Raw genomic sequence first — 71153 nt, 5'->3', positions numbered from 1 at the left:
TCAGCCCCTGCTAAGTTAGTCCAAACCAAAAGCTTCACCATCATGAGACACAGACTTGTTTTAAGTCGCTGTTTTAGGGTGGTTTGTTATGATGCAAAAACTAATTAACACAGCTGAGGTGCTATGGCTTAGGTTTGGTTTAAGGGTGTGTATCCTAAGAGTTCAGGTAGGCATTGTGGTACAAGGTAGATTATACAGTTCCAGTAGTTGGTGCCAGGGGTTGTGATAGGGGCAGGGGAGTTTGTGCTAGAAGTGTGTGTTCAGGCTAGCCTGAGATACATAGTGAAACCCTGTCTCAAAAAGAAAGAAGGGAGGGGAGGAGGAGGAGGAGGAGGAGGAGGAGGAGGAGGAGGAGGAAGAAGAAGAAGAAGAAGAAGAAGAAGAAGAAGAAGAAGAAGAAGAAGAAGAAGAAGAAGAAGAAGAAGGAGGAGGATGGGGCTGGAGAGATGGCTATGCAGTTTAGAGCACATGTTGCTAATTTTCCCTCTGAAGTAGGTTTTCTCTGTTCCACCTGACCAGCTTCTCTCCATCCAACCAAGTTCCTGAAGCCACTATGAAAGAAATACTTAGACTCTCTCTCTCTCTCTCTCTCTCTCTCTCTCTCTCTCTATATATATAATATATATATATATATATATATTATGACTCCAGATGGAAACTGAGTCAAACATGGGCCACCACAGGGTTTAAAGTTGTTTAGTTTGTTTTATATTTACTTGTTTTGTGAGCATTTGTGTAAATGCATGTGTGGATATCTTCATGCCACAGTGAATGTATGGAGCTCAAAGGATGACTTATGGGAGTTGTTTCTATGTGGAAATCCTGTAGATCAAGCTCAGGTCATCAGGCTTGGCAACAAGTGTAAGTGTTACATCTCTGCAAGGAAAGGTATTCTGGCAGTCGGAAGCCAAGGATTGCCTACTACACCACGGTTCCAGTGGGGGATGGTTTCTCTAGCAAAGTGTCTCAGTCCTTGCTCCAGGAAAGGTTTCCCTGATACAAGTGTAACAACTCTGCCCCAGCAGGGGAGGATTTCCCCAGCCAGGCTGTGACAGATCTGCTCTGCTCTGTGCTGTCTGGAGAAATGTGACAGCTCTGCTTAGCTTCGGCAGTGTACCCCTTTGTTCCAGCAAGGGAAAGTTCCAGTCAAATTGTTAGAGCTCTGCTCTGCTGAGGGCGTTTCCCTGCAGAAATGTAGCAGGTCTGCTCTGCTCTGCTCTGACAAGAAAGAGCTCTGCTGTACTCCAGCCCAAGTGTTTACATTTCTGCTCAGGTGAAAGTTGTTACCACACACTTCACTGGAGATTTATTGAGAAGGAAGAATCCAGAAGAGTGGCTGCCTCTGCCAGGCTGATGAAAGGGCAGTCTCAGACTGAACTGGTTGGTAAAGGGCTTATATAGGATTTCTTAGGGGCAGAGCTTTCCAAAGTGGAGATTTTCAGGATGAGGATTGGTAGGGTTTCAAAACCTGAGCTTGGGACAAACTCAGAAATTGGTTGGATTTCATGCTCAGGGGTTGGTTGGTTTTTCAATTCCTGAATTGGTTAGGGGCAGAGTGTATTTCATTGGCTCTGGTCTCAGGGCCAGGGTTTTCTTTCACTGGCCCTTTTTACCCTACAGGAAGAGCTTTAATCAAATGCGTTAACTTGCTGGCACTGTTGATTTTTGTGTTTTTTATTTTGTTTTGAGATAGGGTCTGTTTGACCCCAAAACCAGGTAAAACGTTGAGTATAGTATCACATGCTTATAGTCCCAGCACCGGGAAGCAGAAACAGGAGTGAAAGGTTCAGGCATTATGCTGGCCTGCCCCTGTTACCTGGTGGAATCCACTCAGGCAATACCCTGGTCAGCCCAAGGTTCCATGGGAAAGAAGTCTACACGCAGGTGCAGAGGACCCCTTTAAAAGATAGGCCCTTGCCCCTTTACGCTCTCTCTCTCTCTCCCCCCCCTCTCTGTGTTCTCTCGTCTCTCTGTTTTCCCGCTCTGTCTCTCTATGGCGACCGTCCATGGCAGTCAGCCATTTACCCCTGTTCCTCTTCTTAGTCTCCCCATTCTGCCGCGCCTTATAATAAACTTATAGTCAATATGTCTGTCTCAGCAATTTCTCTTTTCTTCTTTTTAAACAAAACAATAACAAGGAGGATCCCTGATCTTACTGACTGGCCAACCTCACCTAATGGACAAGTTCCAGGACAATAGAACAAACCCTGCCTTTTCTCAAAAACCACATGGATGGCAATATTATGAATCACACTGTGAACCTTGAGTTTGCATTAATTAGATTAAACCTTGGGTCAAGAGGCAGAGCCCCAAACTAGTTGACGGGAAGCCGCCATGGAGAGTTGGAGGGAGTCTAAAGGAAGCACTAGGGCGGGACTTTGGGTTTGGTGGTCTTTTTTGGCTTGGGATGGCATAAGAGACAGTCTCTCTTGCTGGGTCACCAGCTAAGGAGGAAGGTCAGCCGGTTGCTTCTCAACCTCTCTCATCAGATTTTCACCCCAATATCTGACTTCTGATACTTAGTTAAAAACTACACTTGGCTGAATGAAGCAGCAGAGGCACTCAGAAGTGATTTCGGAGCTGTGGGCAGTAGTTGAAACAATAGCGGTTTCAGGTGCAGCCACTGATGGGTGGTAAAATGACACAGCAGTTTCAGGAACACACCAGAAGCTGCTCAGTTGTAGAGTGATACCTAGAATGTGTGAGGCCCTGGGCTCAATACCTAGTATTTCACAAAATCGTTGCTTCTGTCCCCTAAGGGGAGCAGTCCATTTGGTTCCCACTAGAAGATCCCACCTGCTCTAGGGTGTTGCCTTACCTTGGGGCTGCTCTGTCCTGCAGTGCTCTGTTGTATCTGGAATCCAGAGTGACTGCATTTTTAGAACAATGCCTATCTTTTTTCCTTCAGCCTTGCAGGGCAGTGAGATGAGGCAGGTAAACTGACACCCCTTCCTGCCTATCCTGCCAGTATAGAATCAAGCAGGAGCTGGAGCTAAAGTCAACAAGGCAGTCACAAAATGCAGCAAATGTGTAGATGATGTTTTCTTGTCCCAACCATCTGGTCCCAAATAACTGACTCAGAGGCTAAATATGATTTATAAATGCTGGGCTGATAGCTCCGGCTTGTTACTAGCTAACCCTTACATTTAAATCAACCTATTTCTATTCATCTATATATTGCCACTTGGCTTGTGGCTTTACATGTCCTCTAGCATGTCTTACTTCCTGGGCGGCTGGCAGGCATCTCTCCCATCTCCACCCTGCTTCTTCCCATTGTTCTCAGTTTGGCTTTTCCACCTAACTTCCTGCCCAGCTACTTGTAGTGCAAAGACACACTTGCAAGCAAAACACATATGCCAAGAAAGTTAAATTTTATTTAGGTTTCTTTAAAAAAAATCATTGCAGGGGGCTGGAGAGATGGCTTAGTGGTTAAGAGCATTAGCTGTTCTTCCAGAGGATCCAGGTTCAATTCCCAGCAACCACATGGCAGCTTACAAACTGCTTGTAACTCTACCTCCAGGGTACCCAATACCCTCACACACAATACATGCATGCAAAACACCAATGCACATAAACTAAAAATAAATAAATAATTAAAAAATCATTGGAAGCCGGGCGGTGGTGGCGCATGCCTTTAATCCCAGCACTCGGGAGGCAGAGGCAGGCGGATCTCTGTGAGTTCGAGGCCAGCCTGGTCTACAAGAGCTAGTTCCAGGACAGCCTCCAAAGTCACAGAAAAACCCTGTCTTGAAAAAACCAACTAACCAAACAAACAAACAACAAAAACAAAAACAACAACAAAAAAAAACTGATAATGGCTCCAGATATATTAGTAAAGCATTTCAGCAATTTTGTTCACAATGGAAAATTGAGCATAAAACCGGCATTCCTTATAATCCTCAAGGTCAAGGAATTGTGGAATGTGCCCGTGGCACTTTGAAAACACAACTTCAAAAAATAAAAAAGGGGGAGTTATACCCTCAGTCACCACATAATATATTGAATTATGTCTTCTTTATTTTAAAATTTTTGAATGTGGGTGTTTGTGAGCAACACATATAAATCTGCTGTGGATAGATTTTAGCATGATGGCAGGAGGGCAACCTTTGCTCAAGTGAAATAGGAAGGGCCCAGACCCTGTTTTGAAATGGGGGTCGAAGGTGTTTTTGTGGTTTTTCCACAGGAAGAAAATGAAGCTCAGTGGTTGTCTAAGCACTTGGTGTGGTGTGTTGGCTCTGATTTTGCTGATGCTTCCCCAGAGGTGTTGGAGTGAGAATTACTGGACCTGTCTTCCTGACCCTCTGATATTACACCCTGCAGTCTAGGAAGGGAAGGAGATTATGGTGACTGTTAATTATTCTTGACTTCTCAGTAGACCGACAGCATAAATTTCTCAAACCTCTGAGGGAGGTCATCTTTGCCAATTCAGTGTTTCTTTATTGCTGCCCAGGGGAACAGGAAATAGGAAATATGGAGAGCTACTGTTTCAGAGATTCCCTCTTTGTGGTAAAGAAACCCGGTGGAGTAACTTTAGTGGCCTCTTGCCTTGCCACTTGTAGTGGTGGCCATACCCTTTGGGTGTGGTTTCAGGTGCAGACCTGACCCATTATAATTATAAGGTAGAGGAGGGGCTGACTCACCAGAGAGCATCAGAAGGGCAGAGACTGCTTCTTCTGGAGCAGGAAGACCACGGCTGTTATTTACTCCTATGTGTGTAAGTATTTTCCTAATAAATGCCTATTTATCATTTATCTTGGGTCCGGCGGACTCATTTTAATCCCACCATGACAATTGGTCATGGTGAGGCATGAACCCATGACCCTGGGATTAAGAGTCCCATGCTCTACTGATTTAGACACATTTTCAGAATTTCAATGGACAACTGCTCTGAGCTCTGAAAGGGCTGATTCTGTTATTACACACCTATTAGAAGTAATGGCAATTATGGGTATACCTGCACACACAAAAACTGACAATGTTCCAGCCTATGTCTCCAGTAAATTGAAACAGTTTTTAAAATTTATAACATAAAGCATATTACAGGTATACCATTCAGTCCTAAAGGACAAGCAGTTGTTGAGAGATCTAATTTCACTTTAAAGGAAATGCTCAATAAACAGGCAGGGGGAGCCAAGAACTGCCCCCCCCCAAACAGATTGCATAATGCTTTACTAACCTTGAACTTTCTTAATGCTGATGAGAAAGGAAAAACAGCTGCAGAAAGACATTGAATAATAGAAAAAACCTCTGAGCTCAATCAGCTGGTTTACTTCAAGGATGTGTTGACCTCAGGGAAGGGGTTTTGCCTTTGTATCTACAGCAGAAGAAAAGCTATGGATACCATCAAAGTTGATCAAGATCCGATTTGAACAGGAGAAACCTCTTGATGAGGAGAAATGATAAGTCATCCACCAAGGTAAATCCCACAAGTTTGCAGGAAACCTCACAAAGGTTGGGGAAGTGTTCTGTTCTTGTCTTTACAGGAAAACAGAAAATACCCATCTTCAAGAAGCCATAAGACATCGGGTGTGTAGATGCCTAAAGAAAGGATAGCTATCCAGAAGTAACCATATGTTATTATGGAGAATATGTATAACTAAGGTTTCTCTACAATTTAACATCACTGGTACAGACAGGAATGTTTATGACTGGTCTGAAAATCAGGCAGGAGACCTGAGGAGAGCCTTCAAACCAATGAAGATGATTGGGCTAAAGGTTCTGCAGCTGGTATCTGACATTCTGGAACTGGAGCAGCTCAGGCATACCTGTGGAAGTTGGTTACGGCTTTGGATTTTGGGGGAAGAAACAGAAAGACCTCAGAGTTTTGGAGTTAATTCTGCCCTTTCTCCCGTATCTTGATGCCCATTAAGTGGATCTGTTTTAGCTTGTGTTAATACACCATATGCTTTGTTAGTAGGAAGTGCAAACATTTCTACTGAGGAATCACATTTCAATGTAAGTTGTGAAAATTGTAATTTGACTAATTGTGTGTCCATTGTTACTAATCATATGTAGGGAGCCGTCCCTGCATTCTCCATTACAATGATGGTGCCTGCAGGCACTGAATGTAAATTATTTCACAGGCGCTGGGTAATTTTCCATTTCCTTGATCTCTGCCTATCCCGTGGCTCATATGGCCTGAGGAGCTGAAGCCATTCATAGGGTGACACGTCCCAGGCGGGGCTGCCAGCCTTTATTAGGGGACGGGATTCTTGGCTCGGGGTCTCCGCTCTGGTAAGCTTATGCTCTCCTCTCTCAAGATGCATTAAAGCTTTCCTGCAGAAGGATCCGAATGTCCTGTGTGATTCTTGCAGGCGAGAATATAGCGCGGGACATCTGGTGCCGAAACCCGGGAACTTGTTAACATCGCCGGCACTGCGGAGACCCCTCTAACGGGGCGGATTCAGAACTGCAGGGTGGTAAATTCGGAGAGGTATGTCTTTTCTGGACTTTGGCTTGGGAATGTTGCTATTTTGGGAGGTTAGTGTAGAGGCTTCTGTGCTTTTACTAGGAGCCATTTTGACCTTTCTCACTGTTGTAGCAATCTTAAAAAAGTCCAGAATTACATGTCAGAAACCGAATGTAGTGAGAGATGGGGCGCGCCCAACAATAAAATATAAGGAAAAAGGACCTCCCGGGATGTCTAATAACAAGGGAGTGTGTATAAGAAGAGAAACAGCAACGAATAAGGAAAAAGGACCTCCCGGGATGTCTAATGACAAGGGAGTGAGTAATTTGTTAGATGATTCTGTAAATAAGTTTAAAGCTTTAAATCTTGATAGCTCTGATGACTCTAAAAGCTCAAGAGATAAAGTTTTAGAGGAAACAGCTCAGCTAGGTGAAAAAGAAACAAAAAAGGAGGGAGAGAAAATAGGGGATAACCGGTCACACCCCGGTAAATTTAAGAGACCTGTTAATCCAGCGGGTGTACTTCCATCAACACCCCCATTATTTGGTACTGACTCCTTTTTACCATTAGAGGAGCGGAGAAAATTGCAGATGGCTTTCCCAGTCTTTGATAGGGGAAAAGGCCGCGCATGTTATTCAACACTTCTTGGAGGCCTGGAATGCCTGGGGCTTTAAAGCCTCATAAACATTGACGCTCAGGGCCATACTGCGGCCAAGCGTCACACCTCAGAACCTGAAAGGCCAAAGGAAATGGTAAAATGGAAAGATATCTTAACTGGTCTTTGGAGAGGCCCGGATCCTATTCTCATAAGATCCAGGGGAGCTATATGTGTTTTTCCACAGGATGAAGAGAATCCCCTGTGGATCCCGGAAAGACTCACACAAAGAGCCCCTTCGGACCTTCAAAAGTCGGAACTCCACCCTCTCCCCGGGAGTTAAGAGCCGCTATTATCCAGATTAACTCCTGTCCTTGACGGAGAGATTGTCATCATAGATAGCTTCAGCTGTCTCCTATTTTAAGGAAATGGGTGGAGGTGGGATTGTTTGGTGCAGCCGTTTGCTGCGGATTGATGTTGCTTCTCTGGCTGGTCTGTAAGCTCAGGGCTCAAACTAAGAGAGACAAGGTGGTTATCGCCCAAGTGCTTGTAGCTTTGGAACAAGGGGCTTCCACTGATATTTGGCTAACTATGCTTAAGCAATAGGCCGCCGGCCAGACAGCTCTTGCACACCCGGAGCCTAGGCTCATTGCACAGGGTAGAGTGCCTGGTTTGAGCAGCCCATGAGGGATGTTGAGCAAGGCATCGCACAGAGAGTTGCCCAGTATACAGGCTTCTCTGGGAGGCATGTTGTCCTGCATAAGGGTTGCCTGCCCTAGTCTCCCTTTCCCAGAAAAACGGCAGAGGACAGGTCGAGAGCGCTTCGGGTCAAGCTAACAGCCTGATGGCGACTCTTGTACACAGTCTTAATGTTTGATTGGGAAGGTACAACCTCTGCCTCTATCCCTCAACATATGGGTGACCTATTTGCTTGTAAAAATATAAAGCCTTATCATTAATTAATAAAAAAAGGGGGATCTGTAGGGAGCCGTCCCTGCATTCTCCATTACAATGATGGTGCCTGCAGGCACTGAATGTAAATTATTTCACAGGCGCTGGGTAATTTTCCATTTCCTTGATCTCTGCCTATCCCGTGGCTCATATGGCCTGAGGAGCTGAAGCCATTCATAGGGTGACACGTCCCAGGCGGGGCTGCCAGCCTTTATTAGGGGACGGGATTCTTGGCTCGGGGTCTCCGCTCTGGTAAGCTTATGCTCTCCTCTCTCAAGATGCATTAAAGCTTTCCTGCAGAAGGATCCGAATGTCCTGTGTGATTCTTGCAGGCGAGAATATAGCGCGGGACAATCATACAGGGATTGTGGTGTTAAGACTACCCTCCTGGGCTGGAGAGATGGCTCAGAGGTTAACAACACTGGCTCTTCTTCCAGAGGACCCAGGTTCAACTCCCAGCACCCACATGGCAGCTCACAGTTGTCTATAATTCCAGTTCCAGAGGATCTGACACCCTCACACAGACATACATGAAGGTAAAACATCAAAGTAAATAAAATACAAAAAAAAAAAAAGAAGACTACCCTCCTTTGTTTTTGCAACCTGTGAAAGTGAGTGATCCATGGTGTGATGATAAAGGGTTACAAGTGCTTGAAGAATTTAAGAAAGCTCTGAGTAGACCTAAGCATATGGTTGGATTGTTTATAGCAGGAATTACAGCTCTTACTGCTTGGATTGATGTAGCTTCTGTTGCTTCAGTAGCCTTGTCTTAATCTATTCAGACCAAAGGGTATGTTAAATGTGTCTTTAACTTTGGATGTATAGGAAGATATAGATGTAAAAATGAGTATAAATTGAATGCCTTCTATGAAGTGGTACAATTTTTGGGAGTGAGCTTCCAGAGCCTGAAAATTAGAATGCATTTAAACTGTCATGCAGGCCAGGTGGTGGTGGCGCACGCCTTTGATCCCAGCACTCGAGAGGCAGAGGCAGGCAGATCTCTGTGAGTTCGAGGCTAGCCTGCTCTATAAAGCAAGTTCCAGGAAAGGCTCCACATGATACACAGAGAAATCCTGTCTCAAAAAACAAACAAACAAAAATGTCATGCTAGTTATGAATGAATTTGTGTTACATCTTCCATATACAATGGAAGAACTATTGGATGGGAAAGAGTTAAAGCACATCTTAGAGGGATCTGGCTTGGTGCTAACGTATCCTTCGCTTTGGCTAAGTTATACCCAGAGATTATGGAGATAAAGATGGCTAAGTGAGATTTTTGGAACAGTTTAAAAGGGCGTCATTCATTTCACTTTTAAGTACTGTTACACTTCTCGGAGCAGGAGTTCTATTAGGCATAATCTGTTTGCCTATAGTCTTCAAGCTGATCATGACCTCCTTATGGAAAGTGGGCTTGGAACTTCACGGAGTAAAATTCCTCACACTCCCTTAATTCTAGAGGTTGGTAGTCAAAGACAGGTAAATTTTTTTTTGCCTCCTATCAACCTAAGACAGCACATGAATGATGGAATTCATGCTCCCATGATGGCTAAGACTGGTATGCAAAAGGAACGACCTAAAACAGGTACAGTCATCTGAGAGATCTTTGGAATCTTAAAAAATGAAAAAGGGGAATTGTGGGAACCCACAGTGACTCCATTCTGAATACGGAGTCCACCTTGACTTAAGGGTCAAGAGAGGTCAAGCTCATTTGCTCCTTGAGCATTGGGAGCCAAGAGAGTGTTTTGATAAAGCCTGTGGAGGTGAACACAGTATTCTGCCAAGTGCAGGATTTTAAGCTGATGATGCCAGCAGGAGGTACATTGTGAGCGATGAGACTGTCTTTTTCCTGACTCAAGGATGGCACAAGGATGTGGTCTTCTTAAAGAGCACCTGCCTATGCTGTGTGAGTGTCTGCAAAGTTCTGAGTATAACTTTTGCATCACTCCCTCTGCCTTAAAGTTGTATATAAACAGGCTGGGAAATGCACTCGGAGCTTCAGTATTGACTGACAGCCCTCCAGACTCTGCTCTATCTCCTTTGTTTTGTTTTTGTTGTTGTTTTTTAAATCCTTGTGCCCCTATTCAGGTATCTCAGTCGACTCTTCAGCTGGCTCCAACACAAAACAAAACAAAAGAGCTGGAGAGATAGCTCAGTGGTTAAGACCACTGGCGGCTCTTCCAGAGGTCCTGAGTTCAATTCCCAGCAACCACAGGGTGGCTCACAACCATCTATAATGAGATCTGTTGCCCTCTTCTGGCATGCAGGCAGAGCACTGTATATATGATAAATAAATAAATCTTAAAAAAAAAAGTGAATAAAACAAAACAAAAAACCCAAAACCAAACGATCTTGTTGTATGGCTGCCTCTGCTTTCCATCTGTCTTCTTTGCTCCTCAGGTTACCTCGAGCACACAAACAATAAATTTCTTGTGACAATAAATGTCCTGTGACCAAAGTTGAATCTACTCCCAGAGAGCATTGACTTGTTTATTCTGACAAGGCCTCACCTGAATAATCCTTAATGTTCAACCAGACTTGTTTGCCTAAGACTAATGACACATACTCCTTTTGACTTATAATCCAGACATTATATCTCATGACATGTCAGTACCTCCCAAAGGCAGAACTGTTAAAACAGACACTAGTCCTCTGCCTTTCCCATGTAGCCATACACACTGTGGGGGTAAGATAGTGGATGAGGGGCTGCTTCCAAGGATGAGAAGAGTTAGGACTGGGAAAAGGAAAGAAGGTAGCCGGGTGGTGCTGCACATGCCATTAACCTCAGCTCTTGGGAGGCAGAGGCAGGCAGATCTCTGTGAGTTCAAGGCCAGCCTGATCTACACTGAGTTCCAGGACAGGCTCCAAAGCTACACAGAGAAACCCTGTCTGAAAAAACGAAGGAAGGAAGGAAGGAAGGAAGGAAGGAAGGAAGGAAGGAAGGAAGGAAGGAAGGAAAAGGAAATGCACCTTGTGCTTGCCCACAGTCCAGTCTGGTGGTGACATTTTTCTCAATTGAGATTCCCACTTCCAGAATGACTCTAGCTTGTATTAAGTTGACATAAAAACTACTCAGCACAGCTGTAGAGGGTTTGCCCAGTGTTCAGGGGAGGGAAGTGGGGATGGGGTGGGTGGATCCAGGGAAGGAAGAGGAAGGGAGATGACTAGGATTTGAAGGACACCATGTTGATTTCAGAAGACATTTGTCACCACTGCATATCACAGAATTTTTTTGTCTTTCTTTGTCCTAAATCAGCTCCTGGCATAGTGTCTTGTATATGGAGGGGCCTAATTATTGTGGGATAAATGAAATTAAATGGAAAGCTGAAATCCAAAGAATTGAACTTTCCTAAAGTCATGGGATTTGCTGGATGAAAAGTAGAGATTTTTAGGATTAAAAATTGCCAGTTCAGGCTGTTTTCTGTAGACTGGCTTGTTTTCTTAGGAGAAAGAGAAACAAGTAGCTGTGAGCCAAGTCTGGGGATACAGGGTGGGGGGCGGGCAGTGGTGCCTGTGGTGCAGATCTTACAGGTTCTCTGAAAATGCTGATAGCACAGGAAGTTAGGAATGCACACTTCGCAAAGTGAAACAGAAAGCAAGCCTGTTGTCTCAATTCTTGTCAGGATTCTGCTTTTCCTGATTGCTTGACTAGAAAATTCTTGGTTGAGAACCTGGAAGTCTTCCCCAAACCCTTTCTGAATCTTACTCTATCCCCCCACTCCCAGCCCCCAGAGCTGGGATTTGTTTGTTTGTTTGTTGTTTTTCGAGACAGGGTTTTTCTGTATTGCTTTGGAGGCTGTCCTAGAACTCTGTAGACCAGGCTGGTCTCAAACTCACAGAGATCTGCCTGCCTCTGCCTCCCAAGTGCTGGGATTAAAGGCGTGCACCATGACCCAGCTCTTTTTGGATTTGTAATGGAGGCTGTATTATAGACCTGATAATAATAGACCAGGTGAGAGAACCCACAAGGTGTCCAGATTCTTCTTGACTTTTCTGTGTAACGTTCCTTTTTCCTGGGTCTGAAATAGGACCTCTCTTTGGTGGGGTCTTATAGAGGTGGGATAAAGAGGAACCTTAGGACTTGCGACTTGGGCAGGGAAAGGAGCCACTTACCCCAGAGTCTGGTTTGGAAGTCTTGGCTGCTGAGAAGGAAGTATGATAGCAAAATCAACCAAAAAACTTTGCCATGACAATATTTGAATAAACATGGTATTGCTTTAATAAACATTTCATGAATTAAACACATTAGTGATTAACCTGGAGTCATTAACAATGTATTGGTGTCCTCCTACGGAAACAAAGAAAAGCACTGCCCCTTGGAGTCATTTAACCAAAAGCAAGCCCAGATTTGACTTCTCTGTTTCATGTTCCCTGTGTCTTCCGTCTTCTGCCTGTTCACTGCACGAGTGTGAATCTGTGCCTGCTTCTGTACCCGTGTCTGTCTGTCTGTCCCTAACAAAGGGCTTCACTTATTATTGAACAGCACCGAAGGCATCACATGGGGAAAGAATGAGGGGCACTTTACAGAAACCTTTAACAGAGTTTTACAAGAGATTAAGTCACTGGCAACAACTGATCCCCGCCTGACAGACAACAAACAGTACTACAAACATCAAGTACCAACCAAAAGCCATAAATGGATATACTCTTTAGAAGATTGCTTCCAATTTCTGTATTTGCTGCTTTCAGAAAATGACACGCACGCAGAGTCTGGATCAGGGGAATAGAATAGTGGCAGAATTTAACCAATGCATAACCTAAGCTATGTATTCGTTTAGGTTGTAAAATCTGAGAGTGTGATAAACCCAAGGTGAGATAAGATTGGCTGACATTGTTCTCTTAAAGGAAGATGAAGCAAACAGTCTGAGTACACAGTAGGATGCCACTCTTAAGTGACATCAAAGTATATTATTAACTCTGGCTGTGAGGTTCAGCAAAATTCCAGTAGCTTTAGAGTACAAGAGAGAGTTTCATAATAGGGTTTTTTTGTTTTGTTTTGTTTTGTTTTGTTTTGTTTTGTTTTTGAGACACGGTTTCTCTGTGTAGCTTTGGCTGTCCTGGAATTCATTCTGTAGACCAGGAGGGCCTCAGAAGTCAGAAATCTGCCTGCCTCTGCTTCCTAAATGCTGGGATTAAAGCTGTGTGCCACCAGAGCTGACTATTTACTTGTGTCACAGGGATTTCAAGTAAGAATATATGTGTATATATATATATATATATATATATATATATATATATGTATATGTATATGAGAGTGTATGTGTATGTGTCTGTGTATGTAGTTTCTAAGAAAGCATGAATGAAGTCCCTTACTACCACAAATTATGCAATTTCCCTCATTTGGGGAAATTGCAGGAGCTAGCACGTACAGAGTGCAATGGACAATCCTCTGCCTGGAATCTCCCCTGTCAGGTAAGTATTAAAAAAAAAAGAATATTAAAATAGGAATGACACTCAGGAGGCAGAGGCAGAGGCAGGTGGACCTCTGTGAGTTCAAGGACAGCCTGGATAGCAGATCTATGTAATGAGAACCTGCCCTTTAATTCCAGCACTTGGGAGGCAGAGGCAAGTGGATCTCTGTGATTTTGGAACCAGCTTGGTCTACATAGCAAGTTACAGGCCTACCAGAACTATACAGTAAGATCCTATCTAAAAGGAAGGGAGGGATTAGGAAGAAAGAAAGAGGAGAAAACATTACAAATAATTTCTCCCCTTGAGGCAAGGGAGATGGATAGTCCATAAAGTGCTTGCCATACAGGCCTAAAAACCTGGGTTTGAATGCTCATCTCTCGGCCATGGAGGTATGTATCTGTAGCCCCAATGCTGAAGGGATGGAAACAGGCAGCTCCCTGAAGCTCACTGGCTAGCCAGGCAAGACGAATGGTGAGCTCCAGATTCAGTGAGAGATGTCTCCAAACAAGGTGGATAATAATTAAGGAAAGTAAGAATCTTGGCTTCATCTGATTAGAGGTGTCCAAAGAAAAGAACTCCTCAGGCCGTAGCCTGGACCTGTCTCTGGTTTACATTGTTGTAGGAATTCAGAGGAATCACTGTGTGGTGAAGATACTAGAGTGAACAGCTGTTTTTAGAAGTACTTTGACCCTAAAGCATCCTCTTGGAAAACACTGATTGTTTTGAAGAAGGGGCATTGCAGCCATCTCATGACTTTTTGGTCACAAGATGACTCAGGCACACCTGAGGCTCTTGTCTTACTGTGCATTGCAAAAGACACCTAGTGAAGGGCTAGAGTCATGGGGGCATGTGATGCTGTCCTTTAGTAAGACATGCAGATTAGATTAGGGACCTTGGTGTGATGAAATACTTTGTGTAACTTTCAATCAATAAATAACGTTGCTGTTCAGAGTTCAGTCCATCGGAAGATGCTGGGTCTTTCAGCTGCCGCATAGGCCTTAAAATTTCATCTCGGAGTGACCTCTTCAACCAATCCGAGCTAAGTGGTGCACCCCAATACCCATCCCACTGCCGTTGACATAGTCATCTATTCTCAGACAAGTAGGGGAAGATCAGCATTTCTATGATCCCCTGAGAACCAGTCACAAATCCCAACACTGCAAGGAAGCAGGAGCCATAACTGAATGAACCCCTTTCCCACTCTAAGTCTCAAGAAAGGCTGTGAAGGAGCCGGGCGTTGGTGGCGCATGCCTTTAATCGCAGCACTTGGGAGGCAGAGGCAGGCAGATCACTGTGAGTTTGAGGCCAACCTACACAGAGAAACCCTGTCTCGAAAAAACCAAAAAAAAAAAAAAAAAAAAAAAAAAGAAAGGCTGTGAAGGCAAACATCTTTCCTATTTAGAGGTGGAATTTGTATGTTCGAGCAAGTCCTGGCTCATTAATACACAGTAGTCTGACCTAGCCATGCTAAGGAAGTTAAGGTCCAAGGCTGTGCCCTGGCACCCTAACAAACCAGGCATGGTGGCAAATCACCAGTAAGCCAGTTAAAAGAGCAAAACTCATAATGAAAAGCTGAAAAAGGAGATTTACTCAATGTAGTCACTTTGAGAAGAGGTACAAAGAGATCAAGTGACCCCCTTCCTGTCTATCCTCAGGGTACAGACATGAGGTTTAGATTTAAGTAAAAGATCAGAGTTGTACATAGCTAATAAGTCCCTAGTCAAGGTGTGTTTCAGCCCATCACTGACTTGTTTCCAGTCTCTGGTTTCTCTGCAAGGTGTTCTGACAAAGCACATCTCTTTCCGGAAACAAGTTCTCCCTTTGGTTGCCTTGGTTTTAGCTTCTTCTCGAAGCATAAGATTCCTGAGCAATTTCAATGTCTTAGGTTCACTGTTTCAATGCTTGTAGGGAGCCGTCCCTGCATTCTCCATTACAAGATGGCGCCTGCATCCGGCAGGCACCAAATGTAAACAAGTTAGTGCGCAGGCGCTGGGTAACTTTCCATCCCTTGGTCTCTGCCTCTTCCGTGGCATCATATGGTCCGATGAGCTACAGCGAGTCAGGGGGTAACACATCCGAGGCAGCGGTTGCCAGCCTATATAAGGGATGGGTTCTTGGGAGTTCGGGGTCTCTGCCCTGTAAGCTTATGCTCTCTCTCTCAAGATGCATTAAAGCTTTACTGCAGAAGGATCCGAGTGTCCTGTGTGGTTCTTGCTGGCGAGACGATTGCGCGGGACAAATGCTCTGATAGCCAAAGCAGGAGACACAAGTTTCTTGTAAAATATCCTCATACCTGGCAGACTGGTTACAGCCATACAACCAATTATAGGTTCAGGATAAACATAAATGTATTGATTTTATGCATATGTGTCATATACATTTAGCCTGTCTGTTTACCCATGTATCCCGTGCATACTGAGCAATTGCAAAGATAATAAAAAGCATCAGGTCTTCTGCAACTGGAGTAATGGGCTGTGAGCCACCACCATGTGGGTGCTGGGAACCGAACTCTGGCCCTCTGCAGGAGCAGCAAGTGCTCTTCACCTCTGAGCCATCTTCACCTCTTTTCCAGCCTGACTCAAGGGTGGAAAGAGACAGTGACCACTCCCAAGAAAGCCCCTGTACTTTTTTGTTTTGTTTTGTTTTAGGAGACAGGGTTTCTCTATGCAGCGTTGGAGCCTGTCCTGGAACTCACTCTGTAGATCAGGTTGGCCTCAAACTCACAGAGTTTCACCTGCCTCTCCCTCCCTTGTGCTGGGATTGGCCTTGCTGGAAGAAGTGTGTCACTGTGGGCAGGCTTTGAGGTTTCAGAAGCCCAAGCCAGGCCCATGGCTCTCTTTTCTCTCCTGCTGCCTATAGATACAGATGTAGAGCTCTCAGTTACCTCTCCAGCACTTTGTTTGTCTGCATGTTGCCACACTACCCACCATGCTAATAATGAACTAAACCTCTGAATCTGTAAGCTAGCCTCAATTAAATGTTTTTCTTTATAAGAGTTGCCATGAGGGCTGGAAAGATGGCTCAGAGGTTAAGAGCACTGACTGTTCTTCCAGAGGTCCTGAGTTCAATTCCCAGTAACCACATGGTGGCTCACAACCATCCATTATGAGATCTGGTGTCCTCTTCTGGGGTGCATATATACATGGAAGAGAATGTTGTATACATAATAAATAAATAAAATCTTAAAAAAAAGAAATCCTTTCCCTTAAAAAAAATAATAGTTGTCATGGTCATGGAGTCTCTTCACAGCGATAGAACAATGACTAAAACAGGCAGCTTTTGTTAATCTGAATAGACCTACATAACCTTAGAAATTTATAAACTTTATTTATCAAAAATACCTTTCTCATCAACCATATGTTGTTCCTTATCTATTTTTTTTTTGTCTCAGGACAAAAATCATCATACAAAATCCATCCTAATCCAAAGTATCTTGGAGACCTGCTGTTGCCTCCTTAGTCTAAAAAGAATACCGGAGGATGAGCAGAGGGCTCAGTAGGACTACGAGGTTTTTTGGGGTTTTTTTGTTTTTTAGATTTATTTATTTATTTATTATGTATACAGTGTTCTGCCTGCAGACCAGAAGAGGGCACCAGATCTCATAACAGATGGTTGTGGTGAGCCACCATGTGGTTGCTGGGAATTGAACTCAGGTCCTCTGGAAGAACAGTCAGTGCTCTTAACCTCTGAGCTATCTCTCCAGCCCTGACTACAAGGTTTTATGAGTGCTGCCTTAGTTGTTTTATACCACTTGGTCGTCTTGACCAAGATAGTGGTGAAGTTACATGGCAGATACTCTCTTTTAACTTTAGTAAAGGTGGCTGCCAGTCACATGGTTGCTTCTACTCTGATGAGGTCATCAGCCAAGATAGAGGCAAGCCACATGGTTGCTATTTTAAAAACATCTATTTTCTGAATCAAGAGTTGAGTTCAAGCTATATATACAGTTTGTTGTACTAAATTAAGATTACCTTATATGTAGAGTTTTAAAATTATCAATCTTTTGTTACATTTTTTTTTTTTTTCGAGACAAGGTTTCTCTGTGTAGTTCTGGCTGTCCTGGAACTTTCTTTGTAGACCAGATTGGCCTTGAACTCACAGGTCTGCCTGCCTCTGCCTCCCTAAAGGAATGGACCACTGCTCCTGGATGCTTGTTACAACTTTTTTGCTTGTTTTTTGAGACAGGGTTTCTCTGTGCAGCCTTGGCTGTCCTAGAACTTGCTCTGTAGGCCAACCTGGTGTCAAACTCAGAGATCTGCCTGCCTCTGCCTCCTGAGTGCTGGTATTAAAGACGTGGGCCTCCAGTTGTTTGTTATAACTTTTTTTTTTTTTTTTTTTTGGTTTTTCAAGACAGGGTTTTTCTGTGTAGCTTTGGAGCCTATACTGGCACTCACTCTGTAGACCAAGCTGGCCTCGAACTCACAGAGATCTGTCTGCCTCTGCCTCCCAAGTGCTGGGATTAAAGGGTGTACCACCAACGCCCGGTGTTTGTTATAACTTTTAAGTTAACTTCTGCTACAGATTTTTTAAAACCATACCCAGTGAATTTACAAATACTGAGATAAAGAGTTTACTCAATAGTCGTAAGAGATTTCTTTATGAGAGCAGAGAGTGAAGACAGCATAGAGATAAAAGATTTTTTAAGACTGGAATGTATGGAGGTGGTGATGACCCACTCTTTTAATCCCAGCCATTGGGAGGCAGAGGTCATCAGATCTCTTGTGAGTTAGAGTTTGAGGCCAGCCTGGTCTACAATGTGAGTTCCAGGATAGCCAACGCTATATAGAGAAATTCTGTCTTGGAACATCCCCTCTCCCAAACAGAGTGGAAAGTAGAAAAAGCTCAAAGATAAGAGACTTTTGGCATCATTTGCTTGTGTAGTGGCAGAAGCTGTTAGTCTGTGAGAATTTGAATATTGGGTGTGTCATTTTGTGACCACGGAGTTTTTGTTTTATTTTTCAAGACAGGGTTTCTCTGTGAAACAGTCCTGACTGTCCTGGAATTCACTTTGTAGACCAGGCTGGACTTGAACTCAACAGAGATCTTCCTGCTTCCGATTCCCCACCACACAGCAGTGGCCATGGATTTACCCCCAAGCCTTTTGTGGTGAGAGATTGAGGCTTTAATGTGATCACTGATTTCAAGGATGAATAGAGAAAGGTTTGCACACAGAACTCCTCCAGAGAGAAGGCTCCAGTTCCAGAAGGGAGCTGAGAGACAGTAGGGACAAGGGTCAAAAGCAGGAATTTAACCAGAGGGAAGATTCAAATACCATAGAAGTCCAGAAGGGCACATGGAACGAACAGACAGAGCCTGCAGCTCCTGGGAGGAGGCAAGAAAGCTCTAGGGAGGAGCTGAGAACCTGTGGAGAAGATGAAGGGGGAGGGCGGGAGAGAGAAGGGTAAGTGCCCTGGTGACAGGAATTTCCATTTGGGACATCCTCAAGCAGGCTGAGAGACTTGTCAGAGAGAAATGTCCCAAATCACAGAGGAGAGGGTGAAAGGAGCATCCTAACACACCGTGTGGTTTTTATTGTAATAGCAGGCTCCTGCTAGCCAACAGAGACAAAGCAGGTAGCTCCAGAGTGACACGTACCCAGGAGAGAGCTGGTGGAGGGACACAACCTTTCCTGTCTCAGGTTCCCAGGAGGTCATAGTAGGCTCCGGGAGCCTCAGAGACTGAGAGACGATGCGGGGAATCACAGTGGAGAAGTGTAGCCGGTGGAGGGAAGAAGCGATTGAAGAGGCTCACTCTAGAATTTGTTGTCAAATCTGGTGGATGACAGAAGCCAGCAGAAACAAAAGATCTCTATATACCTTAGCTGAGTCAAATCAGCAAGTTCCGTTAGGAGGTCGGAGGAGGCCCCTTGGCAAGGGGTTTATTTACGTCCCACACGGAGGTTCAGACAAGGCCACTGCAAGGAATGGTTGAGGGGAAGATTTTTATTGTAGATACCAAGGAGTGTACAGCCAGAGGCATTCGGAAGAGTCCAAAACATGGAGACAAAGTAGTAGATTAGTAAGTTGAACATGGCTGGCAGACTGAACTTGGTGGGTAGGTGGGGGCGACCCAGAGAAAGGAACGATAGAGGGGGTCAGGAGAGGAAGACAAAGGAGAGAAACCAATATCGTGCATAGCCACAATCGCAGGGTTAGAAGGGACTGAGAAGGTAGGGGAGGGAAGCTGGGAACTGGAGAAGTTTAGGGGAGGGGGTGGGGTGAGAAAAGCTGAGAAGAGCCACAAGTAGTTGCGGAACTGAGGAAATCGCGTGCTAATAGGCACCACAAATAGCTGACACCTGCCACGTCGGTACCCAGAAAGTTGAATTCATAGCCACCATGAAAAGAAAACAAACAACCCCCCAAAACCTCAAGCCTATGATGGAGTTGAAACTAGGACAAAAATGACTTTGTTTTTGTTTTTGTTTTGAGTTATTTGTATATTCTACTGTAATCCTGTCAGGTGTATAGCTGACAAAATTCCACACCCCCCCTTCTGTAGGTTGTATGGAACTACGACTGACCTTGAAATCAGATCCTACCATCCAAGCGTTGGGGTTACAGGTGTACTCCACCACGGGCACCTGCTTCTGCATACTTATGACTGTATTTTTCTTAACTGGTTGGGTATTTGGGATTGCTTTGTTTTCAATCTTACTTCCTTTTTGCGATGCAGGAACGTTTAATGAAATGCATACCGAGTGTTCACAGAGGATCCCACGCGATCCTGCCGAAGTGAAACCAGCATGCAATTTGGCTGGGTCAGAATAAAACAGTGCAACCCCATTAGAGAAGAGCCCCTGGAAAGCCACCCCCAAAGCCTTTCGAAAAGGGTTTCACAAATGCAAATGCGGAACAATTTCGTGTGAAATTCGCTTTTTTCTTTTTTCTTTTTTTCAATCAAGCACAAAGGCATCTTGTGACCCGATGGCTCCTTGTAAGAGGGACTGGACTAAGGCTGCATTTTTACTTTCCTGGGGTCTTGTCACGACAATTTGCACAATTTGTCGTGGGTGTTGGGGGAAAGGTGGAGTTAGGACAAGGGCCGAGTTAATGGGAACTGAAATTTGAGCTGAGGAAGGGCGGGCCGAGGTGGGGGGGGGTTGTCTAGAAGTGGGCTATAAGCCTGTTTCTCTGTATGGTGGACAAAATAGCTTGATAATCCAGGGAGACGAAAGAGGACCAATGTGGAGAGAAGTGTGGCCGGTCGGGTTGCGGAACCTGGAGCATGTGCACCCAGGCTAACCACGCTGTGCTGTGCGAGGACCTGCCATCCTCCTGGCAGCCAGGAGGATGACCCTGGAGCGAGAACACAAATTCGGTGACGTCTTTTCTTTCTCATGCTGTGTGTGGTGGGGGAGGCACTAGGACTTTGCCCAATTTCACCTAGTTCTAGTCTATCCCGGAGTTTGGGAAAACGCTGAAGACATTCAATCCCCCCCCCCGCCCCCCAAGGGGACAAGCAGAGGTGGCTTGCGTTCTTAGCTCTGAACCCATGGGAAATAAAATACACCCAAAGCGGGTTGAGGCGGGGTTACTCTGCTTACGGTTTGGTTACCCCCACCTTGCCTCAATTTCTTCATCTGAAAAGCAAGCCTCACAACTGTCCTTGGGGATGCCGTGGTTTATCAACAGCTGAGCTCGCAACTCTTCTAGTAGCAAAGGCTGGGGCGGTGTCACCGTAGGGATCATCTAGTTCCCGGGGCATGAGACCCTGGCGCCTCACGGTCATAGTGAACCAACCCAAATTATGACAAACGGTTGGAGCGCAGCTTAGACGCGAGGCAAGGTCTGGAGCCTGGGCGGGAGTTGTGGGATGTGGGCGTGCACGGTCCCGCATCTTTTGCCTCCTGTTTCCGTCGGGACCCGCCCTGGGCAGTCGGCAGAGAGGTGGTCGAAGCAATCGGAGATGACTTCCAGCTAGTGAGTGTCTCGGTGCGGAAGGAACGTGAGCGCGCGATGCTGGGGAGGAACTGGTGCGAGGGAGCCCGGCCGGCGGCGGTGCGCAGGTAGCAGCAGGTGGCGGGCGGAATTGTCCAGTGGGTAGCAGCGGGCTCTGGGCACGGCGCGTGCAGCCTTGGATGGAGCGCCCTCGGCCCCGCTGCCGCCCCCTGTCTCGGCTGCTGCGCCGGTGCCCTGGGAATCCGACCTGGAGGTCGTTCCATGGTCAGAACACGCCGGAAACTGGTCTGAGCGTGGGGTGGTACCTTGTGGGTAGAAGCCCCGAAGCGCTGAGCAGGGACTAGGTGCCTGCCTGAGTTTCGGGATACAGAGGTAGGACGTAGACTTATGCATGAAGTTCAGGAGCCTTAGTCACTAAGTCCTTTCCAGAGAGTTCCACAGAGACCCTCGTAGACCCAAGGGTTTCAGAATGTTGACTCTGGAGTGAGCTGCTCAGCTGTGCCCCAATGAGTCTGCACCACAGCACCGCACGCGACGAGGCTGGAAGGTTGATTTAATAATGAACGTGGGGGGAAATGTATTTGGATGTGTTTGGTTCGTTTTCACAAAGTACACAGAAGGATTACATATGAGTTCGAGGCCAGCCTGGTCTACAGCGTGATTACAGGACAGCCAGTGCTGCACAGAGAAACCCTGTCTCCAAAGAACAAAACAAAACAAAAAGTTGTGAGTTAGAAATCAGTGTTGTGCGTTGTTTGCAATCCCCCATTCTCCCTCCCTCCCTCCCCCTCATACAAATGCAGTTATGGGAGATGTAACTCTGTTGGTGGAATGATGGCTTACTCTCCAGAAGCCTTGGGCTCAATCCCAGCTACTTGGGAGGTAGAGGCCCACAATTTTGAGGCTAGATGGGGAAATCCCGTCCCAGAACTTTAAAATGGGCTGAAGAGGGTATTGCTCCATGGTATGGTGCTTGACCACAAGTCCTGAACCTGGGAACTTTTTGTTTATTTATTCTTTTAAAGCACACACTTGTTCTACAAAGAGTGCAGGGAGTGAGAGGAAGAAGGCAGACCTTGTGTGTACCCTGGCTCACAGCTAGGGACGTCAGGAATTCCTGTATCCGTGAATATCCCCGTGTCTTCCTGCTTCATACATGAGGGAGAAGGCAGACAGACGAAGGCAGACGCTGGAGCTCATTTAACAGGCTCAGTCAACATGAATAATGCCAATGAATTCAAGGCTGCCACAATTTTTGGCAAACTTTGTTTGTCCTTCATAAAGGCTAGAATTTCACCTCTAGATCTACAATCTTAAACCATGCTGTTTGCTCTTGCTCTTTTCCTGTTTCTCCTGCTTAGTGCTGTCCAGTGTGGTCCTGGGGAAATCAGCATTTCTTCTACCGTTTGAAATGGGATAGTTCCCCTCAACACACCCTACCAACTCAGGAGAGAATCTTGTCCCATAAACTACACTGAATACATGTTAATTTTTACATTCATTTCAAAAGTCAGTGTGATGGTGCATGTCTATAGTAATTTCAGCAGTTCAAGGTCATTTTTTGCTACATTGTAAATTTGAGGCCAGCCTGGGCTACATGACAGATACCGGATAAAGCCATGTAGAAACACATCAGTTAGTAGGCATGGGTTAATAATTAAGAGAAAGCTAGACAGTAAGAAGTCTAAGCCATTGGCCAAACAGTTTATAATTAATATAAGCCTCTGTGTGTTTATTTGGGGTTAAACGGCTGTGGGACCAGGTGGAAGAGAAACTGTCTAAAGTCTCCAAAGGGGGTTAAAGTTCAGTTCATTTTATTCCCTACGGAGCACTTAGGAGCATTACATTTCTCTGGAAGTGGACACCAAGCCTGATGACTAGGAGAGGATAGAGGAGTCCAACATGGAGAGATTCATTAATTCCCGGTGCAGCATTTATTGCCTCAGCTGTGTTCCTAACAACTCCCATGAAGACTGAACTGCTGATATCTCCATTTTTTAAAGACTTTATTTATTTATTATGTATACAACATTCTGCTTCCATGTATATCTGCACACCAGAAGAGGGCAGCAGTACTCATAACGGATGGTTGTGAGCCACCATGTGGTTGCTGGGAATTGAACTCAGGACCTCTGGAAGAGCACTCAGTGCTCTTAACCTCTAAGCCATCTCTCCAGCCCGATATCTCCATTTTTTTTTTTTTTTCCGAGACAGGGTTTCCCTGTGGCTTTGGAGGCTGTCCTGGAACCAGCTCTTGTAGACCAGACTGGTCTCGAACTCACAGAGATCCGCCTGCCTCTGCCTCCCGAGTGCTGGGATTAAAGGCCTGTGCCACCAACGCCCGGCCTTGACATCTCCATTTTAGAGTTGAGGAAACTGAGGGTGAAAGTTGTCTGAGGACCAGGCTGGAAGGAGCTGGTTAGATTTTAGCTCAATCCTATGGATTTTGATTAGTGGGGGCATTTACTAGAATTTCATTTGACGATTTGGGGGGCGGCTGGAGAGATGATTCTGGATTTAAAAATACATAGTGCTCTGCAGAGGCACTGTGTTTGATTCCCAGCACTAATGTCCAACAGGCCCCAAGTACCTGTGACTCCGGCCCCAAGAGGGGTCTGAAACCTACACACACACACTCTTTAAAAAGCGTAAAAAACAGAACCAAAGCCACATGTTGGATGGTCCCTACTGTGGGCCAGGTGTCCTACTAGGTCCTGGAAATACAAAAGGCCCAACTTCTTGGAGAAGTGGTAACTGTCCTCGAGTATTGACATCAGTAACAAGTCAGATGTCCTGGCCACAGACTTTCATTCCACCATTTCATTTTCCTCCCTTGGAACTTGAATAACACATTTCTTTTTTTTTGGGGGGGGGTTCTTTATGTAGTCTTGGAACTAGCCCTGTAGACAAGACTGTCCTTGAACTCATGGAGATCCGCCTGCCTCTGCCTCCCAAGTGCAACACAGTAACACAAGTCTTTAAATGAGCTCAGATGAACTCCAGCGAGCATTTCTGAGGATGGCTTTTGACTGCAGGGCGTGCACCTGGAGGTCAGGGGACTTTTCTTCTACCTTGTTGGTTGCAGGGGGTCAAATTCATGTCACCAGGGTAGCAAACACCCTTAAATTTGGACCTGCTTAGCCATCCTGCCATCTCCTCTCCCCTCCCACTTTCCTTCCTTTCTAATTTTGAGATATAGTTTCATATAGCCCAGGTTAACTTTGAACTCACTATGTGGCCAAAGATGCCCCTTGAATGCCAGATCCTCCTTCTACCTCAGTAGGGCTAGGATGGAAAGCATGTACCACTGTGCCCAGTTTATGCTGGCAGTTTTGTTGCTTGTTTGTTTTCCAAGACAGGGTTTCTCTGTGTAGCCTGGCTGTCCTGGAACTCACTCTGCAGACCAGCTGGCCTCAAACTCAAGAGATCTGCCTGCCTCTGCTCGGATTAAAGGCCTGCACTGCCTCCACCACCCTGACGGCATTCAGGTTTTTATGTGGTTTCTGGGGTTAAACTCAGGTCATCAGGCTCCCACAGCAAGTGCTTTTACCAGCTGAGTCACCTTCTCAGTCTTTCTTGCATTTTGGGGCAACTATATTTTTTGAAGTTGTGTGAAGTAAAGGATTAATGACGGCCAGGAATGTAGCTTGGTGATAGAGTGCTTGTCTAGTTTGCATGAGGGCCTGAGTTCATGTTTTATATTACCTAAGGGGGAGCGACTTGATGAGTTAAGATGTTTAATTCATACTTAACAAAATGTTACACTTGCCAAGCAGTTTTGGGTGGAGCTGGGTATTGGCCAGGAATGTTAAGTGTATGCTTTAATACCGAGCTACAGCTTCACCCTACACCTAAAACAAAGCCCAATCCAAAAAACTACCACCGAGAAACACATACACCATATTACACTTGACAGTTGGTGCTGTTTTGACATTTTCAGCTTTTGTTTGTTTGTTTTGTTGTTGTTGTTGTTTTTGATTTTTCCAGACAGGATCTTTCTGTGTAGCCCTGGCTGTCTTAGAACTCACTCTGTAGACAAGGCTGGCCCCAAACCCAGAGATCCACCTGCCTCTTCCTGGGATTAAAAGTGTGGGGTGCCACCAGCCGGCTTATTTTTGTTTGTTCTTTGAGACTCAGTTTATGTAGCTCTGTTTGGGAATTCAGACTCACTTGGTAGCCCAGGATGGCCTGGTCCTTCTGCCTCATGGTATTTTAAAATCTAAGCATCAGTTAAAACTTCAAGTAGAATGAAACCCAGGTTTCATCTTCAAAAGCATTGCTGCTACTGCATGTTTCTCATTTGCTTACAGGAAAGTAGTCACAACACAAAGTGTCCTCTGTTTTGGCCTGGCATTATGTCACAGCTTTAATCCCCGGACTATTGCAACTTCAAAGGCTAGCCTGGGCTAATGAAAGCCTGTTTCAAATAAAAGAAAACAAAGCTGATCATACAGCACAGAACAAAACTCTACTCTCAAAAAAAAAAAATTGAGGACATACCTGAATGTTAGAAAGTTAATTCAGTTGTTAGCTTATTCTTGTAAAGAATCCAGGTAACTGAGTGTATGTGAGAAGTCTCCGTGAAGAAGCCGCCGGCCTGCCTGCTCTATGATACGGCTAAGCTTCTTGTTATAGATGAGAGAGAGAACAGACCGAGGCCTCTGAAAGAGTCCAAAGCAGAGAGAGAAAGAAGCAGACTGAGCACGGCCAGCAGACTAGACGTGGGGAGTGGGAGAACAGAAGAGTGGAGACAGTGAGATAGAGAGATAGAGATAGCAGAGCACAGCTGGAGAGAGTAAGCAAATAAGAGCGTTGTGAGGGTAGTCAGATTATAAGAAGGATGGGTGGCTGGTGGATGGGGGTGTGAACTGGAGGGAATTTGGGGTAGAAGAGGAAGTAAGAAAGGCTAGGGGGTACTAGCATGGGCTTTGAAATGTGTAACAGGTGCACTTGAAGCCTGGAGGACAGCGTGGGCTTTCATATGCTGGTGTACACAGTCAGTCAAGTGTCCTTTGTGCCACAGGTAAGGGAAATGACTCCCTTGGGCAGGTGAAAACATGTTTCACAAGTTCCTGAGACAGCCAGAATCCTATAGTCCAGGTCGAGCTCATTTCTGAATGTATGAGCCTGAGACCTAACACTACTATCCCTGACCGAACATCCCAGATGGATGCTGGGAGCCAGTTACCCAACTATGAGTTCTTCAGAGTGAATTGCACATTAAGGGAAGCTTAACGATACAGTGCTCTACTGAAGCTCCTGTTTGTCTTTCAAACACAGCCGTAAACAGCTGCACTGAAATTAAGACAGAAGTCTTACCTTTCTGGGATAAAAGATTCTGTGCAAAAAGTAAAAATTCCCCAAATTAAATACAACTGAAGGGTCTGTAAGATGGCTCAGTGGGTGCAAGTCTGACAGACCTGAGTTTGATCCCTGGACCATATAAAGGTGAAAAGAGAGAACCAACTGCATAAAGTTGTCCTCTGATCTCCATCCTTGCATGGTATGTGTGCCGCACCCCATTCTGCATGTGCACCCTTGCATGCATGCAAGTATGGACACACACACACACACACGCGCACACACACACGCACACACACACACACACACCAAGCCAGTCATGGTGGATGGTGGCACACTTCTTTAATCCCAGCACTCAGGAGGCACAGACAGGCAGGCCTTTGTAAGTTTAAGGCCAGCCTGGTCTACAGCAGAGAGTTTTAGGATAGCCAGAGCTACATAGTGGGACCCTGTCTCAAACCAAAAATGCAAAAACATGCAAAGCAACAACAACAAATGTTGGGAGCCATACAGCTTGGCATGAACCTTTAGGCCAAACTTGGCAAGCCACATAGTTATAGAACTGTCTTTTGATTATAAATGGCTTCTAGAAGCATGAGCACCCAGAAGAACAACATGACCCAGATGTCAATCCTTTGTTCTAACCACAAGCCCACTTACCTAAGCAACCCTCCTTCTTCCCAGCACTTACCTAGGTAACCCTCCCTCTCACCACCACCCATGAACTTTTTATCCTGCCAATATCCTCCTTCTATAGTTTTCTAACATCCTGCTTGAACTAACACCTGGCTCTTGGCCTCTTCTCCCCCTTTCCTTTACTCCATACTACTGACTATATAAGCTAGCCTGGAAAAAATAAAATTTGCCACTTGATCAGAATCCTCTCTTGTGGTCATTCTCTTGAGTCTCTTGTCTCCATTCCCCTCCCTGGACTTCTTGCTCTGGGTTGCTGTCCTGTCGGGACAACTACAAACAAACCCTAAAAGGCTATTGTTTACTTGGGGTATATTTATTGCTACTTGATTAAGTTGTGAATTAAAACTGAGACCATTTAAAGGTACTTAAGAATTCACCAAAAGAATCAGAGCTGGGAGTTCGGGGTTGAATGCTAGTGCCACAATCAATATAATCAATCACAAACCTACTAGATATTATCACAATTTCATTTATTTATTTTTATTTTAAAGATTTGCTATGCAGCCTAGGCTAGACTGGAATTTGCTTCCTATCCTTGGCTGGCCTCAGACTCCCCCTTCCTCAGCCTCTTGAGTTCGGAGGTTACAGAAATGCACTAACACACTCAGATTTAAAGACATTTTAAAAACTTTATTTACTTCTTTATTTATTAATTTTTTTATTTATCGGACATACTAACCACAGTTTCCCCTCCCTTCTTTCCCTCTGTTCCCTCCTCCAACCTCCTTTCTACCCTCCCCACCATCCACTCCTCAGAAAGGGAAAGGCCTCCCATATCAGTCAACAATGCATGGCATAGCAAGTTGAGGCAGGACCAAGCTCCTCCCCGCTGCATCGAGGCTGAGTAAAGCATCCCACCATAGGGAATGGGCTCCAAAAAGCCAGCTTAAGCACCAGCAACAGATCCTGGTCCCACTGCTAGAGGCTCCACAAACAGACCAAGCTACACAGTAGTCACCCACATGCAGAGGGCCTACGTCGGTCCCAGGCAGGCTCCCTCTCTGTTGGTCCAGAGTCTGTCAGCACCCATGAGCTGGGGCCAGCTGTCTCTGAGGTTTCCCCATCATGATCTTGATCCCACTTGCTCATACAATCCCTCCTCCCTCTCTTCAATTGGACTCCCAGAGCTCCGCCCAGGGCTTGACTGTGGATCTCTGCATCTGCTTCCATCAGTGACTGGGTGAAGGTCTATGATGACAATTTATGTAGTCACCAATCTGATCACAGGCAAAGGCCAGTTCAGGCACCCTCTTTACTATTGCGAGGTGTCTTAGCTGGCGTCATCTTGTAGATTCCTGGGAGTTTCCCTGGTACCAAGTTTCTCCCTAAGCCCATAATAGCCCCCTCTATCCAAATATCTCTTACGTTCATCTTTCTCTCTCCGTTCCTCCCCCAACTCAACCATCCCAATACTTCATGTTCACAACCCTCACTCCCTCCTCCCCACCCTGACCCACAGTTTACCCAGAAGGCTTCACCTGTTTCCCCTTTCCAGGGCCATCCATGCATCCCTCTTTTAAAGATATTTTAATGAAAACATTAACTATAATTAGTCTAAAGCTTGAGTAAGGCTCTGGTATCCACTCCCTATGCCCTGGTTATAGATGTTCTTCAGGTGGCCCTCTGCCAATTCACCGTATGGAAGCTAGCTTCTGAATGAAAAGAAGAAACATAAAGGGAAGGACAATGCCTGCTTCTAGGTATGGTGGAAGAGAAAGTTTATTGTAGAGAAAAGAGAGAGCATAGCCAGAGGCAGAGATATCTGGAGGAGTCCAGAGTAAACATAACCAGACTGAGCCAGGTGTAGCTGGAGTTTTCCTGTCCCGACCACTTGCTCCCAAATAACTGAACCAATAGCTCAGGCTTATTACTTGCTAGATCTTACAACTTAATCCATTTCTATTAATCTATTTGTGGTCCAGAGACTCGTGGCTTTTATCTCTATCCCATTTTGTGTGTCTGACTCGTTCTTCGTCTGGCTGGCAACCCTCCAGCTCTGCCCTTGCTCGTCCCATCATTCTCAGTTTGGCTTTCCCTCCTAACTGTATACTGTTCAGCTATTAACCAACCAGTTGGCTTGTTTATTAAACCAATCATAACAACATATATTCACACATTGTCCAAAAGGATTGTTCCACAGCACAGGGTAGAGGAGAGAGAAGCCAGACCAAGAGGCCAAGAGGGTAAAAGGTAAATGAAAGGATAATCCAAATGGCTGGATTCTATAGGTCAGGGCAGCTTCGGGAAGGGTAGCCCAGCTCCTGGACTGGAGAAGTTTAGGCAGAGCGTGCCAGCTTGGAGGGGGCCCTGTAACAGGTTGGGACTGAGGGATGCTGGGAGAACCTGGCATATGTTAAGCAGGAACGTCAGTCTTGTTTGAGACCTAACAACTTCCTCCTCAGAACAAATCATCTGAGAACACCACCAAGACCAAAGGCAGCATGGCTTTTATTACCTAATTGCAGAAATTGCAAAGGTTATGTGGGTGTTTGCCGATCACAAAAACCAACTTGAGAAAGGGCTGCACAAAACTGTGGCTAACTCAAGGCAGAGATCAATGAGAGATACTTTGGAGACCAGTTACCACAGTGAGCCAAGGAGTTAGGCTCCCACCTGACCATACAGATTTCCGATGCCGAGTCAACAGCTTGCCTCTGATGCAACCACTTGATAAAAGCACCAGAATACATCCTGGTTCTTAGAAAAACCATTGGCAGACGGCTGACAGTGTTGACTGGCAGTCTCTTCCTGCTTTGTAAAACCCTTTTCTAAACCCCAAACAAATGGACAGGCTCAACCAAGACTCGGGATGCTTCATGCCAAGCAGCTCTGACCCTGACCCAGGTCCTAGAACCTTTGCATTCTGCTCAAGATCCTCTCTCCCTTGCTGTTCAATAGATCTCTTTCACTTTGACACTCACCAGCTGTCTGTGAGACATGACCCAGTGTTGACCTCTGGTCTTAGGATCTCTGGTGACTTGATTACATAACAATTTTACATCAATACCAAGCCTCCCCAGTCTTATTAACCAGACTCCCTTGAGCTCAAGGCAAACGCTCCCTTCTTCATATGACTTAAACTTTTTTTTTTATTAGTTGTGTGTCAGTGTGTGTGCATGTACACACATGCTTGCACGATCCAGGGTGTGTGCATGCCATCTCGGGACAGCTTTCAGGAACTGGTTCTCAATGTCCACATTGTTTATGAGGCAGGAGTTCTCCGTTTCTGTTGCTGCAAGGAGCACCTCAGGTCGGCTGCCAATCATCGGCTGCCAATCATCGGCTGCTGGTCATCACACCCCCACCCCCACCCCCGCCCCGTGTCTCCACCACTTCCCATCTTGCTTTCGAAGCACTGAAATTGCAGATGTGTGCCAAGGCACGTGGCTTTTTACATGGGTTACAGGGTTGAATTCAAGTTGTCGGGCTTTTTACTTGGAGCCCCGGAGGTCTTATTTTTGAAGCAGGGGTGGAATTCAATAGGGAAACATCTTAACATAGATTTAAACAACAGAGAGAATAGGGGTGCTCAGGGTAAAGATTAGACCCCCTTCAAGGGTAAGTATGGACTTCCCCAGAGAGAGTTGCCCCAAAGGATTTTTGTGTCTTTTATGGTTTGAAGGGTGGGTTGGTTTTTGTTTGTTTTTTACATTTATTTTATGCTACATTTAATCCCACATGGTAAGTTTTCACTTCTTTAAGGGTGTCTTTTCTCCTGTGCAGTACTTTCTTCTGGCTTAGGACAGTGAAGAACAACTGCGAGAGGCAGGGGAGCCTCCTGTCTGCCCATGGGCTCTATCAGTAGGTAACGCAGCTTGAGTATTTCCTTCATCTGGATGACTTCACTGTCCCAGGAATCTATACCCAACCTGAAAGCTCAGTTGTATTGTCTGGTTTGTTTGTTTGTTTTTGCTTTTTTTTTTTTTTTCAAGATAGAGTTTCACTGTGTGGCCCCAACTGTCCTGGAACTCACTCTGTAGACCTGGCTGGCCTTGAACTTAACAAAGATCCAACTGCCCCTACCTCCAGAGTGTTGGGGCTGAAAGACGAGTGTGAGTGTTACCATACCCAGCTTTGTCTATATTCTTAGAGGTTTATTTATGATTATGCGTTTGGGTGGTTTTTGCCTGCCTGCCTCCAGGTATGTGTACTCCATGTGCACCTGGTGGCAGTGGAGGCTTGAAGACTGCCCTGGAAATGGAATTATAGACAGTTTTGAGCCAGCAAGTGGGTACTGGAAATGAACATGGGTCCTCTGTGAGAACAAGAGTGTGTGTGTGTGTGTGTGTGTGTGTGTGTGTGTGTGTGTGTGTGTGTGTGTGTGCGCGCGCGCACATATGAGTACAGGTACCCATCAAGTCCAGAGGAGGCACTAGATCTTTTGGAGCTGTGGAGTTACAGGTGATTGGATGCAGGGAGTCAAACTCAGGTCCTCTGCAGGAGCAGCATGAGCTCTTGACCACTGAGCCAGTTCCTCCACACAGTCTGTGTTCTTTTGTTTGTTTACTTTTTGAAACAGAGTTTCTCTGTGTAGCCCTGGATGTCTGAGAACTCACTCTGTAGACCAGGCTGGCCTTGAACTCAGAGATCCAACTGCCTCTGCCTCCCAAGTGCTGGGATTAAAGGTGGGTGCCACAACCTCCCGGTCCCTCTGTTCTTAAGCATCAGCTGTAACCAGGGAACTGGAGTCCCTTTTTGTCGTTCCTTGGTCTTATTAATAAAAGCATTTTGAGATTGACTCATAAGGAGACTGAAGACTGTTTTATTAGCATTTGAGAGAATATCAACAGACCCGGAAAGCTGTAGATCTTAGCATTTGCCAGGAAGAGAGCAGTGAGCAGAAATAGAGAAGCTTTTGTATTTGAATATAGGAACCAGGAAAGTAGCCGTGTTCAGTGACAGAGGTCGGTAAACCATTGCTGTGGGCTGGATGTTCAGACAAAGTTCAGTCATTGGGGAAGGGCTTCTGGTCATAAAAGTACATAAGCTCATAAAGGGAATAATAATAATTCCTTCCATTTCCTTAACATGTCTTCAGCTGAATCAACTTTTGTGGGGAATCTCCTAGCCAGGCCCATTTGTATTAACAATTGAGGAAAGGAACAATGGTATCTAATGTTCCGATCTTTGGGGTAGGTCAGAATACAAGGTCTCCAGCCAAAGCCAAATAAATAATTGAGATTTCATTCTTTTGACTAGGAGGAAGTAATTTAATGGGGCTCGATGGAGCCCTTTTAACACCCCTACCCCAACTTTTATTTGGCTGTTTAAATCCTAAGGAGGGGTCAAAGCTGATCTTCACTATCTAGAGTTGCCAGAGAAATTGGAGGTGGATCCAGCGCTGACTATGAGAGAAGGGTGCTCTGTACTGGACAGGCCTGCCAATGCTTGTCCAGCCCCTAACACTGTTGCAAAAATCATCACTCATTTTGGACAGAATGCATGGCAAAAGCAGCTCATGAAAGGAACAGCTTCTTTTGCTCAGGATTGGAGGGTCCTTTCATCCCGGGAAAGATGTGGAGGCAGAAGGGTGGTCACATTGCACCTGCGGTCAGGAAGCAGAGAGAGTGCCATTACTTAAACCATTTTCTCACATTTATTTATTTATTTATTTTGAGACAGAATTTCTCTGTGTAACCTTGGCTGTCCTGGATCTCACTCTGTAGACCAGTCTGGCCTCTAACTCAGAGATCCGCCTGTCTCTGAGTGCTAGGATTAAAGATGTGCCACCGTCACCACCTAGCATGGTTGCCCTAGGTCCTTATTTGACATGGACTTTGCAAGTTGCTTTCTGGACCTTACTTGGAGGTTTTGTAAATGTAGCCCAACCAGAAGAGCAGATTTTTATTATTACTAATAAAATTATTATTTCATTAAATAAGCACATAGACTGCCTTGTTTTAGAAGGACAAAACTTTTGCACTTAGCCAGTAGAGAATAAGCCTTTGTTAATAGTGTTCTACTTGAACAACCTCTGTTAATGATTATACCATAGACATTTTCTAGCTAGAGTCAGTTGGGGAATCAGAACTTGGGGCTGAGAGTGTAACCCAGTGATAGAATGCTTGCCAGACATACACAGGCCATGAGATCTATCCATAGCATTACCAAGGATACATGTCCAGGAATTTAAATCTAAAGCAAGGTTGTACACCTGTAATACCAGCACTTAGGTGAGGGAGTGGGGGAAGAAGGACAAGGAAATGAAGGTCACCTTTGGCTAGACAGTGAGTTTCAGATTGGCCTGTTTTTGTTTTTTAAAGGAAAGTCCAAGGGCTATGAAGATGGCTCAACATGTAAAAGTTCTTGCTACCAAGAGAGACAAACCGAGTTCATTCTCCAAGTCCCACATGGTAGAAAAGAGAACCCATTCCCAAAAGTTGTCTCCTGACTTCCACATATGTACAATGGCACAGCATACTGACACACCCACACTAAATAAATAAATAAACAAACAATAGTTTTTAAGAGGCTAAGAAATCCAATGAAGATCTGGTCATGGTAACTCATGCCTTTAACTCCATACTATGAAGGCAGAGGCAGGCAGATCTCTGAGTCCGAGGCCAGCCTGGTCTACAGAGTGAGTTCCAGGACAGCCAGAGCAACACAGAGAGACCCAGCCTTGAAAAGCAAAACAAAGTCAATGAAGAAAATAAGAGTGTATTTTCTGCTAGTGTTTCTGTAATTTGATTAGTTTAGATGAATGTGTATTGACAACGTTTTACAAAGTTCAGATGTCAACAGGAATACAAAATGAAGGTAACTTGTCAAATGCAAATGGACTAGACATTATTGATGAACTTATTGCCTGTATATATTCTATATACTTATTATATATAGTTTTTCTTATGTTAGTTATTGTAGGGAGACACTGTAACCACGCCTCCTAAGGGCTGGCTACAGGTGTGCCTGACCATACCTGTCAGGGCGTGGTCAAGGTGAGGTCAGGATGATTCGGGATAGGTTTTTAAGGGACTGCAAGGCACATGGGAACCCCTTTTCTCTGGCCTGTCTGCCTTGCTGTCCCTGGCACACTCTGGCTTGCGTTTGGCTGGTGTTTATCTGAATAAAGATATCTTAACCTTACAGACTACGGATTCGCTCTCGTTATAAGTTATAGCCTTCTTTTGTATTAGACAAAAAGGAGAATTTAGTGATATATCATTACTTTTCTAAAAAATTTATTTATTATGTATACAACATTCTGCTTCCATGTATATCTGCACACCAGAAGAGGGCACCAGATCTCATTACAGATGACTGTGAGCCACCATGTGGTTGCTGGGAATTGAACTCAGAACCTCTAGAAGAGCAGTTGGTGCTCTTAACCTCTGAGCCATCTCTCCAGCCCATTATATATTATTTAGATTTATTAAAGCGTATCTGAGGATTCAGAAAGCAAAGTCAGCCCACAAGCCAGAGAAGTCAGGCATACATCTTTAATCCCAGCAGCCAGAAGCTAGGAGGTGGTGGTATACACCTTTTAATCCTAGGACTCAGGATTAAGAGGTAGGCGGATCTTTCTGAGTTCAAAGCTACCCATATCTACACAAGATTGATCCAGTCCTAAAGAGAAACTGCTCACACAAAGATTATCTCAGCACCTGGGATTACACAGCTTTAATTCCAGCATTAGGGAGGTATACAAGACAGGAGCAAGGTCGCAGTATCAGGCATTCATTCTCCAGGCACGCTGAGAATAGAAATACCCCAGCTCTGTTAGAGGTAAGAGTTCTTTGGTAGCTTGGCTGCTTTGCTTCTCTGATCTTCAGCTTGAACCCCAATATCTGTCTCTGGGTCTTTTATTAATTTGTGTTACATGGGTATGTTGTGCAGTCATTTTCATTGAATTTTAGGAAGTCTTTAATTTCTTTATTTCTTCCTTGACCCAGTGGTGGCTTAGTTGAGCATTGTTCAATTTCCATGTGTTTGTAGGCTTTCTGAAATTAGTGTTGCTGTTGAATTCTAAGTTTAAGCTGTGGTGATCTGATAAGATGCATGGGGTTATTCTAATGTTTTTGTACCTGTTCAGGTTTGCTCTGTTACTAAGTATGTGGTCAGTTTTTGAGACGGTTCCATGAGGTGCTGAGGAGAAGGTATACTCTTTTGTGTTCGGGTGGAATGTTCTATAGATATCTATTAAGTCCATTTCAGTCATAATCTGTTAATTAATGTTAATTATTAATTAATTATGTTAATAATTTAACTTATTTCTCTGTTAAATTTCTGTCTGGCAGACCTGTTCAGTGGTGAGAATGGGGTGTTCAAGTCTCCCACAATTAGTGTGTGGAGCTTGATGTGTGATTTAAGCTTTAGTATTGTTTCTTTTACAAATATGGGAGCCCTTGTATTTGGGACATAGATGTTCAGACTTGAGATTTCCTCTTGCTGGATTTTTCCTGTGATGAATATGAAATGACCTTTTTTTTTTTTAAATCTCTTTTGGTTGATTTTGATTTGAAGTCTATTTTGTTAGATATTAGAATAGCTACACCAGCTTGTTTCTTAGGACCATTTGGTTGGAAAATCTTTTCCTAACCCTTTACTCTGAGGTAATGTCTGTCTTTGAGGTTGAGACAAGTTTCTTGTATGCAGCAGAAGGATGGATTCTGTTTTCATATCCAGTCTATTAGCCTGTGTCTTTTTATAGGCAAATTGAGTCCATTTATATTAATGGATACTAATGATCAGTGATTGCTAGTTCCTGTTATTTTTGTTTTTGTTGTTGTTGGTGGCAATATGTGTGTGTTTCCCTTCTTTGGGCTTTGTTGCAGTGAGATCATCTGTTGCTTTTTTTTTGTGAATATAGTTGACTTCTTTGGGTTGGGGTTTCCCTTTTAGTACTTTCTGTAGGGCTGAGTTTGTGGAGAGGTATTGTTTAAATCTGGTTTTGTCGTGGAATATCTTGTTTTCTCTATCTATGGTGACTGAAAGTTTTGCTGGGTATACTAGTTTGGGTCGGCATCTGTGGTCTCTTAGTGTCTGCATAATGCCTGTCCAGGACCTTATTTATTATGTATACAGTATTCTGCCTAGAGGAGACTCTGAGACATGGGGAGCTGCCTAGAGGAGACTCTGAGACCCAGGGAGCTGCCTGGAGGAAACTCTGAGGCCTGGGGTGCTGCCTTCAAGTTCTGCAGAGAGTCCTAGGGGTGCAGCTTTCATGAATTGTGACTCATGTTGGGGTTGGCTTTTTGTAATGCAGCTCCCTTTGGGCTGTCTCTTCTCCTGTAAGAAACCTCTCCCCTATAGTGGTGAAAAATCCGTTGGTTCACCAAGTAGGACTTTGGTGTAATCATTATGCTGGTCCATTGTCATTCCCTATTTAGAGTAGACAGGTGTTTATTCTATTCTCCCTAGGAAGGGTGTCACAACAAAAGACACCCTTTTGCTCTGATGTAGGTGGTACTGACCCTTGGGTTTGGGGCAACAAAAAATAAAAAATGAGAAAACCAGAATTCTACATTTCTTCTTTCCCAACTTCCTGTTTTGCTGTGGTGTGAGAAACCTCCTTGGGCCACCTTTGCCCTGAACTTCTGAAACTGGGGCCAAATGAGCCCCACCTCGCATGCTCTTTACAAATCATTTCATCACCTTGATGCAAAAGTGGCTAATACACGAGCCCCTGTGCCCACCCCCTTGAGATTGCTTTGCCCATCCCTCACTTTGGGATTTTCCCAAGTCCTTTTGTTGCCACTCCCTTTTCTGCTTCTGAGCTGTCCTTAGAAACACTCTACACCTTCTCTAAGAGAACCTGCCATTGGCCTGGAGTGCAGCATTAGGCTAGACTGACTGGCCAGTGAGGCCCCAAGATCCTCCAGTGTTTTCCTGCTTATCTTGAGATTACAAGCTTGCACCAATACACTCAACTTTAAAAAAAGATAATTATTAATCTGAAAGTGTTGGCACTCACCTTTAGACCCATTATGAGAGGCAGAGGCAGGCAGATATCTATGAATTCAAGGCCAGCATGATCCACACACTGGACTCCAGGCCAGCCAGAGCTATATGATGAGAACCTATCTCAAAGCATAAATTAAAAAAATTAGTATTATTATTTTGAGTGTGCGTGTATATGTGCAAATTCCATGGCTCCAGTGTGGATGTCAGAGGACAATTTGTGGGAGTTGTTCGAGCCCTTCCACAGGTGGATTCTGGGAATCAAGTCCTCAGGCTTGCATGGCAAGAGCTTTCAACCCACCTAGCCATCTATGACTGTACCCAGCTGTTTGCGTGGGTGCCGGAGATCAGCTCCGGTCCTTGTGTGCAGCTTTACTGATAAGCAATCTTCCCAGCTCCTTAAGATCAAAATTATTAATGCATTTTTCTTTTTCTGTGTGTGTCCTGCCAGCTCCAGATTTCTGTGGCTCCTCATGATTGTAGGACTTGCCATTGTTGTATTTATGTTCAGAAGTGAGTCCCTTCAAGCAATGTTCCACAGCTTCCAGCCAGAGTTCCTGAAGCCTGCACCGCATGTCCCCGCGCTGAAACTTCTCCCTGAGAAGGACCTGAGGAACCTCTTTACCTACGATGGTGTCTGGTGAGGCTCTGGCTGCTCTGGCCTCACTGAAGTCTCCATTGATGTCTTTTCCCCACTCCTCTGAGGGGCCCTAGGCCTAGTGGGCATTTCTGGACAGGTGCTGATTACACAAAGTGACTCTCAGACCGGGTGTGGGCTGTGGGATCCGGTCTCTGTCCTCCACAGCACCCAGAAATCGTACAAACTCATGGGGAAGATGCTGCCTCCTGGCATCTGCCCTGGTGGGACTTCCTGCCAATTGAAGCCTGTGGCTCTTGGATTTAAAGAAGCTAGGTGGAGGGGATAGTTCAAGAGACGGCTGTTGAGCCTGGTGGTGCACTCAGGAGACGAGGTGGGGGTTTGCTATGGGTTTGAGGCCAGTCTGTGCCACATAGACAAGATCTTGTCTCAAAAGGGAAAAGACCTGGGCAGTGGTGGCACACGCCTTTAATCCTAGCACTTGGGAGGCAGAGGCAGGCAGATCTCTGTGAGTTCAAGGCCAGCCTGAGCTACAGAATGAATTCCAGGACAGGCTCCAAGGTTACACAGAGAAACACTGTGTTTAAAAAGAAGGGGGTGGGAAAGAAGAAAGAAAAGAAAGATGAGAGAGTCTTCAGTCCTTACCTTCCTCCTACCTCTCTCTACCTGTCTCTGTGAGGGGTCATTGCTGGGTGGTTCCAGGGTGTCAACTCAATTAGGAGAGCCATGTGGGAAAAGAGGTTTTCAGGGTGAGTGTCACACAAGATTAAGGCTAAGGTCCCCTCCCTCCCATCACATGTTTCTGCTTCTCTTGCTTGTTTTAGGCTCTTTCCCAAAAACCAGTGCGACTGTAACTCCGGCCAACTGCAAAGAAAATACGACTTTCAGGGCGCCTATAACAAGAAGGACCTCCCAGCTGTGACTGCCAGGAGACAGGCAGAATTTGAACACTTCCAGAGGAGGTGCCACAGGCTGTGGGGGCTCTCGGTCTCCTGGGGGAACAAACATGCACTCCAAGTGTTTGAGGGAGTGAGGAACCCTAAGGGAAAAAGTTTGGACCTCGTCCTCCTGAGGTGCCCATGGGAGGAACTGTTGGGAATAAGTAAAGGAAGTCAACAGAGAATAGAGTCCTTCTGGGAAGCTTTGGAGGGTTTTGTGCACATAAAACGTTTCAATAAAACCAATAGAGAAAAAGAAACAGAGAGCTCGGTCCCACTTGCTCAGTCATGATGGTGACACTACGTACCCAGGCCAGCACAGGAGGTGACTTTATATGCTGGGAACATACTGTGTGCCAGCTCTGTGCAAAATGTGTCATTTTTTATCTTTTTTTAAAAAGATTTATTTATTTATCTTGTATACAGTGTTCTGCCTACATATATGCCTGTATGCCGGAAGAGGGAACCAGATCTCATTATAGATGGTTGTGAGCCACCATGTGGTTGCTGGGAATTGAACTCAGGTCCTCTGGAAGAGCAGCCAGTGCTCTTAACCTCTGAGCCATCTCTCCAGCCCTCACTTTTTATCTTTTGACAGCGCTGGAGACTGAACCTAGGGCCTCCTATGAACTAGGCGAGAACTCTACTCCCTGCCCCCAATTCTTTCTCTGTGGTGCTGGGATTCAAACCCAGAGACTCTGCATGTGCTAGGCAAATGCTCTGCCACTGAGCTACAGCCCCAGACTCTCCTTTTCAGTTGCAAGGGGTTGATGCTGAGATTGTTGGTTGAAGAGGGACTGAAATAAGTTCTGGCTGGTTCTTACTGAAGGGGATTTTGTACATGTTGGGCATGGTAGTAGTTAATTGCAATCCCAGAACGTGGGAAGCTAAAGCAGGAAGATTGTAAAGTTAAGGCCAGCCTGGGCTTCCTGGCAAGACCAGTCTCAGACTAGCAAGATGGAGCTGTGACAGCCCCTCTAAAAGTAACTAAAAGCCGAGAGGTTTTGGAGAAATGCTTCCTATGCAGGTCCAGTTGGCTAGAACGTGAACCTTGATTCCTGCTTACGTTGTCTATGATGCTTGTTTTAGGCATAGATATATTCCACTGCAGGAAGCAGACATCCCCTGGTCTGTCAGGGATGAAGATATTCTTTCATCCAGACTTACTTTATGTTTTATTTTATTTTTTTTAAAGATTTATTTATTTATTTTGTGTAGAGTGTTTGGCCTGCATGTATGCCTGCACACCAGAAGAGGGCACCAAATCTCATTACAGATGGTCACGAGCCACCATGTGGTTGCTGGGAATTGAACTCAGGACCTTTGGAAGAGCAGGCAGTGCTCTTAACCGCTGAGCCATCTCTCCAGCCCCTACTTTTTATTTTTTAAGTCATATGTCTGTGTATGAGCAGGTGACAATTTCACTTGTTGTCGATTACGAGGGTGATTTTTAAAACGTGTTTGTTTCGTATACTGACTTTCATGCTTGCTGTCTCCTGAAGAAAAGGGCTGCCCCGCCCACCACCTATACTGGCTCCGCCCAAACTCCCCTTTGGATACCCAGTCCATGGAGTGGAGGTGATGCCCCTGCACACAATTCTCATCCCAGGTAGGTGCGTCTGCATCCTAAGAGGCTTCAGGAAATGCTCTGCTCTTCTTAAGCAAAAGGGGGAAGGCAGTAGAAGCCAGTCGTTCACTGGGTGTTTGCGCACTTGGCAAAATGCAGGGGGCTTAATGGGATTTCATTCTGGCAGACTCCCTAGTTCCACGACCCAAAACCTCTCTTTGCATATGTGGGTTCCCTGTAGCTCTAAGATAATACAAAGGTGGGAATTCTGGGGACCCTTGGGGAACTTTCCCTGTGGTGCTGGGATTCAAACCCAAAGCCTCTGCATGTACTAGGCAAATGCTCTGCCACTGAGCTACAGCCCCAGACTCTCCTTTTCAGTTACAAGGGGTTGATGCTGAGACTTAGGGAATAATTGACTTTCAAAGGTCCTCTAGCATCAAGAGCGAATTGATGAACCATTTCCAGAGAGGGTGTTTTGAAAAGAATGCTGTATCAGTTCAACTCCCTTCTAGGACAGGAAGAGTAAGTGACTCGGCAAGTAAAGGTTCTGGTACCAGGGTTGACACCTGAGGTCTAATCTCAGGACTCACATGGTAGAAAGCCACGTTCCTCAGGCTCTTTAACCATCCCACACAAGCCGTGGCATGCATGTACCTCACCACCCCCACCCCGCACACTCCATATGCATAACATAAAAAACTTAAAATACGTCCATATGTCGCGATGGGGGTACATGCCTTTAATCCTAGTACTCGGGAGGCAGAGGCAGTCAGATCTCTGTGAGTTTGAGGCCAGAGGGAGTGCCAGGATAGGCTCCAAAGCTACACAGAAACTCTGTCTCGAAAAGCCAAAAAAAAAAACAAAAAAAAACCTTAAAATATAAATTAAAATAACAATAACAATTCAATTCCTTTCTAAGCTCAGTGTGGCAGCACACACCAGTAATCACACAGCAGTCAGGAGACTGAGGCAAGAGGATTAGGAATTCAAGGCCAGCTTCAGCTACACACACACCCCACCCCCCAATTTCAAACATTCCAAATTAAAGCAAATAAAACAATAAAGCACAAAATGCCCTTCACAGGATCTTTTTGAATCACCCATCTTGAGCGTCACCTGCTTTTTCAAGTGTGGCAGTGACAGGAGAGACTGCAGGCATTTTCCCCACAGAAGTGGTGGGTGGACTCTGGACCATCTTATGGATCATCCCCTGCTATGGGCTCTTGGCATCTAGAAGCAAACAGCCCCCACCATGAGCCATGGAAAAGACCTGAGTTTAGCTGGTGATAGTGGCACATGGGATTCAGCAAGTGTCCATGAGCAAGATCCAAATTATCCAAACTCACTGCTAATGGGTGTGATGAGAGTGAGTGTCCGGGATAGACGGTGAGCAGGTACCAGATCTGTGGCCGAGCCTTCCACAGGGAGCAAGGGGAGGGAGAAGCAGCCTCCTTGGTCCAGTGGCAGCTAAACCTTGTTGGGAGTCACACAGCTTCGTCTCAAACCAGCACATGACCTGTCCAGTGGGTTTTCTCAGGGCAAGGGACCTGTGGAAATGATCTCTCACTTGGAAAAGACCAGTAGTCCATGGGACAGGGTAGGAATTTGCAAAAGTCATGCAGCTTGCAGGCTCTTTTTTTCTTTCATTATATTGGTGATTCTCTAGGTGGTTTTTAGTTTTACTGTCAGTCACTCACGCACCAGCTGTACTTTCCTCTGGGAATTCCGTTCCTTTTCAAATATTTTCCCCTAAGATTCAGCAGGGGGTTAATGCTTCTTAAATCTCCTATCTGGAATTACTAACTGCAACTCCTAATCCTGGTACTTTTCTGACTCATTGGAGAAGTTAGGTACAGATGAGAAAACAACACTTGGAACATTAGCTGTTCTCACAGCTCTGGAAAGGAGAGTAGGGCACCCATACACAGAATAGGGAAAAGGCCTTAGGAATACACGGAGTGCCAGCTGAAGAGAGTAAGTTCCCTGGACAACAATCATATAGAGACAATGATAAGATCTAGTGTATTCTGATGGAAAAATGCAATGGGAAATATGGGCTGTATAGATCCGTCTTTACCATACTTAGGAGCTTATCCTGGTGGGGAAAATATGATATAGTAAGATGGGGAAAAAGAGTGCTTTCTCAAAACCTGCCTTTTACAGAGAGATTGAGGCATGGGACCCTCTTATAGAAAAGGGAACTGTATAAAGCTTGTCTTGCAGACATGAAAGAATTGTCTGGGTTTGAATATCATTGTTTTTAAAGCATTGTGCCCATGTCTATTATTTTAACTTTGTAGCCACAAATAGCTGCCAGCTGACATGAACCCTGCAAGGGCAGGATGCCTGGCTTGATATTTAGTTAAGCCTGCACAGATGCTGAACTCATTGTCTCGAACAAGGTCACGCAGGGGGTGGGAAGGTGTATTGGGGAAGCATAAAGGGGAGCAATGGGAGTTTTCATAATGATCACGATGTATTCTTAAATTGTGATGTATTTCTTAAAGTCAAAAATAGAAGCCAATAATAAAACTGTTCAAGTAACCCTGGTAAGAAAAACTCTGTTTAAGTATAAATAAAGATGGCCTGGGCTATTCGGAGCCACTTGAGTGCAATCTACTCGGTGTTCAGAAGTTTTCCTTGCTCGGAGGCCCCTTCCTGGCCTCAGGACCTGAACCCAAGCAGAGGCTGGGCCAGTCAAAACTCCCTTTTCTTACCTCTCCTCTTGCCAGCCTTCCTTTCAAGCTGAAGTTACACTTAATTATATCTTGTGAAATAACTAATAGATTTTGCATGGAGGGAGAGCACTGTTGATTGAACCCAAGGCTTTAGACAGGTGTTGTACCTATGAGTTATACCCTGAACCCTGATGTTTCTGAGTAGCCATTTAAAAATTATTTTACATTTTGGATAACTCATTTATTTTAAAAAAAATAACACCCATTTATTTGATTTTTTGTTTATCTAAAAATATTTATGCATCTATGTATGTCCGTGTGAGTATATAGTACATGAATTCATGCAGTTGTGTATGGAGTCCAGGTGCCCTCTGTCATCTCCGCCTTTTCCTTTTGAGGCAGGTTTTCTGGAGCTCATAATTCTCTACTAGACTGGAAGTCAGCAAGTCCCAGCAATCCTCCCGTCTCTGCATCCCTCAGCTCTAGAGGATAATAGGCATGTGTAGGATTGATATTCAGCTGGGACGTGAACTCAGGTCCTTATGATTGTGTAGCAAGCACTCTTAACTGCTGAGCCATCTTGATGGCCTGCTTCTTGTGTGCTTTTTATTTTTAATGAGATAATATTAAATTAATCTACTTGGTCGTTTCAAGTAGTACCATCACAAAGAACTTGAAAACCTTGGAGGGTGTCGTTGGTGTTTGCTTTGTCTTTTTCCTGTTACTCAGATAAAATATCCTGACCAGCCAGGAGGGGATTGTGCACATTTTTGATCTCAGCACTTGGAAGGTAGAGGCAGGGGGATTTCTGTGAGTTTGAGGCCAGTCTGGTCTACAGAGTGAGTCCCAGGACAGCCAGGACTACACAGAGAAATCCTGTCTCAAAAAACCAAAACCAAACCAACCAAAAGCCCTGCACATACATACATGTAGGCAAAATACGCTCATACATATAAAATTTAAAAAATTAATGAAAAATTAAAAATACATAAATATGATTTAATGAGGTTTTGGCCTCCAAATCCACACGTCACTATGTAAACCTATGGCCTTGAACTCCTGACCCACCTTCCTCTACTACCTGAGTACTGGGAATACTTGCATGCACGACCATGCCCCGGGTTATGGCACTGTGCATGCTAGGAAAGTACTCTACCTGCAATGCACACTATACACACACACTGAAATGTTATATCCATTCACCACTAACTCCCTTGTCTTAGTTTATTTCCCTGTTGCTTCGATCAAACACCCGACAAAAGAAATTCAGAGAAAGGTTTATTTTTACCTAATAGTTCCAGTTTACAGTCTGTCATGGTGGGGAAATCAAGGCATCAGGAACTTGAAGCAGCTAGTCACAGTATGTGTGCGGCCAGTCAGTAGAAATGGGCAAGGGGCGCATGCATGTTAGGGGTGTTCATCCTACTCTATCCATTCACACAGTACAGAATCCCCTGCCTAGGGAATGGTGTTGCCCACAGTGGGTGGGTCTTCTCGTCACCTCACAGACACGCCCAGATGCCTTTCTCCCAGGTGATTCTAGGTCTGTCAGGTGGATAGTTAGCATTAGCCACCTCCTAGCAAGCTGTACTTGTATTTCTGAGAGTGCGGCTATTCCCAGATTCACCTAAGGGCCATTCAATGTCTCCGTTGTTGCTTTCCCTTCAGTAACAGGACCATCTGGAAGGGGTTGTGTAAGTTCACAGAACCCAAAGCTGAGTGTGAGCACTAGAAGTCTTTGACCCATGTGTGCTTGAGACCATAGAGCCATCTCACAGCCCTAGGAATGGGGACTGTGACTGTGTAGGCCAACTGGTAGAAAATGACGCTTGGTGAGCTCTCCAGATATGTAGACTCGAAGATAGGGAAGTGTATTAGGGAGCGTCAGTGTCCTCTCAGACAATTTTTCTGTCTCTCCTGTGTCTTGTAGGTCTCCAGTATGAAGGGCCGTATGCCCCAGTCTATGAGGTAAGAGTCCCCATCCTGGCATTTTTGACACTGCCTTATAGCTATGGCTAATCGCAGCCTTCAACCAAGCCTTATCGCTTATCCAGCTGAAACACCCGATGAACACAAAGTGGGACAAGGGGGCATTGCACAGGGATGTTGTAGTCTTACAGTGGCTGCAGGGAGGACTTGCAAAGCTACACAAAGCTCAAAGCCACCACTGTGTTTGTTTTTGCTTTTGGAGGAAGCTGCTGCCACGTTCCTGGCTGCTACCTGTGTGGCCTATGACAATAGTGCAGGATGCCCCTCTCAGCATAGCTCTGGGTTGAGGTCTCAGGACCAGATATGTGCTGGGTGATGGATAATCTCATCCAGAACCTGCAAAAGGGCCCTGGGAACTGAAGCTTGGAGTGTGTGTGCGGATGGACATTGTTGTCTTCCACTGTGGTCTCTATCCATTCCCTTGAGACACTGGGGAGCTCACTGTTCTTTAGCTGGACTGATGGCCAGCAAGCCCCATGAGCCTCCTGTCTGTCACCCATCTTCTTCCATTTCTGGGGTTGCCTGACTTTTTTATGTGGGAACTGGGAACTCAAATTCAGGTGCTGACACTTATCCAGCAAGCGTTCTTACCCACTGTGCTATCTCAGCTGAGCAGTGAGATCTGCATTCTCCACCCCAACAGACTGAGCGGAGAGGACAGTAGGTTTGAATGAGGAGCAGCTCCCCAGAGGCCTCCTCCATTCCCCACACAAGCCCTCCCATCCCGTCCCTGCCATTTTTCTCATAACTGATTTCTCATTACTCATAATCCAGGTCCTTACACATTCAGGGTAAACACACTACCACTGAGCCATGCTTTTAGCCCCTTCCATTATGGGCTTGTCCGTGCCTGATTGTGGTGTGGGCATGAGTGCATGCATCGTATCCTCATGGCCTATGGACTTGCTTCTCAGAGAGTTCTCTGTTGATTAGCTGGAGTTTTCAGCAGGGATGCCATAACCTAGCCGGTGTCCCATAAAGATGCCTGCCTGTTTCAGAAGATTGGAGAAGCCGGGCATTGGTGGTGCACGCCTTTAATCCCAGCACTCGGGAGGCAGAGGCAGGCGGATCTCTATGAGTTCAAGGCCAGTCCACTCAGAGCGAGTGCCAGGATAGGCTCCAAAGCTACACAGAGAAACCCTGTCTCGAAAAATTAAAACAAAAAACAAACAAACAAAAAAACCAAAACCAAAAACAAAACAGAAGATCTGAGAAACGAATGTAGTCTTTAGAATTGTGGGGATGGGCAGAAGCTTGCTTCCTGCTGCAGCTTCAGGTAGAATTATGTGCAGGACTTGCTCCCAGGTGGGCTGCAGGTGGGAGGAGTGTAGCAGAGCAAGAATGGTCACTCTTAGCCAGGGGTACCGGATGGGAGGGTGGGGGATAGGAGGGTGGGGGATGGGGGGGTGGAAGAGGGGTGGCCCACATCTTTAATCCCAGCATTTAGAGTTCCAGGATATCCAAGGCTACACCGAGAAACCGTGTCTCAAAAAACAACAGAAAAGCAAAAAACGAAGAAAAAGAAAAATGGCCAGTCTTTGGGCACCTGAGAGCTGGAATGGAAGCAGGTGCTTTCCACACTAGCGTGACAGGGAGTGATGGGCTTACAACAGCAGTTTCTATTAGCAATGAAACAATTCAGCAGATTTTATATCATTTATTTTTATTATTTTTTGGTGCTGAGAATTGAACTCAGGTTATCATGCCTGGCCTAGAATTGTGTGTGTGTGTGTGTGTGTGTGTGTGTGTGTGTGTGTGCACGCACGTGTACAGGCACATGCATGAAGGTCAGAAAAGTCATCTGATCTCTCAGAGCTGGAGTTAGAGACATTCACAGAATGCCCAGTTTGTGTTGTGGGTGCTGGGCCCCATGTTCTGGTCCCTGTAATTGCATAGCTGACCCATCTCTCCAACTCTGTGATTTAGTGTTTAATATACTTAGTTTCAGCTGCCTTTGAGCCTTCCTAGCAGGGTGTCTTGGTTAGGACTTCTATTGCTTTGCTAAACACCACCACCAAAAGCATCTTGAGGAGAAAGGGCTTATTTCAGTTATGGTTCCATATCACAGTGCATCATCAAAGTGAAGGCAGGAACCTAAGCAGAAGTCGATGGAAGGACACTGCTTCCTGGCTCTCCCTCCCTCCCTCCCTCCCTCCCTCCCTCCCTCCCTCCCTCCCTTCCTCCCTTTCTCCCTCTCCTTCTCTCTCCCTCTTCTCCCCCCTACCTCTCTCTTTTTTTTTTCCAGACAGATTTTCTCTGTGTAGCCCTAGCAGTCCTGGAACTAGCTCTGTAGACCAGGCTGGCCTCAAACTCACAGAGATCTGCCTGCCTCTGCTTTCTGTGTGCTGGGATTAGAGATTTTTCTCTTCAAATTGGACATTTTGTATTTCTTTTTGCCCACTTGCTCTTTTTCATTGCAGGCCTGTTTAAGAGTGGTTACTAATAACCACATGACAGAATCAGTAATAGTCTTGAAGTCTTCTCTGCTGAAGAAATTAGTCTATTATGTTTAGACTTAGCTTCAGGCAAGTTCCTAGAATGAAGGCAGAAAGCAGATTTTACCAAATTACCACAGGACTCTCTCTAGCTCAGTTGCTAATATTGTTTCTCCCTGAAACCTCTTGAGCTGGGCTTCCACAATCCACATAGCTTCCAGCACTACTGTCTTCTAAGCTTCAACTAGGATGGCGCACTAAGCTCTGCTTACAGCACTTATCCACCTTACTAGTCCAATGGCCCCAAATCTTCCACATTGCTTCAAAGATATGGTCAGGTCCATCACAGCAATATCCCATGAACATGATACCAATTTCTGTCTTGGCTACTTTTCTATTGCTGTTATAAAATACCATGACCCAGGCAACTTATAAAAGCTTTAATTAGGCTTACAGGTCCAGAGGGTTAGAGTCCATGATGGTGGCACAAAGGCATTGGGGCAGGAACAGCTGAGATCGAACATCTCAAACTGAAAGCAAGAGGCAGAGAGCACACTGGGGATGTTGGGAGACTTTTGAAGTCTCAAAGCCTGCCTCTATGACACACCACCTCCAGCAGGGCCACCTAATCCTTCCCAAACAGTTCCACCAACTGGGGACTAAGAATTCAAACACTAGAGCTTTTGGGAGCTTTTCTTACTCAAGCCTCCACACAGGGTTAAAGCAGTGGGGCAAGCCAGGGAAAAACATTTTGTTTCACTATTTTTTCTGAGACAGTGTCTCTCACTGCCTCACCCTGACTCACCTGGAATTAGCTATGTAGCCTAGGCTAGCTTCAGACTCATAGATGTCAGAGTGCTGGGACTGAAGACATGTGCCACCAAATTGTGCTGAGATAAACATTTTGAAGCCACTTGAAAATGGATGATATCTGTTTGATGATGGATGAAGTTTTCTGGCAGGGACCCAGAACCAAGTCCTGGAAAGCTCCTATTTGATGTCAGAGAGAGGAAGAGGAAGTGATGGACAAACAGAAATCAGTAACACAGATTGGGAGCAAGGCAAAGTGGCCCCCAACTGTAGTCCCAGCTACTAGGAAGGTAGAGTTCCAAGGCTGGTCAGGGCAACATAGACAACATCTCAGAGGGAGGAGGTGGGAGAGGAGGAGGAGGTGGGGGGAGGAGGAGAAGGAAGAGGAGAAGGAGGAGGAAGAGGAAGAGGAGGAGGAGGAGGAAAAAGAAGAAGAAGAAGAAGAAGAAGAAGAAGAAGAAGAAGAAGAAGAAGAAACAATCTAGAAGTCTTGAAGAGATGCATTCCATAAACCCAAAGATAAAGCTGTTTTCAGGAATGAGTGCTATAATCCATGAGTGTCTAGGTCTTGGAGGTGAAGATAGGGCCTTAGCTGAAGCATCTACTCCCTTATAGCCAGCCCTTTCCTGTTTTAGCTAGCTCCTGATGAGTTTTTCCACTCTGGGTGCTCTGCCCCCTGCTGGCCATCCTGGGTACTTGCCTTTCCTGTTAATGGGGGTTGCTCCTCCATGGGACGTAGAATCAGGGTTTGGAGGATGGGAGAGCAGGGAGTTACAGTGACATGGGTACAGAGTTTCTCTGGACAAGACTAAGAGCCTCTAGAAGTGGATAGGGGTAACTGACAGCTGCACAATAAGATGAGTACTCTTAACGCTACCCCCAGGTCACTCTGAGAGCGTCTCTGGGGACACTAAACACCCTTGCTGACGTCCCAGACAATGTGGTGCAGGGCAGAGGCCAAAAGCAGCTGACCATTTCCACCAGCGACAAGAAGCTCCTGGGATTCATCCTGCAGTACGTGACATACACCAGCACGGAGTACCAGCTCCACAAGGTGGACATGGGTGAGAGTCTGTCTTCTAATTGCAAAACACTGAGGGGGCTGGCACACACCACCAATTCCTCTTAGAATCTTCCTCCTCCAGGAAGCCAGCAGGCTCCAGAGATTCTTCCCGTGTGCCAGATTCTAAGCCTAGACACTTATCTTCCTGTTTATGGAACCCAAGAGTGTCCCCCTGTTGCCACTGACCCCATGGAGTGTCTTGAGAATGATCACTGACGTGGCTTGACTCGCACACGGCAGACACCAAGTCAGCGTTCCGTCACTGTAGCTGATACCTGAGATAACATAGAGAAGGAAGCCGGGCGTTGGTGGCACACGCGCATGCCTTTAATCCCAGCACTTGGGAGGCAGAGGCAGGCAGATCTCTGTGAGTTCGAGACCAACCTGGTCTAGCTATTCCAGGACAGGCTCCAAAGCCACAGGGAAACCCTGTCTCCAAAAACCAAAAACCAAAACAAAACAAAAAACATAGAAAAGGAAAGGGTTCCTTTGGCTCACAGGTTTGGAGGCTCCGGTTCATGGTGAGCTGGCCCTTTTGCTCTCTGCTGGTGGTGAGGCAGCATAGCATGGTGGGGCTGTGTGATAACTAAGAGTCCCTCGCTAGGAAGCAAACAGGAACAGAAGAGATGGGAAGTAGACCTTGCAGTAACTTAAAGGCATGCATGCCCATCCCCCGCTGTCACCACAGTGGTCTGTACCTATGCTATGTGAACTTGTACCCCTCCTGTTTCCACCTCCTGTATGCTGGGATGATTGGCATGTACCTCCAAGTAAGGTTCATGCAATGCTGGGGATCAAAACCAGGAGGACTTCCTGTGTGGTACACAAACACTCTACCAACTGAGTTACATCCCTAGTCTTGTTGTTTCTTTTTTTTTTAAATTTATTTATTTATTATTATGTGTACAGTATTCTGTCTGCATGTGTCCCTGCAGGCCAGAAGAAGGTGCCAGATCTCACTACGGATGGTTGTGAGCTATCATGTGGGTGCTGGGAATTGAACTCAGGACCTCTGGAAGACCAGCTAGTGTTGTTAACCTCCTAGCTGTCTCTCTAGCCCCCCTTGTTGTTTCTTGAGACAGGCTCTCATGTAGCCAGGGATATCCCAAACTCTCTTATGTAGTTGTGACTGACTGGTCTTGAACTCCAGGTCTTCCTGCCCTCATTTTCCAAGTTTTGTGATTGCTGGTGTGTACCACCACACTACTAGGCTTATTTTTTGTTTATTTGTATGTCTGTTCATTAGATGAGGCAGGATCTTGTTGCATATCCTAGGCTAGCCTCAAATTCTCAACTCCTATGCCTCAGCCTCCATAATGCTGGGTGGGTGGGATTACAGGTATACATCACTGTGCCTGGCTAACCTTATCTAGTTCCGTTAGCCTTTATCTGCAACTTTTTTGTTTGTTTGTTTTTGTTTTTCGAGACAGGGTTTCTCTGTGGCTTTGGAGGCTGTCCTGGAACTAGCTCTTGTAGACCAGGCTGGTCTTACTCACAGAGATCCGCCTGCCTCTGCCTCTGCCTCCCCAGCGCTGGGATTAAAGGCGTGAGCCACCACCACCCAGCTATTTGCAACTTTTATATTCACTTATTTAATTAAATTCCATCCATTTGTTTATTGGGGGGCATGGACATACCCACGGGGGCACATGGAAGTCAGAGGACACCTTGTAGGAGTTGGTTCTCTGCTACTGTGTGAGTCCCAGGGCTCAAACTCAGGTCACCGGATTTGGCAGCCAGCACCTTTACCTGCTGATCCGTTTTGATGACTCCTCTGCAGCTTCTACAGCTGCCTCAGCTTCTGTTGAGAAGGCAACCAGCCCAACCAGCCTGGGCATCAGTATCTTGTCCTGAGCACTCATGGAAAGAGAGAATGTACCCAGTTCCCCGTCTCTCTCCACACCCCTCCCCCCATTACAGAAACTCCTGGGAGAAAAATCTTGCGACCTTTAAGACAGCCTCCTTTTTTTGTTTGTTTTGTTTTGTTTTGTTTTTAGTAGCTGGCATAGCACGGTAATGGGGGAAATGCAGTATGAACAGACAACAGTTTAGCTTAGTTATTAGAGGCCTTTGCTAGCATGCACAGAGCCCTGGGTTTGATCCGCAGCACCACCTAAAACTGGGTATTGGGGTGCTATGCCTAAAACCCAAGCACTTGGGAGGTGGAACCAGGAGGATTAGATGTTCCAGGTTATTCTCCATAGCTATTGTGCACATCCTCCTACCTTCAGATTTTAAAGCATTCCCTTCAGAAAATGACCCTGTGTGATAAGGTGTAGTGGATATTACTGTTCTGGTTTTGTCATTAGAGAAGCTGATGGAGGGACCCATTTCAGACAGGTCATGGCAGAGTCAATCTTAATCCAGATCCTTGAGTCTCCAGCCTGTCCCAGCAGCATGTCCCTACAGCAGGTTGCCCCAGGAATGCACAGGCAGGAGCCAGGATGCCCAGCCTGCAGCATGGATCCTCAGTCTCCTCCCATTCAGGACTCTCCCTGCAGCTGCTGGCCTTGAAGCAGAGCGGAGCGTTTCTCAGGGCAGCAGAATCTTTACAGATCTCACACTGCCTGGGCTCTTACCTTTCTTTACCTTCCAGTGAGTCTGGAGTCCAAGTCCTCAGTGGCCAAGTTTCCAGTGACCATCAACCAACCTGTTGTACCCAAGTTGTATGACCCTGGACCTGGTAAGGCTCTTGTCTTTGGGGCTTAAGGATTGCATCAGGCTGGGTGAAGTTCAAAGGGTGTGGCTTTTTGAATGAGCGCTTGGTCCGAAATTGGTGGAACTATTTTGGGAAGGGTTAGAGGCGTGGCCTTGTTGGGGGAGGTGTGTCGCTGGGAGTGGGTTTTGAGCCTTCAAAAGTCCATGCCAGACCCAGTCTCTGCTTCTTTCTGCCTCCACTTGTGAATAACATGTACGCTCTCAGCTACTTCTTGGTGCCATGCCTGACTGCTTGTTGTCTTGCTCCCAGTCATGATGGTCATTGTCTTAGTTAGGGTTTCTATTGCTGTAAAGAGACACAGCTAAAAGTTAAATTGGGTGGCTTACAGTTCAGAGGTTCAGTCCGTTCTCATCATGGTGGGGCGTGGCAGTGCAGGCAGACTTTGTGATGGAGAGATAGTTAGGAGATCTACATCTTACACAGGCACCAGGAAGTGAACTGAGATACTGGGTGTGGCTTGAGCATATATGAGACCTCAAAGCCCACCTCCACAGTGACACACTTCCTCCAACAAGGACATACCTACTCCAACAAAGCCACGCCTCCCAATAGTGTCACTCCCTGTAAGCTTATGGGGCAATTACATTCAAACTACCACAGCCATGGACTTACCTGCTGAAAATGTAAGCAAGCCCCCAATTAAATGATTTATGTATAAGCTGCCCTGGTCATGGTGTCTCTTCACAACAATAGAAAAGTAACTAAAACAGAAGGATCACTCTTTCCTTACAATTCATTTTAATTATTTTTTAAAGACTTTATTTATTTATTATGTATACAACATTCTGCTTCCATGTATTTCTGCACACCAGAAGAGGGCACCAGATCTCATAACGGATGGTTGTGAGCCACCATGTTGTTGCTGGGAATTGAACTCAGGACCCTTGGAAGAACAGTCGGTGCTCTTAACCTCTGAGCCATCTCTCCAGCCCCCATTTTAATTATTTTTAATTGACACCACACTTGTGTATGGATGCCCACAAAGGCCAGAGGTTGGATGTCTTGAGAGCTGGGTGTGTAGGTGGCTGTGAGCCACCTGACATAAGTGCTGGGAACCAAACTCTGGTCCTTGGCAAGAGCAGTGTGTGCTCTTAACTGCTAAGATATCTCTCCAGTCGCCTCAGCCCTTTCTCAAGACAAGGTCCCGGGTGCCCCAGGGTGAGCTCAAACTATGTGTATAGTTGAGAATGAGAGTGTTTTTGAACTTCTGAGCTTCCTGCCTCATTTCCCCAAGTGCTGGAATTTTATGCACACACCACCATGCTCAGTTACTAGGGATCAAACCTAGAATTTTGGGGGTATTAGGCAGGCATGCTACCAACAGAGTCATTTCCATCCCTTTCTTTCATATTTATCCCAGGCTAACCTGGTAATCCTCTGAACTCAGCCTTGTGAGTGGTGGATTACAGACAATTACTGATGTGTGTGTATATGTATGTGAGTGTGTGTGTATGTGTGAGTCTATGTGTGTGTGTGTATGTGTATGCGTGTGTGTATGCAAGTGTGTGTGTGTATGTGTGAGTGTGTTTATGCGTGTATGTGTGAGTGTGTTTATGCGTGTATGTGTGTATGTATGTATTCATGTGTGTGTGTGTGTGTGTGTGTGTGTGTGTGTGTGTGTGTGTACATGAACATGTGCATGCATGTGCACCCATGCCAGACTGGGACTATGAAATTCAGAGGACAATCTCAGGTATTGTCCTGGCCCTCAACCTTCCACAGATTATCCTGTCTCCACCTCCTATCTCACCTTGGGAGCCCTGGAATTACAGCGATGGTTATTGAGCCTAGCTTTACATGAATTCTGGGGATTTGAACTCACAAATTCACCTTTGCGCAACATGTGTTTTATCCACCGAGCCATCATCCCAGCTTCAAGTGATTTTTTTTTTAATGTTGAGACTATAAATATTCATTCTTTTAGTGATCTTGCTTTTTATTTTGTGAGATTGGGTATTGTTACATAGTCTAGGTTGGTCTTGACTTCATCATCCTCCAGCCTCTGCCTGCCAAGTGCTGGGATTGCAGGTGTGAGTCAGAATTCCTAGTTCTTGGCTTCTCCTCCCCCCCTCTTTTTATCCCTCTCTCCCTCTCCCTGTCTCTCTTCTTCCCTCCCTTGCTCTCAAAATGAAGGAAAGATTTGTCTAATGGTTTTAAAGGTCATTTTCCTCGTTGCAGTTTAAGGGAAAAGGGGTTCATTTGGCTCATGGTTTGAGGGTTCAGTCTGTCACAGCAAGGAAGTAAGTGTAGAAATGTGAGGCCGTTTTTCACACTGTGCCTGTACTGGGGAAGCAGAAAGGAGTAAGCGTCAGTGTTCTGCTTGCTTTCTTCACATCTCTTATGCTGTCCAGGGTCACAGCCTATGGAACAGTGATACTCAGGGCTGGCTTTCCTACCTATGGCAGTTAAACTTGTCTGGAAAAACCTACACGATTTCAAAGCTGTCAATTTGACAGTCACACTGCTATCCCAGAAGGGGTCCTGGCAGTGGAGCGTGCCACAGTTTGCCTCATGGTGAGGGGTGTGTGTGTGTGTGTGTGTGTGTGTGTAGGGAATGAATCTCAGCCCATTTCTCAGTGCCTTTTAAACCCTGCACCCTCCTTTAGACTAAAACGATTAGAATCACCTCTTCCCAATATTTACAATTGCTTTCTTTTTCTTGCTGTGCTGGTTTGAGTGAGAATGGCCTCCATAGGCTCATATAGTTGACCGTTTGGTCCCTAGTTGATGGAACTGTTTAGGAAGGATTAAGAAATGTGTCATTGGGTGTGGGCTTTGAGTGTGCAAAAGCCCATGCCAGGCCCACTCTCAGAGGTTAGTCGGGGTTTCTCTCTCTCTCTGACTGCAACTGTGGGTCAGGATGTAAGTTCTCAGATATTGCTCCTTTGCCATGTCTGCCTACCTGCTGACATGCTTCCAGGCATGATGGTCATGAACTAACCCTCTGAAACTGTAAGCGAGCCCCCAAATCAAATGCTTTCATGTATGAGTTGCCTTGGTCCTGGTGTCTCTTTGCAGCAATAGAGTAGTAACTGAGATACCTGTCGTGTCATAGTTGGCTACAGTCTCTACCATGTTGTTGAATAATAGCAGGCAGTTTTGTTTGCTCCTGACTTTAAGAACATTCTAGCACTATGCCATGCATGCTTCCGTGTGAAATGTGTTTCAGGGAAAGAATTCTCCCTTCTTCCTTCTATTTCCAATGGTTGGTTAGTTTGTCAGTTTGGCTTTGGTTTTTCTGAGACAGGGTTTCTCTGTGTAGCATTAGCTGTCCAGGAACTCTCTCTGTAGACCAGGCTGGCCTTGAACTCACAGAGATCCACCTGCCCCTGCCCCGAGTGCTGGGATTAAAGGCGTGCCCCACCACTGCCCAGTGCATTTCCATTGTTATTTACCTCTCTGCTTTCAGTTTTCTACTTATCCACTAAGAATTTTTGCTACGAATGATGTTTGAATCTTTTTTCCCCCTGAGACAGGGTTTCTCTTTGAAGCCCTGGCTGTCCTGGAACTAGCTCTGTAGACCGGGCTGGCTTCAAACTCAGAGAGCGACTTGCTTCTGCCTCCTGATTAAAGGCACACACCACCACTACCTAGAGAATCTTTGTTTAAAAATGTATTTAACTTTGTGTGTGTGTTTGCTTACATATATGTATGTGCACCATGTGCTCAGTTAGTGCCCATGGGGGCTAGAAGAGCATGGAACTGCAGTTAAAGGTGGTTGTGAGCCACCAGGTAGGTGCTCTGAACTGAACCTAAGTCCTCTGCAAGAGCAGCTGGCACTCACTGCTCCAGCTGTTTGTATCTTTTCCATGGAAAAGTTGATCCTTTTCTCTTTTCCAAGCTTTTTGTTTTTGTCCTTTCTCCATTTTTATGTGGCTGTGTGTTGTACTCGTTGTGTGCACATGTTTCCATGTGTGTCAGCACAGGTGTGTAGGTGGCTCACATGAGCGTGTGTACATGAGCATGATGTGCACATGGGGACCCAGGGTGAATGTTTGGAGTCATCCTCCACGGAAACAAGGTCTCTCAGTCAAAGCCAGAGCGTGACAATACTTCCACTCTCTCCCTGGCCAGCTTACTCTGGGATCCCCTGAATCCATTTTCTGAGGCTGGAATTACAGGCGACATGCCGCACTCTCCCAGCATTTATGTGGGTTCTGCAGATGTGAATTGGGGGACTTGACATTTGAGTGGCTGAGCATCTCTCCTGCGTCTCTGAGTCCAGTGGCCTTTTATTTGTTTATTTTTATGAGTCACATGCTTTAAGGTGAACAACCTGGTCCAGGTCCTCTGGTTTTCATGTGGACTTCTTTCTAACTGTGCTTCCCTGATAGAGGCCAAGGGGGTTTCTCCTAGGAAGCTCTTCCTAGAACTGATGGCAAGGGTAGGTCTCAAGTCCTTTAGACCTCTTCTTCTCTTCCTGGGGTCTGAATCTTTTGTCTGGAACCCCTTATGGGACTTCTATTATTAAGATGTAAGCAGGACACAGGGGGTTGCCAACAGACGAGCAGGAAATGAAGAATCCAGAGATCAGGAAACTGGTAGGGCAAAGCCAACCAGGGATGAAGAGATTTCACCTAGTTGGGTAACCTTATAATGTTGAGGGATATTTGAACACACAGGGTGAAGAGGCTCTGCTGTTGTACCTCACCTCTAGAAGACACCTGATTGGTTTAATAAAGAGCTGAATGACCAATAGCTAGGCAGGAGAAGATAGGTGGGACTTGTTGGGAGAGAAGGGAAGTTGGCAGAAGAATCTGAATGGCTGAAGGAAGTTGGGCATCCAGCACTGAGGAGAGGGAACAGGCCACAGGGCAGAACGATCACTAACAGAAACTGGTTAATTTAAGTTATAGGAGCTAGTTGGGAAAAGCCTCAGCTAAGGACAAGCTTTTATGATTAACAAAAAGTCTCCATGTCATTATTTGGGAGCTGGCAGTCCAAAGAAAGACTGCCATTATACATATAACGTCTTTGTTTCCCAGTGCAGCTGACAAATTCTCCCCAACGCTGACAGGTCAGAGGAGAAAGAAGCCATCAGATGACGGGAGTGTAGCTCAGTTGTTGAATGTTTGCTTAGCATGCATGAGCCCCAAGATTCAATCCCTGGCCTGGCAGAAAACAAAACAAAGCAAATCCATCTGAACAGAGCAAATCCAGAGTGGGGTTCCAGCATGCACTTTTCAATTTTTCTCTAGAGAGGAAGCTCAGGAACCTGGTGACCATTGCCACCAAGACATTCCTCCGCCCCCACAAGCTTAAGATACTGCTGCAGAGTATTCGAAAATATTACCCAGACTTGACCGTGATTGTGGCCGATGACAGCAAGGAGCCCCTGGAAATTAAAGATGACTACATGGAGTATTACCTCATGCCCTTTGGGAAGGTATATCCCCCTCAGACTGGGGACATCTAGCTCCCAGAACAGGAGGACCCCAGATTCAGCTGCTTTCATGGTCTTCTCTATGAACTGGAGTCCTGTGCAAAGAGGGACCAGAGCTTCTCTTGTTCAGATGCAGAGGGAAATTGGACCAATATTACTTTTCCACATTAATGAAATATTAGTTTGTTCCATCTTCATTCCTCTTTGGTGTGGAAATTGACAGGGGTTCTTTAGGTAACTTACAGGAGCTGGCATCTGATTGTGGTGTATAGGGGTAACAGCAGACCTTTGTTCCCTGTGATTGTGCCCAAGCTAGGCTTCCCCTCTTTGCCTGCTTCCTCTCCTCCTTCTTTCCCTCCCATCTTCCCCCAAGGATAGAAGAGGGAAGGATATCGTTGATAGCAGATGTTCCCCAAACCCACATCTCCCAGGAAGTAGAAGGAAACTGAGATGAAAAAGAACTCCAGTCTATTCCCAGAGGCCACTGGGACTTCCTACCCTTTGTCTCCGTCTCTGAATCCAGAAAGTCACTGGACTCTTTTGAGCCAGCAGTTGTCAGCCTTGCCTGAACTGTGGAATCCCCACAGATTCCAACTTTACCCATGGTGGGAGGCAGCCTGACCATTGGGAATTCAGGAAGCCCTATCCCAGATGACAACTGCTGATCCAACCCCATGCCACCTGCAGGGCTGGTTTGCTGGTAGGAACCTAGCCATCTCACAGGTGACCACTAAATATGTCCTCTGGGTGGATGATGACTTTTTCTTCGACAACAACACCAAGATTGAGGTGCTGGTGGATGTCCTGGAAAAAACTGAACTGGATGTGGTAAGAGACACTGGCGGAGCTCAGCTGGCCGCAATCTGCAGTAGGGAAGAGGGACGGAGAAAGAATAGGAATGCCAATGTCTGGGGGAGAAGAGGGAAGGATGAGGCAGGAGAGGGGCTTGCAGTAGGGGCGAGGGCGCGTGAGTTCTGCTTTTGACTCCTCGATTGCTTTCTTTGAGCAATTTTGTACCATACACTAAAAAGTTCACAATTGTTCTGTTTTTAAAGCAGCAGTTTAAAGCAGCAGTGATCCCCCAGCACCAGTTTTTAAAGTATTTATACATCATTTCTAATTCTTTTCTTGGGACTGCATGAGGTTTAAGAGAACTGTGCTCTTGTTCGGTCACAACATTTTAAAAAATTCTCTTTTAGGTTGATTTATTTTTATTTTATGTGTAGAGTTGTTTTGCCTGCATCTATATCTGTGCACCATGAGTGTGCCTGGTACCCACAGAGGCCAGAAGAAGATGTTGGATCCCCTGGAACTGGAGTTATGGATGGGTGTGAGCTGCTATGTGGGTGCTAGACTCAGGTCCTCTGCAAGGACAAGTGCTCCTAACCTCTGATCCACCTCTCTCCACCTCCCACAACATCTGTTTTAAATATAAAAACACAATTGGGGGCACACACCCTTATTCCCAGCACTGTGGAGGCAGAGGCAGGACGATCTCTATGAATTCAAGGCCAGCCTGGTCTACAGAGGAAGACCCTGTCTCAAAGACAACAACAGCAACAAACCCTAAATATATAATATATTATATATATATATATATATATATATATATGGCTGTGTGTGGTAGCGCATGCCTGTGATCCCAGCACATGGGAGGTGGAAGCAGGATGATGGGAGTTCCAGGCCAGCCTCAACTACAAAGCAAGTGTGTGTGTGTGTGTGTGTGTGTGTGTGTGTGTGCCTGCATGTGGAGATAGGTATTCAGTGATCCCCCAGCACCAGCTACATGGCAGAGCCACTGAGAGTCCTTTGGAGGCTAGAGTCATAGAGAACACCTTTTTTTTTTTTTTTTTTTTGAGACAGGGTTTTTCTGTAGATTTAGAGCCTGTCCTGGAACTTGCTCCATAGACCAGACTGGCCTCAAACTCACTGACATCCACCTGCCTCTACCTCTCAAGTGCTGGGATTAAACCGGCTCCATAGAGTATAACTTCTCTCCTACTGGAGGATGTCCAGAGAGGCTTCCTAAAAGGGTGATTTCTGACCCTGCTCAGACCGAGGTTTCTGTTTGCTGACTAGGTGGGCGGCAGTGTGCAGGGAAATGCGTTCCAGTTCAGACTGTTATTGGAACAGAGTGAGAACGGGGACTGTCTTCACCAGAGGTGGGGAGGGTTCCAGGCCCTCGATGGCTTCCCCAGATGCGTGGTGACCAGCGGTGTTGTAAACTTCTTCTTGGCTCACACAGATCAACTCCGAAGAGTTGGTTTTGATCCCCGCCTGCAACGCGTGGCTCATTCAGGTGGGAGGCTTGGAGGGGTGATGCAGGGAGTGGGGAGGGGGTCCTCCTGCCGCTCCCACTCCAGAGCCCACACTTAATGGAACTCAATGGTGCCTCTGTCCACACTCCTGAGAAAGGAGGTCATCTGTTTCTTCCCTTCCAACTCCAGCACCCGCTAGAGTTGGGGAGCTTTCCTGTGGTTAGGAACCAGGAGCTCTCTCCTCAAGTGTGGGCGGGAAGCCTGGCTGGCTGCAGCTCTGTCTCCTATTTATCCTCTCTTTGCAGAGTTCTTTGTTGATGGGCTGGGGAGCCTGTTGGTGGGCTCCTGCCCAGATGTCAGTGTACAGCACCAATCACATGCGCCGTGGAGTAAGGATGCAGAGGTGGCTGCCATGGAGAAGTCTTATAACACATACCGCGTCAACACCAATGCTCAGGTCCAATTCAAGCTCGCTCTCCACTACTTCAAGAACCATCTCCAGTGCTCCACTTAAAGGTGCGAGGAACAGGAAACTCAATAACCAAAACAGACTGGCTTGGGCAACGAAAATAGTAGGACTGGTATCCATTAGGGATACCAAAGAAAGACTCCTAACAAGAGGAGCAGGGAGCAAACCAGCTGGTAGCTGGATCGAGGAGATAGGAATAGCTCAGTCACTGAGCTATTCCATTCAGAGACGTTAGAAATGGGCCAATTCCTGATCAGGGCAGTGGAGACGACATAGCGGTTATTAAACACGGGGTGCCCCTCCCACTTATAAAGCATCTGCACAGAGAACAACTCAGTCCACTCATCTGAGCTGAGATGCTGATTGGGACCCTCCATCCAGAGAATGGCTGCTGGAGGCATCGGGATGCTCAGTGGGTAAAGCACTTGCTGCCAAGCCTGAGTTTGATTCCTTAAGCCCCCCATGATAGAAGGGGAGCAGTGACTCTGATATAACTGTCCTCTGACCTCCATGGGTGTGTGCCCCCCTTCCCACACACCATAAATAAATGCAAAAATAAAAGTAGATAATGGCATACACCTTTAATGACCACTCAGGAAGCAGAGGCAGGCAGATCTCTCTCTCTCTGGGAGTTCAAAGCCAGCCTGGTCTACATCATGAGTTCCAGGACAGCCAGGGCTACACAGAGAGAACCTGTTTCAAAAACACACTCCAAGATGAAATGATGTGATCAGAAACTTCTAGCATCACCATGGTCCATACATTTTTGTTTGGTTCTGTTGTGTAGAGTCAATTCACATGCATAGCCAGTGTCCTTGCCTAGAGGAGTTGCAGCCTGGTTCAGACTGGTAGTCAGGGCTACTGGCAGCTGACCGCAGTACTGCAGCTGCGGGGGGTGGGGATGGGGGGGGAGGTAGGGGAGCAATGAGTGCACAGCAGGGCACAATGGAACTTCTTTACTCACTGTGTGGATACTGAATGCTATCTAGGCAACATTAAAAGAATATTGACCTGACCGTGGTCCTATCACGGGTCTGTGATGAAGTCTGTGACCTGTGGTGCCAATCTAAGTGGCCTGCAATGCCACCAGGGGCCATGGTGATATCTGGACCCAGGCTGCTACTGAGGATGATAGCTGAGTCTGTGGTCCTACCCCAGCCGGGGTCTATGCTGATATCTGTGGCCCCTGGGAACACCAATGGCCATACAGATGCTTGGGGTCTAGGCTGCAACCTGTGGCCATGTTGGTTTCTGAAGACCATGCTGATCTGGGTGGCCTGCAATGCCAAACGGGGCCATGGTGTTGTCTGCCTAAGACCATGTCTGGGTTCATGGCCCAGCAGCAGCCAGGGTCTGAGGGCAGTGTGGATGCTTGGGGTCTGGACAGCTACCTGAGACCATGTCTATGTCTGAGGGTCATATGATCTGGATGGCCTGTCCTGCCTGCCACAGGGGCATGGTGACATCTGGAACCAAGCTGCTCCCAAGGGCCATGTCTGGGTTTGTGAACCTGCTGTAGCTAGAGTCTGTGATGATGTCCATAGCTTGTGTTGCCACAGGGAGTCATAAGAACCATGTATGCTGAAACTGAGGGCCAGGTTGATTTGGGAAAGCTGGCCCTGCCCCTCATGGGAGACCCCTCTCAGGAGAGATGGCTCTACCCCTTACCATGTGTGTGGGAGAGCAATGGCATGGGTCTAGGAAAGCTGGCTCTGCCCCTTGCTTGAGCGGGGTGGTCCCAGCGGCCCAGACAGACCAGCTCAGCTATTGGGTTGACCCACCCTACCATCTACCCCATCTTAGACTTGCTGGAATTCATGAAGTGACTGGTCCTGCGGATCTCCATGACTTCGGTCAACAGCAGGATATCTAAGAGGAGTTTCAGTGAGGGTCCAGTGACGACGATGTGCCAGAGGCCTTGAATCAGACCAATGACTCATTGCAATGAACATTTTGTGGGTGAGGCTGATTGGACAAAAGGGTATACTACATGGCACACTGCAGCTCCCAGTACAACTAGGATGAATTAAGTGTTGGAAAGATGGAGGAACAAGATGGGTTTTTGTTTTCGTAGTTTTGTTTTTAATTGATTTTTGGGGGGTTTCTGTTGGGAATGTTGCACAGGTGAGGGGAAGATATGGAGGGTCTGGGAGGTAAGAGGGATGGGGTGCACAGGTATGGGATTCCTAAACATCTAATAAAGAATTATGTTATATCCTGTGGACCAATAATTATGTTATAATTATGTTATATATATGTAACACTCTGACCTGAACAATTCTTTAGCAAATCAACTGTAAACAAAGGTAGACAGTGTACGCTTGCACTGCCTCCAAGCATAACTGAAACTTAACTTGAGCCATTTCTGGTACATTCCTGTCAGATGGCAACAAAATTTAGTTTCAGCAAATCATAAGCAGCTAGCTAGCATGACAGTGGAATCATTCCACAAACAAATAAGCTTTATACTGTCATTGTGCCCCAGCCATCAGTTTCATAATGCTAACATTGCAATCATCTAATTTTTCAAAAAGTTGAGTTAAAATAGTTATTCAAAGCCAGATGTTATGGTGCACAGTTGTAATCCCAGAACTCAAGAAGTGGAGTAAGAGGATTAAGGCCAGCCTGGGCTATGTGAAAGTCTGCCTTTAAGTGAGTGAATAGGGGGCTGGAGAGATATCTCAGTGCTTAAGAGTGATGGCTACTCTTGCAGGGCACTGAGGTTTGGTTCCCAGTACCCACATGATGAGTCACAACTGTCTGTAGCCCCAGGGGATTGGAAACCTCTTCCAACCTGCAAGGGCTTCTGCATACACGGGGGCACACACACACACTCGGGCACACTTGTGCACACACAAGAAAATAAGTTTAAAATAAATGACTGGATGACTGACTGGATAAATGTTAGCCAAGTAATTCTGATTTTATTTTGTTGGGATGGCCTGGCCTAGAACTCACTTTGTAGATCAGGATGGCCTCATACTCATGGCAAGCCTCCTGCCTCCACCTCTCAGTGCTGCAATATCAGGTGTGAGCCACCGTTTCTGGCTTGATTTTAAGCTTTGAGACCTTGACTTTTAAGTATGCTACTTGTTCATTATAATTTTTATATTTTAATGAATATTAAAATAAATGAAAAACATTATAGAATATTCTAGAATAAAAGTAACTTCTAAACCATGAAAAATAATGCTAATTTTAAATTTCACATTTGCTCCAATTTACCCTTGAGGCAAATTGTGGACACTCTGAATACACTTACACTATGTTTTTTGCTTCCTGAGGTAATTACTGCTCATGGCTGGTCCACAGGATGAAGGGGGCAGGATACAACAGCTGGTTGTGGTGCAGGCCTTTAATCCCAGACTTGAAGTCACAGATCTGCCAGCCAGGGGTATACAGTGAGATCTTTTTCTTTTTCTTTTCTTTCTTTTTTATGTTTTGGTTTTTCGAGACAGGGTTTCTCTGTGTAGCTTTGGAGCCTATCCTGGCACTCACTCTGGAGACCAGGCTGGCCTCGAACTCACAGAGATCCACCTGCCTCTGCCTCCCGAGTGCTGGGATTAAAGGTGTGCGCCACCAACGCCCAGCTGAGATCTTTTTCTTTTTCAAAACAAAATCAAAACCCAAATCAGGGGCTGGGGAAGCAGCCTGGAAGCTAAAGTGCTTGCTATCCAAGCATGAGGATTGGGCTTAGATTCCAGCACTGCACAGCAAGGCGCGGCTGCCAGTCTAACCCCAGGCACACTCACAGCAACTGCAATGGCCTCCATTTTGATGGGCTTATCATCACCATGCTCAAGGACAGTCTCTTTTCTACTTCAAGGTCTAGAACCACTTCTCCAGGAGAGAGAAACAGTCAAGATGGAGCTTTGGTAGAATTTGCTATGATCCAGTAGCCTCTCTTCCTCAGGAACACAGTGTGTTCTAAAGGGGTGTAAATATTCCATTCAACTCAAAGGCTTCAGGAAGTCCCTGAGCTGTATGGACTGCTGCACTCTCCGACAAGCTGAGCTGCCTCAAACAGACATTCTCTAACTGCAGAGCTGCCTGCAAGTTGTACAGGGGGCTCTAGGTTTACGGTTTTTGTGACATGGTGAGCTTTTGTGCTGCAGCTATCTTTTGAGTAATTTTTGCTCATATGGTAACCCCTCACCCACTCTTCCTTAAGGAACCCCAGTAAAACTCATTGGTTTACTACCCTGGACTTGGGTGATATCCTTATTTTGGTTTGTCACTAGTTCCCTAATTGGGGTAAGCAGACATTTGTTCACATCTTCCCAAGGGTAATGTCACATGGCAGTGTGATATTAAGGGTCTCTGAGTACAAAACGGGAACATTTCTTCCTTTAGGTGCCCCTTTGTCCCTAGCAAGTGGTTCAGTGACCCAAGTCTGGTAAGATACCAGCCACATTTAAGATTAGCAAGCCCCAGAGCCTAATCTAAGAATTCCCAGCCATACCAAATGGAGTGAAAGAGTGGGTGAGAAAAACTGAGTCCCAGTCATGGACAAGGGAAGAAGTCCCTTAATGCCACCTGCCACCCGAGGATCCAGGAAAGTGGGTGTTAGTTGAGCTGAGATTGAGCTAAGAAAGGTGGAGGGAATTCGAAGGACAAACCAGAGCAGGGAGAAGTGGGGGTACAAGAGTGGAGTCAGTGTCACCCCTGTAAACACAGAAGGAACTGTCACCTATACCCTGTAGGAATATTATCCTGCCCTACAGCATCTCTTGAGAAACCATGGAGGCTGGTTGTGGTGACAACGCCTTTGATCTCTGATCTACATAGTGAGTTGGGAGGCAGAGGAGCTACACACCCTGGTGAGGGGAGAGAGAACGATTATGCCAATGTGTCCTGTGACCCTGAGTCATGGGACACATGGGGGGGAGCAGGTCTCTCTGTGTAGCTCTAACTGTCCTGGAACTCACAGAGATCATTCTGCCTGTGCCCCCAGAGTGCTGGGATTAAAGATGTGTACCACTGGGCTGGAGAGATGGCTCAGAGGTTAAGAGCACTGTCTGTTCTTCCAGAGGTCCTGAGTTCAATTCCCAGCAACCAGGCAGAACACTGTATACATAATTAATAAAATCTTAAAAAAAAAAAAAAAGATGAGTTAAGTAAATGGCAGGGCCTGCGCATGCGCGCGCGCACACACACACACACACACACACACACACACACACACACACACACACACACACACACACACACACACAAAGACATAGGGCTCATAGGGCCTTAGTAAGAATGAGATAACCAGGTAAACTGAGGTCTAGAAATGCCTAGTGTTCAGGCTCAACCTTGAAAGAAGGTAACTCTTAACAAGTTCAAGGTAGAATTGGTTAATTTCTCAAAACGGACAACCTTAGTGTTTCTTCTGATAATATGCAGGAGTTACATAAGGGTATTTCTCTGGGAAATAAGGGATAGCCCTGGCTATCCTGAAACTCCCTCAAACTCAAGATATTCACCTGCCTCTGCCTTCCAAGTGCTGGAGTTAAGGTATGTACTACCACCGCCCAGCTACAAAAGTTCTTGTACATTCACTCCCCAGAGACAAACTGTCAAACTGTTGCCAACAGAGATTTTTGGATTTGGGCTAACCATGTTCTTGATGGCAGGCAGGGGTAAAGGAATTCATATATTATACCGAAGAGGACTTATCAGAAGGGTAGTGGATAACTCATAGCACTAGAAGTGGGTGGACAAAACAAGCTCAGGACAGTGGCCAAAAAGCCAGGGGACTGAGCCAACCAGGAATCCAGCAAGGCCCGTTTGCTTGGCTTGTCACTTGAGGAGCCAGTGGACATGGCATGGCTGCCCTACTGCACTGAGTGGCGTGTCATGGACAATACTGGAATTGGATCCTGTTCTAAAATTTCTGGCTTCTGGGCTTCAGTCTCTGGATTCTGAATCCAACTGGCTAAGCTAAAGCCCTGAGCCTGCAGAGTAAGTGCATCTGCCCTGGGGCAGCTAAAGACAGGCAGGCAGGCAGGCAGGCAGGCAGACACACACTCACACACACAGACACACAGACACACAGACACACACACACACACAGAGCCTGGAGAATAAGTGTGTAGCAGCCTGCACCACAACTAAGTTTGAATATGAGAGAATGTCTCTCACCTTTATAGTGGAGCAGCCTTATATACAAACTTACAAAAACCCCAGGTGAAAGGGTTCACAATAGAATATTGATGCTAGTGGGGTACGGTCAGGAAAACAGGAGGTACCGGTGGTTATCTGGAAAACAACACATAGAGACCCCGTGGGGGCTGGGTCCCAACATAAATGCATCTACCTTGGGGCACAGTTCTGGTGTCACTTAGTCTTGCAACAGACTGGATTCCTTAAGAAAGTGAGACATGCCTGTGATGGCTATCCTTAGATGTCAATCTGAATGGATCATAAATGGACTATCCAAAACTGGAGGGCACACCTGTGAGGAATTTTTACTACATTTGAAGATCCACTTCTAATCCAAAACTTGGTGTGTGAAGACACACCTTTAATCACCAACGCTGACCTGGCTACAGTTCCTGATGAGGACCAGATCTGCCGAGAACAGAGACCATCACTGAGCCCCAGATATGGTACCATTTCCCAGGATGATCAATCAGTGACCTGGTGGCAGTTTGGATCATTTCCTCCTTGAAAAGGACAATACTTTGTTCTTACTGGAGTAGATAGTTATTATGGTTATAGATTTGTCTGTCCTGCACATAATGCTTCTGCCAAAACCACCATCCATGAACTTACCAAATGCCTTATTCACTGTCATGGTATTCCATGCAGTACTGCTTCTGATCAAGGAACTCATTTCACAGGCAGCCATTGTTGGATTAGGCAGACTAAGGCCTGTAAATCATTCTATAAATCCCATTTACGTACGTACGTACGTGTGTGTGTGTGTGTGTGTGTGTGTGTGTGTGTGTGTGTACGTACGTGTGTGTGTGTGTGTGTGTGTGTGTGTGTGTGTGTGTGTGTGTGTGTGTGTGTGTCATTATATAATTTCTATTCATTATGTAAGAACCCTGACTAATACAGCACATAGCAAATAGGTTTCATTAGAGCTCTTCTGTTTGGACATGTATGGCATCTTATATACATTTATTTAGTTCATCTTCTGTCTCAATTGAAGTTTGCTCTGTGTGTGTGTGTAGCCTGTACTGGTTAAAACTGACATTTTAGGCATATTTAAACACAATTTGGTGAAAACTTTCTTGGTGATAAGTCAATCCCATGTACACAATTAACTCAAAACTGTGTGCACAACAAAGCTTAATACACAACTAAATTGAAACTCTTTGTAAAGTACATGTGACATTTTTCTTAAACATAGTTTCTATAGTAGTAAAGGCCTTTAATCCCAGAATTTGGGAGGCTGAGGCAGGCATATCTCTAAGTTCAAGGTCAGCCTGGTCTATAGAGGTTCCCAACAGCCAGGGCTGTTACACAGACAAACCCTGTCTCGAAAAAAACAGAAACCAACCAAACAAAAAACTTGTTTCTATAGATTGATAAAAAACAAACAACAAACAAAAACACTATTTCTATAGATTGATAAAAACAAAACAAAAAACCCACTAATGATAAGGGCGGGGGGAGACGGAGATTGGTGTGGTCTCCCATCCTACAGATAGCACAAAGGTCACCAGGCTGTTAATCACGTTCATTCCCAGCCTTCTAGGAGGAAATAGGTTATATCACAATCACTAAAGAGACAACCCAGTGTGTTTAGCATTGCTGGTTCCTTAGTGCTCTTCTGTGAGCACAAGAATCTCTGTGCTCACAAATTAATAACAAATTAAGTTATTTCTTAAACTCTTGTAGAGCATTGTGTCTTTTGCCAATTCTCACTGCATTGTAATAAACAGTGTATAGTCAAGAGTCTCCTTGAAAGCCTCCTGGTACAGATGGATGTCCAGTAGGATACTGGTGAAATTGCTGAGTCAAATGACTCAGTCAACTGTTGCAAGACTGACCTGCAGAAAACACATGTAGAGTCGGGGAAACCCGAGAGGGCCCAGAGACGTGTCTTTTTGGGGGAGGAGGGGTGTCTGTTAAAGGTCTGACCGGATCTTCTTAGGAAGAAGTTTCGGCGGCCCGGGCTGTAGAAGCGCCCGGGTCATCCCTACAGATGAATTGCACCGCTCCTGAGCGCCGGCGGTCGCAACCAGGCGGGGCGCTGTCTCCAGTTCCCCGGGTCTGCATCCCAGGGGCGTCCGGGTTTGAGCGGCTGCGCCACCATGTGCTAGTCCGCGTCCTCCCCCGCGGGGCCAAAGCGTCCTCGCCACATTCCTCCTAACACAAACACATTAAACAAGTGGAAAACACGGGCTGCGTGAGCCCAACCTCCCGCCCGGTCTGGGGCGCTTTCTTCAGACTCCCCCGGACTTGGAAGCAAGGGCCGGGACCCCTGGAGGAGCACCGGAAGCGGTGACACCTCGGGCCCGGGAACGTTAGGAACTCGTGGGGACGCGGGAATCCTGCTGGTTCCGTGTTTGCCCGCCATGGCGGCCATCAGCCAAGGGGCCCGAGCCGAGGGTAGCGAAGCTTAGGAAGGTTGCCCAACGTCAAGTGGCTTCAGAAAGCTGCCGGGCGCATAAAGCCGCCAGCAGGTCCCATGGTGTAATGGTTAGCACTCTGGACTTTGAATCCAGCGATCCGAGTTCAAATCTCGGTGGGACCTCACTGACCTTTTTTTGGCCTCAGAATCCTTGTTTTGAGGCCTGCAGGAAGTAGCAACCTACCCAAGGCTGGACGGCGGAAGGCACTGACCTGCAGGACGGCCGTTCAGCTTCCCTCCCCGGGTTCAACACGCTTACATTTCAGGAACCGCCGGGGCTGGGTGGCACTGCGCACGCGCGCCGCGTCAGGCGGAAAAATAAACGTGTTGATGGAAGACTGAACCTAACTTTACCCTGAAGGGAAAAACGAAAGAACCCGAAGGCTCTCGACGAGGCTCTGCAGGCGGGGTACGGCCCCTCTCGGCGCGCCTGGAAGGCCCCACCCCGTATTCTCTGATTGGCTAGTGTGCAGACGCGCGGCGGGATTGCTTTGTGAAGGGCGAATGAAGTGGCCGGACGGGGCCAGGGGGCGGGCAAGGGGCGCCAGGGGACCTCTGATTGGTCACAAGCGAGTGGTACCCGGAGGCTTGTGTTTGGTCTCGATTAAGCGTTGCTCACCCAGCGAGGTTTGTTTTTCAGTTAGACAAGAGTCCCTTAGCCAGCGGACAGCTGGTCAGGACCGTTTTTCACCGTCCGTGGGGTGTTTCTCCAAGCGGAGGACAGGAAGCGCTAAGGGTTCCTCCTGCAGCAGCGTGTGCGTGGGACCTGCGGGAAGGGCGGACCTCTAGGATAGAGTGGAAGATGCGAGCAGGGAATAGCACATTTGAATCTTGGGATTCCTATCTGGGTTTTGAGGTGTGTTTTTCCCCGTAGGGTAAGTGACGAGGGAGCCTGCTGACGCATTATGGTCTCCCTACAGAGTGATTGGCACCGTGCTATAGATTCCTACTCTTGGGAGGATGCTATGGAAACAAAAAGGAGCCTCGCTTCGCTCTCCGTTAATCCTCAGAGCACGCCTCTTCCCGGCCCGACCCGCGCACCCTTTAAAACGTCTGAATGGACCAGTTTGAATGAGCCACCCCGGGCCTCAAAACATATCTAGGCATGAGAGGAGGGAGGATTTGCGCTACCAGAGAATAAACTGCTTGTCAACTGTACACTAAAGAAATTAAGGCAATATCCGGATGGATAAACATACCGATGGAATAGAATAGAGAACCAAGATATAGCCCCACCTTTATGGACAGTAGTCAATAACAAAGGCGTTATAAAAAGAAAATGTAAGTAATAATAAAACTTGGCACAACAGAGTACGGGAAAGGACCTACTTTACATCGAATCATTGTGTATGTATGGGAAAATATGAAATCGGATTCTTTCCTAATTTAAACCAAGCACAGCAGAAATCCCATGTGAATTGTTGACCTGAAAGGGAAGAAAGCAGTGAAGCTTCGGGTGACAACATAAGGGAATACTTGCATCTCCTAGTTCATTAATTAAAGACACAAGAGTGTTAGGCTTAATAAGATGAGTGTGCTACTCTGTGTTCTTATCAAAAGATACCAATAAGAAAGAGAATACGTCTGGATGTGTTGCTCAGTGGTAAAGTGTGAAAGGCACTCAATGACCTGGCATAATAAGAGAAAAAGGGTAAGCCACAGAATAGGGATTTGCATGTGTAATGCATAAATGATAAGTCTAAATAAATATAATAAATTCTAAAACCTGTAAGAAAACTGCCCGCAGTAAAACAGCAAAGCCATGGGCTAGGGAGATAGCTCAGTCAGCAAAGTGCTTGCATGCAACGATGAGGGCCTGAGTTCCATCCCCAGAACCCATGTCAAAAGCTGGGCACCTATTTATAGTCCCCATGCTGGGGAAGCAGTGACAGGAGGGCTTCTGGGGCTCACTGGCCCCAGAAAGAGAACCTGTCTTTTTTGTTTGTTTGTTTGTTTTCGAGACAGGGTTTCTCTGTGTAGTTTTGGAGCCTATCCTGACACTTGCTCTGTAGACCAGGCTGGCCTCAAACTCACAGAGATCTGCCTACCTCGCCAGTGCTGGGATTAAAGGTGGTGCCACCAATGCCCATCTGAGAACCTGTCTTAAAAAAAAAAAAGCAAGCGAGAGCTGCCTGAGGAATCACACCTGAGACTGACCTCTGGCTTCCACATGCACACAGTTTTAGACAGCAAAATCAAGAGGAAAATCGCCTTGAGTAGGCACCTTGCTTTGGAAACCCAAGACAATCATTCTGTATCAGAAGATGTGACAGATCATTAAAGAGCTCTTGGTGACAATGCTGGTCTGCACAGTGAGTTCCAGTACAGCTAGGGATATGTAGGAAGACCCCGTCTTAAAATAGGTAAATAATTTCAAAAAGACTTTGTCTAAAACAAAAACCTATCCAGCAATAGAATTTTGCTTTTACTAGACATGAGGATGCATTTATAAGACCAATTCACATCTAGGTGTCATGCAAAGACCTGTATAAATCCATCCTCCCTCCAT

At 46.0% G+C, this 71153-nt stretch overlaps 1 protein-coding gene, 1 long non-coding RNA gene, 1 other non-coding gene and 1 pseudogene across 3 annotated transcripts; 2 read left to right on the top strand and 2 right to left on the bottom strand.

The window, feature by feature from the left end:
• Positions 1-13236: 13236 nt before the first annotated feature.
• LOC113836573 lies at positions 13237-13372 on the bottom strand (annotated as a pseudogene).
• A 24248-nt stretch (positions 13373-37620) lies between these two features.
• B4galnt2 (beta-1,4-N-acetyl-galactosaminyltransferase 2) lies at positions 37621-60117 on the top strand. The gene is made up of 10 exons (XM_035447833.1): positions 37621-37802; positions 38585-38722; positions 40201-40307; positions 44877-44914; positions 49064-49244; positions 51840-51926; positions 57161-57348; positions 58033-58173; positions 59425-59644; positions 59909-60117. The coding sequence occupies exons 1-10, from the start codon at positions 37636-37638 to the stop codon at positions 60115-60117; spliced, it is 1476 nt and encodes a 491-aa protein (XP_035303724.1). The 5' UTR covers positions 37621-37635.
• A 6385-nt stretch (positions 60118-66502) lies between these two features.
• LOC103162751 lies at positions 66503-69067 on the bottom strand. Its single transcript, XR_003486910.2, has 2 exons — positions 68857-69067; positions 66503-68379 (listed from the first exon to the last, which is right to left on the bottom strand). It is a non-coding gene; the product is annotated as an uncharacterized LOC103162751 (long non-coding RNA).
• Positions 68696-68767, top strand: Trnaq-uug. Its single transcript has one exon. It is a non-coding gene; the product is annotated as a tRNA-Gln (tRNA).
• Positions 69068-71153: the final 2086 nt, after the last annotated feature.

Source organism: Cricetulus griseus, chromosome 7, assembly GCF_003668045.3.
Source record: "Cricetulus griseus strain 17A/GY chromosome 7, alternate assembly CriGri-PICRH-1.0, whole genome shotgun sequence".
In the NCBI taxonomy this organism is placed as follows: Eukaryota; Metazoa; Chordata; class Mammalia; order Rodentia; family Cricetidae; genus Cricetulus; species Cricetulus griseus.
Note: the sequence above shows the minus strand (reverse complement) of the source record. Positions and strands in the feature narration are given on the sequence as shown.

What these genes read in the sequence shown, in the direction of transcription:
- B4galnt2 (XM_035447833.1), top strand. Translation starts at nt 37,636, where the DNA reads ATGATTGTAGGACTTGCCATTGTTGTATTTATGTTCAGAAGTGAGTCC. An exon ending in TTTGAACACTTCCAGAGGAG is followed by an intron (nt 38,723 to 40,200) that starts GTGCCACAGGCT and finishes TGTCTCCTGAAG; the next exon opens with AAAAGGGCTGCCCCGCCCAC. An exon ending in GTTGTATGACCCTGGACCTG is followed by an intron (nt 51,927 to 57,160) that starts GTAAGGCTCTTG and finishes ATTTTTCTCTAG; the next exon opens with AGAGGAAGCTCAGGAACCTG.